The 71,496-nt window shown below is 40.1% G+C and overlaps 5 protein-coding genes across 7 annotated transcripts in view; all 5 read left to right on the top strand.

Moving 5' to 3' along the window:
• Window positions 1–2,449, top strand: part of zhx1 (zinc fingers and homeoboxes 1) — an 11,344-nt gene extending 8,895 nt beyond the window's left edge. The window contains exon 8 of the mRNA XM_085365153.1: window positions 1,773–2,449. Within this exon, the coding sequence (XP_085221279.1) occupies window positions 1,773–2,054 (282 nt within the window). The 3' untranslated portion in view covers window positions 2,055–2,449. The remainder of the gene's footprint in view (window positions 1–1,772) is intronic.
• Window positions 2,450–24,441: 21,992 nt separating this feature from the next.
• LOC146622454 (fucolectin-like) lies at window positions 24,442–28,149 on the top strand. Of its 2 annotated transcripts, none has more exons than XM_085365150.1 (5): window positions 24,442–24,475; window positions 24,770–24,790; window positions 25,476–25,785; window positions 26,193–26,341; window positions 27,806–28,149. In XM_085365150.1, exons 1-5 carry the CDS (start codon window positions 24,442–24,444, stop codon window positions 28,147–28,149), a joined length of 858 nt encoding a protein of 285 aa, XP_085221276.1. The 2 variants fall into 2 exon arrangements, with proteins under 2 accessions (XP_085221276.1, XP_085221278.1); XM_085365152.1 differs by having other exon boundaries at window positions 24,770–24,793; window positions 25,503–25,785.
• Window positions 28,150–44,990: 16,841 nt separating this feature from the next.
• On the top strand, window positions 44,991–50,366 carry lg11h8orf76 (linkage group 11 C8orf76 homolog). Its single transcript, XM_085365149.1, has 8 exons — window positions 44,991–45,138; window positions 45,776–45,877; window positions 46,503–46,646; window positions 47,428–47,478; window positions 47,878–48,022; window positions 48,147–48,276; window positions 49,375–49,507; window positions 50,056–50,366. Exons 1-8 carry the CDS (start codon window positions 45,034–45,036, stop codon window positions 50,326–50,328), a joined length of 1,083 nt encoding a protein of 360 aa, XP_085221275.1. The 5' UTR covers window positions 44,991–45,033; the 3' UTR covers window positions 50,329–50,366.
• Window positions 50,367–54,018: 3,652 nt separating this feature from the next.
• LOC146622452 (fucolectin-3-like) lies at window positions 54,019–56,240 on the top strand. 2 transcript variants are annotated; one of them, XM_085365148.1, is made up of 5 exons: window positions 54,019–54,052; window positions 54,347–54,370; window positions 54,878–55,160; window positions 55,568–55,716; window positions 55,894–56,240. In XM_085365148.1, the coding sequence occupies exons 1-5, from the start codon at window positions 54,019–54,021 to the stop codon at window positions 56,238–56,240; spliced, it is 837 nt and encodes a 278-aa protein (XP_085221274.1). The 2 variants fall into 2 exon arrangements, with proteins under 2 accessions (XP_085221274.1, XP_085221273.1); XM_085365147.1 differs by having other exon boundaries at window positions 54,854–55,160.
• Window positions 56,241–62,013: 5,773 nt separating this feature from the next.
• On the top strand, window positions 62,014–67,705 carry LOC146622451 (uridylate-specific endoribonuclease C-like). The gene is made up of 8 exons (XM_085365146.1): window positions 62,014–62,094; window positions 62,221–62,277; window positions 62,374–62,473; window positions 62,556–62,667; window positions 62,758–62,879; window positions 66,807–66,919; window positions 67,064–67,214; window positions 67,298–67,705. The coding sequence occupies exons 1-8, from the start codon at window positions 62,084–62,086 to the stop codon at window positions 67,571–67,573; spliced, it is 942 nt and encodes a 313-aa protein (XP_085221272.1). The 5' UTR covers window positions 62,014–62,083; the 3' UTR covers window positions 67,574–67,705.
• The last annotated feature ends 3,791 nt before the right edge of the window (window positions 67,706–71,496 follow it).

Genomic DNA, 71,496 nt, shown 5'->3' with positions numbered 1-71,496 from the left:
ACTGTAAATTGTGCCGAAAGCATGTTCCCACAAAGTCTGGAAATACAACAAACCTTTTTTTTTTTTTATCACCTGAAGCAGTGCCACCCACTAGAGCACGCTCAATCTCTGACTGAAAGCGCTAATTCGTCATCGAAAACAACCAGGGGGAATCCCTGAGAAGCAGCAACAGTCAATTGAGTTGGCTTTCTCCAGCGTCTTACCATATGACAAAAAAGCTAAGAGACATAGCAACATAACGAATGTCATAGCTTACTGTCTTGCTAAAGACATGCTACCAATAAACACGGTCGACAATGAAGGATTCAAGCAGCTAATTAAGGTAATGGATCCTCGTTACCAACTCCTTGGACATAAACATTTCTCAGACAGCGCTTCCAAAGCAATATTAAAAAAGTTAGTCAATTTTGTCTCTTCTTCTGTAAAATAAACTAAGATTTATTTTTAGAATTAATATTTTGTTTCTACGTGGAACTGACAATTTAGCAGTCTGTTTTGTTTGTTCTATTTTGAAACTTAAACGCTTTAACGGCTCCCTTTTGTGTAGTTTGTAATATTTGCCTTTATTTTGCCTAAACTGAAGCCTCATTTTAAGTACATCTACCCTGTTGAACTTATTATGGGAAATAAATATTTAAATCAAAACAAGCTGCTGATTATTTCACATTTTACTTGTGAGCAACGGCACATTTAAATTTTACAAATATAGTTATTTGGGTTATATCGTGATATATATCGTTATCGCCTGAAATGAAAAAAGCATATTGTGATATGAAAAAATCTTATATCGCCCAGCTCTATCTACAGCCAATCAGGACGCAGAACACAATGCTCTGTTAAAAAAAAGCATGCAAAATTGCACAAAAAAAATCTGCGAAACAGTGAGACTGCGGAAGCTGAACCGCGTTATAGCGAGGGACCGCTGTATACTGTATAGACAAAATACTGGGCCACCTACATGGAACATCTAAAGGAGCTGCTCAGTTATTGAATTTAGTGCAATGAAGCTCCCAGTCGACACTGGGATGCTGATGTTAATGTCAAAGGAGGTTTGGATCTCTGCAATTACTGAGTCAGCAGAGCGCTCTGTAACTTTCACTTCACGGCAGAGTGTCTGTGGTTCCTAAACACTTTCACTTTGCTGTATTACCACTTACCACTGATTGTGAAACACTGTACCTAGAAATATCTGGAAATGTTTTCAGTGACGAGATCCTATTACAGCACTACGCTTAAATTCAGTGATCCTCTGCAGAACAACCTGTTCTTTTACAAATGTTTATAAAGGCCCTTTGTCATGCTAGTTACTTGATATTGTACATCTGCTGCAATGACATTGGAAAAAAGCTGAATTCAAAGATTAAGAGATGTGGCCCAATAATGTATATTTAGTCAAAAGATAATGAGTTAAAGTACTTTTGCCTGCTCTCTTATTTCTCCATGGCTCACCGCAATGAATGAGTCCACTTTATTTGACACAGATTTGGTATTTGGCACAGATTTTTCACCACATTCCTTTCTTGAGGCAAACCTTCCATTTATCCTGGACCAGCACTATGCTAGTTTGTGACCCCCTGAGGCTAGGGTTGTCTCTGTGCCACTAGTTAAAAGATAATCAGGATTGTTACAGAAAACGTACTAAGGGTTGCATGGACCTAACTGGTCTTCATGTCATTAACACTCACTAGTAAAGTGAAAGTATTTTCAACCACCTCGAAGCTGAGAAATAACCTTCTGAGGTCACGACCTCCTCTTTCTCTGTTTGTCGAAAGGTGAGGGAGTGGTTCGCCGAGGTGCAGCGACGCTTGGACGGGGGGTTAGATCCTTTCCTGGAACCGAGCGCACAGAGGACTGATGGAGACGAAGGAACACAGGAGGAAGGAGAGGAGACGCAGGGAGAGTCAATGGCCACCGACGAGCAGACAGGCGCAGGGCAGGGAGATGAAGAAGATGAGGAGGAGGACGAGGAGGAGGATGGTGATGACACAGACGACAGTGAGGTTTGGGAGCCATCACGCAGCGTCAAGAAATCTTTGTCCGTTTCTGAAGACTAGCAATTGTGGGGAAGCAGGGTGAAGCTTAACTGAATGTTACAAGAAATACTGTTTGGAGGAATCGACGCTGGACGGCACTTAGCTAGACCAAGTGTTTTTATCCACTGATTTGCATGTGTAGTTCTCCACATTCATTTGCTTTTCAAGCTGTTTCCGAGTCACGTCTATGTGACACTAAGACACGGACTATTAGCTTTAGATCAATCTCTCACTGTAACTAAGGTGAAAACAAGAATCCGACCCCACACAGAGGCACATGAAACTTTGATAACGCTTATAAAGCAGCACCTACATAATGTTTATAAAGAGGAATGGCGTGAAATACAATCTTCAAGCTGAGCTGAGGATGACAACTGTCAGTGAGATAGGTATCCAAAAATATGTTGAATCCAAACACATCCATTAAACCCTTTTTTTTTTTTTTTTTTTTAAAGGAAGCAAACTGTCTAAACGACAGATTTTGCTCCTTTCTAATTTGCACTCCTTGCCTGCTTAAATGAAGCTACTAAGCTGCCCCCTTTCAGACACTGATGCTGCTTTTCTTCTGGAAGGAGTGTTTGATAAGTTGTGAGCAAGGGCCTGAATTCAAATATCAATTTGTAATTCTGTGAATGCCCACCCTCCTCTGAGCAGTTGTACTTAAAAAGGTGCTTGAAAATGTATTGCAGCTAGATGTCACTGCTGAGCGGTGTATCCAGTGAAACCAGCACATGACTGTGGGATTTCATTTTACCTGTTTTTTAGCACCTGTGAAGAGCAGATCAAGAGAATCAGCAGGTTATTCGAGCTGACATGAATTTGATGATCTGTGTGAAATGATATGAGAAAAAAAGTACCTTAATGCTGAATGAATGCCAAGGCCAGGCATTAAATAACACAGGATGTCTATTCAAGTCTTCCCTTTATACTTGCTCATTGTTTCTTTACTCTTATAGATTTTTAACATAACACCTACAGGTCGGATGGGAAAGAATGCGTTTAATATGCACTGCTTTCACCTTTTGATAAAACACCTCCTGTGATCTGTTCTGACCTTTTTAAAGGGGCTTGTGTAGATCATGAGAATGAGAGCGTTTATGTGAAGTTGAATGTGTTGTCTTCTGGGCAGTGAGCTACAAAGGCACCATTTGTGCACTAAATAAGGGCCACTGGGAGATGGACCTCTGGTTCCATTGAAATAACAACACAGACGCAAAAACTTTGCTGCAGTGTTTTACTAGTTGTGACCTGTACGTTTCCCTAAAATCGTGCAAATAAAAGCAAGTTCTCACCTTAACAAGACTGGAGTTAGCACCACATCAATGATATGAGGCCTGTGAATCACGATGGCTCTGACTCGTACTTTAGAAAAATAAAAGCAAAAACAGTTAGGCAGTATTTCAAATAACAATCTGACTCCTTTCTGCACTGAAGAGAGAAACCTGAAGCACCTAAAGTAAACTTTAAAAATCAATGCACTTTGTCCACTTGTGTTCATAGTGGACTAAATACTGATTAGGCACCTTAATCTCATTTAATTCCATGAAATGGAAGACCAAATCTGTTTTGTATGACTACAAACTGAACCAGTGTTTTGCCTTTTTTTTTTATTTGTACTAACCTGGAATGTTACCAGTTTAATCACTTTTTTAATAATATATTTGTTTCATAGTTTGATGTTTATATGGCTGAAAATAATAGAACAATCACCCAACATGTTGTTTCACTAAATTGCACAATTTGAGCCCAATTTTTCAAGATTTCTTGGTATGAAAATGCATTTGCATTATATGTCTTGTAATCCTGTTGTTGCTTTAAATCAAGGGAACCGTTTCCCGCGTCTCCCTCTTGTTTCTACACCCCCCTGCCCGCTGCTTTACCCCTCTCCTCCTGTGTTGTTTGTCAAATAAGTGACTATTACATGATGCGCACTTCCCAAGGTGTAAACATTAGCAGCGTCGTATTGGCTCTCTGTCTCGGTAAATTGTCTGCAGCGTAAGCAGGCACAGAGGCAAAGGGACTGAAAACTGAAAAACGCTTTGGAAAACTAAAAGACGTTCTTGGATAAAGTTGCTTTCTCTCATCGGAGGAATCGTGATGAAGACGTGGCACAGCTTTCCCTCTGCGGCGAGAAGACTACCAAATAAAGCTCCACTCTCTGTTTTCTTGACTCTTTCAAACTCTTTGCGAACTGTCCCGACTGCTGTTCTTCACTGACAGGAGAGAGAAACCGATGAAGCTTTGCAGGTTAACCTTTGTGCCTACGTGGCTCGTCGCTTGTTTTGAACAGAATTTCACCAACTCTCAACTTTGGAAATCAGTAAACTTAAGGAAGGATTGTTCAAACTAATGATGATGCATGAGCGAGCTCTGCTTTCTGCTGACGCTGTTAGATGCCTAGCTACACTGAAGCTAACATTGGTAACTTCAGTTCTAAGTCCTTAAACAGACACCTTGAAGTTCTGAATTTTGATAGTGTTTAGAACGTATCCCCGGGCACTTGTCGCACTAGAAGTCACTGCGGTTAGATTTCCAACATCTTTAGCTTTAATCCAGCTGAAACCTTTTATCTGTTTGGTCATCATGTGACGAGTGCCTGGTCATGAAAATAACAGAGTCACCGTTTTAAAGAATACTTTTGTCTAATACTGCATGCAATAACCAAGACAAACAACATTTGTACATATTTGGGGTTGGTATACTTGGCACAGTAGAAGCCTCATCCTGGTTAAACTGAAAATGTAGCTTAAAAATGCGATTTGAGGACCTGTTTTCTTTTGAAAATGTTGCTCAAATCACTGGAATATTTGCTAAGTTTGAGCTACTTTTAGTTTAGAGGGGCTTATTTTAATGACTTATTTCTATTTTGCACAACATTTTTTTTTAAAAAAACACCCCAAGTGCAGCCGTTTTGTGCTCTTTTCTAAGCATTTATGATCTCATATGCTAATGTCTATACATGGTACAAAATGGCAGTCAGTACTCAATTTAGTCTACAGGTTAGGCTTCATGCTGCCCCCAGGTATCCAGCCCACAGTCTTTTACAGTGTGCTGTTTCATTATTATAGTCGATCTGTTTTGAATGGTTTTTATATGTTTCTATCTATGAAAACTGTCATTGCAACTCTATCCAGTCAACAGTGGACTTCCTGTTAGCAAGACAGGCTCAATATGTACAATAGATTAGTGTTTTTAATTAGAATCAGTTTTAGAGTTCACTGTGCACAAGTGGCTTTTTGGTACTTTGCAAAAATGTAGAATCATAACTCAAGAGAAAAGACATGCAGTCAGCTGGATTAATGTTTGAATGAATTGTGCTTGCTAATAGTGTGTTCATATTTGAGGTGCTAATTAGAACACAACTAATGATAAGATAAGATAAGATAAGATAAGATAACCTTTATTAGTCCCACACGTGGGAAATTTGTTTTGTCACAGCAGGAAGTGGACAGTGCAAAAGTTATGAGCCAGTATTGTTTTCTTTTAGACATAGAAAATCGCACCTAAACATTCTCTGAACATACATAGTTATTACTAAGTCCTTATTATGATAAAATGACAGTGCAGATTATAAACATGGGAAGTTGAGAGTGCCCTCTGGTGGACAAACTGTGCAACGTTAGGACTCATAACATGATTGGTTCTCCTGCCTTTTCTTTGCATTTTAGTTTTTATTGACTAAATATAAATGCTGATACCAGTAGGTCAGCAAATCATTAACATTGACCAGTATTGATCGCTCGGGCTCAAATGTTAATCCTAAATTACTTTATAAACATGCAGTCAGAACCATAAATATCTGGACACTGGCACGTTTTTCTTTTGTGTTAGTGCCTATGTACAGCACCACAGTTCAAGTTGATTTTAAATCAAGCAATCTAGATGTGATGTAAGTGCAGACTTTCAGCTTTAAGTTAAGACATTTAAAGAAAGAATTGTATTAATGGTTGTACAGTTTTACAGCATTTGAGTGTGTCTGAGAGGAGAGTACAACCCTGTAGACTTTAAAATTCATTCTACTAATTCTGTCAGCAGTCACATCATCAATAAATATTAGTGATGTGGTCCCATTAGCAGCTGTTCAAAGATGTTTTCTGGTAAAGTCTAATCTGGTCTTACAGTTCTTGAAGCTATAAATACACAGATGTGTAGCTTATATCGAGGCTGCCGTGTCTTTTCACTGAGTTATGATTTTATATCCAGCATTCATCACGTATCCCAGTTAACCTTGTGCTGTAGAGCTAAAAGCTAACGTTGTGATCTGAGTAGTTTACCTGCGGTCCTATTACGCTCATATGTCCTATCTGTACCTGCTGTACTTCTGCTATAGTCCTCACTTGTTTTCTGTATTTAAAGGTAGTTAGCTGAATGTTTCTTACAGCAATCCAGATGTTTTCACTCTACAGCTGCCAGCTTTTTGGTTTTAGAAAATACACGTTGTCAGATTTGAAAATAACTGTGGACATGAATTGATTTTTTTCTAATCTCACTGTAAAGTTTTTACCTTCTGTATTCTGATCAGATTTTTCCTTCATGTCGGTGCGGTTTGCTTTGGATCCCAAATGTTTTCTTTTCTGCATCAGTACTCTGTGTACCTTCAGATCTGTTTTTGCTGATTCATGACAGTGTCTGGATGTAATTAGTTACAGTTGTTTCTCCACAGACACAGATAATGCAGGACGAACACATGTACGCTCCACTTTAACCAGTGGTTTGAAGCCATTTCAATATATCGCTCCTAAATTTAACTGCGGTACCGACTCCTATAGCTGTAAATAATCTCCTGATAGGCTTTGACTGGAGAAGATTCTCTGAATGAAACTGACCTACTGAGGCTTTTACAAAGTTGAAATCCTTGTTACTCTGCGTCTGTGGAACCAACATTTCCACTAACTTAAAGTTTCTGTGATGACCTTTGATTAATCCTGGTGTGTGTGATTGTTTCTCCAGTGTTGCTGTAGAAGGCTGAAAATACTCTCTGTGGTCCCTGCACTCCTCAGCTTGTAGCTAGCAGCTGTGAGACATGAAATGTGTGCAATGTTAATTTAAAATCCCAGCTGTTATTGAGGCTCTGGCTTGATAGGTTGATTTAGAAAAGATTTATATTTTATACTTGTTTGAGGACAAAACCCAATAAATTTGGATCAAAGGATGTGAACATGTGAGAAGCATTTTGCTTTAAATAATGAAACATGAAGTTTCAGGACATTTAAATTCAGATGTTGTGCAGAAAGTCTGGCATAGTGTCCTGTTAAAAATGAAAACATAAATTCTTGTTTCCCTACATAATGATCCAGCTGTGGAAATGTCACTGAAAACCTATTCACACAGCTTCCACTGGTGAAGTAAGTTTCCTGGTATGCTAAAGTATTTGCACGTGGATGGACGCACAATGTAGTTTGAACATGGTGATCATAACAGTCGTGGTATGTTCACATCTGCAAATCAGATGTAAAAGTCTGGGAATGCTTTGCCTACTGAACATAACAGCCTCACTCTGAGGGTAAACAGGAGAAATGAATATTTTCATGTTTTCTGCTGTGAGGGAAGTGACAGAAATACAAATCCAGCTCTGACTCAGAGAGGGGATCATATCAACATCAGTGTGTCTACAGAAAACTCCAGAGTGAGGGTAGAAGTCTTTTCTTTCTCTTATTAGAGGACACATTTGTGCAAAGAGTCTAAAGTAAAGATGCTGTGGAGTCTGTTGTTCATCACTTTGATTGGTAAGTGGATCATTTGATGTTCCTGCCTGGCACAGTGATGTTTCAATGATCGTTATAAAGAATGAAAAAGATCAAATATAACAGTTCAGTTTTACTGTGAGTTGATCCAAACTGCTCGATAAAGCAAAAGTCGTTTCATTTAGTTTAAAGAGGATTTGACTTTAGTAAAGCCAGTTTCATTTCTGAGTGTTGAAGGATGGTTTACATTCTGTGCTTTCTGCTGTATTACCAAACAACAATATCAGAGCTGGCAGTAATTCACTCATTCTTACATCGTTCTCTGAAACTTCACAGGAAGATCAACTCAACAGGATCCAGGTAAGAGTGCATTTCTAATCAGTTTCTTCAGGTTATATCAAAAGTATGATGGTGCTTCTGTTCTGAATATACTTATTTGTAAAGTATTTAATTTTATGCCTTTTAAATTATTTTTATATATTTTTTCTCCCTTTATTTATTTGTGCATCACAATATTAATTGTGTGTGTGTGCTAAATATGGTAGCTACAAAAGACTTAATCTGATTATAAAGTCAGAATTCAGATTCATTATTTAGGAGTGAAAAGAAGATTTTGATAAAGAAACAGCAAAAGCCTTAATCTGAAGTGTTAGTACCACGTACATCATCTTTTTTGAAAACTTTACTTTCTGTTACATCATCAGGATGTAGTCCAGGATGGGAAACTATCAAACTGGATGACAAAGTGGCATTTCAGTCTTCAGTCTACACAGACAATGGTCTCAACTACACTGCTGACAGAGCTTTGGACGGAAATAAAGAAACATGTTCTAACACTGTAGAACAACGGCCCATCAGCTGGTGGACAGTTGACTTATTTGGTCTATATGAAATTTCCTGCATCAGCATTTACAACATAAATCAACACAATGTTGATCTAAGAGACGCGCACATTCTCATCAGGAACTCATCTGAGAGAAATGCTGCTGACACCACTGAGTAATACCTTCATCTTACTTTGAATCATTCTGTTCTCAGTCAGGCTCCAGCATGTCCAATGTTTTTAGATAATTTTATGAACATTTAAATGCATTTAAATCCAGTAATACAGTAACACAGATAACCCTGTATCAGTTCTATCAGATGAAATAGGACAGGGGTGTCAAACTCAAATACACAGTGGGCCAAAATTCAAAACTGGAACAAAGTCGCGGGCTAACGTTAATATTTATTTTAAAAAAAATCTTCCTCCAGATATAGGAATGAATCTTTTCTTATGGACTCAAATAAGTTTTGCTGGAAAACTGAATATGGAACAAGCAAAGCTTAATACTAAAAAATATATATATTAGCTGTTTAATACCAGTAGGCCAGCTCTAATAATAATTTGGTATAGCTTCACGGGCCAAATGTAATTAGGCTGCGGGCCAAATTTGGCCCGCGGGCCAGAGTTTGACACCTATGAAATAGGAGGTCTAATATGGTGTGATGTGGTTTGGAGTAATAATCACATATATGTGAAGAATATAAAAATCTTTATTTATTCTCATTTTCCTTTGTTGTTTATTTGTAGGTGTTTTCCTTCTTTCTAAAATGTTCTCAGACAGCAGCTCACATTTATTATCCAGCTGTTCGACTGTCTCCACTGTTTACAGCATGATTTAATCAAACAGAGCCAGAAGCTCTTTCTGTACATCTGTCCAACCTTTTGTCTTTTATCACAGGTGTGCAACAATCAACACAACTACTAGAGGAGAAAATAAAACATTTAACTGTGCAAATGGAACAAAGTGCTTCACACACTGCTGAGTATTTGTAAATGTGTGCATGAGGGCAGGAATGCATGTTTGTGTCTGTGTGAGCCTGTTTCTCTAAGTCTATGTCAGGCTACCCCCAGGTGTGGGGCCGATCTCACCACACTCCATACCAGTGGTTGATGCCCTCAGGCATCGGTGCGTTGGTGGTTCTCGGTGTCCAGGGCTGGGCACTTAGGTATGTACTGGGTCACTCCCGGTGGCTGTTTGGCGGGGCCTGGCGCCCGTGGCTCGGTCGGGCCCCTACCAGAAGGCAGGGGGCCCTCATACCTCGGGTGGCTGGGCCTGGCACTCTGCCGCAGCTGGCTGCCAGCACAGCCTGCGGGCACATCACTGCAGCCCCCTGTAGCTTCTGCACCGTGGCTGATTGGTGACCTGTGTGTTGCTCAGTAACATTCAATATTTTTTTATTTACTCGTACTTATACTTATGTAGGTTGTTGCTGTGGTCTCCCTACTGCGTTGTTCTCTTTTTGATTGTTTTCTTTTTCATATTTTTTCCAGCAGATGATCCAGCGGATTTTTTAGTGTCTTCTCTCACTGTCCCTCCCCCCCTCTGTTTTTCTTCCCCTCTGTTTTTCTTAAACTTCTCTTGTCTATGTCTTTCCCTTTCCTATCCCCGGTCATGTCTGTTCCGTTTGTAGTAACTAAAAAGTTAAAAATAAATAATATAACAAAACAAACTAAAATAAAGTAAAAAGATCAATCAAGTGGACTGTGATTGCATCAGCCACACATGGACAAAAGTCAATTCATTTACTTTATTAGTTTGGTTTGCACTTGCTTCACTAATATAATTCATTAATGTTCTTACTTAAACCGAGCACTGATGTTTTTTAAAAATGTTTTTTCTTTTATTAATTATGTTTCTCTTTGAGTTACCTGGTTTTGGGAGGTGGCTGTTTCCTGTCTGGGCAAAAGGCTTGGCCAGGAACAACCAAATACTTATGAGAAACAGGGGTGTTTTAAGTTTAGTTGTGTTATTTTGTGCTGAGTTAGTGTTTGTTTTTTGTTTCCCCTGATTGTGTGTAAATGTTTTGGCCAAACCACTATAAAAGCTACCCTCCTGTGTCTTTGTGTTTAGGTCAGTTTGTGAGTTGTTTCCACTTTGTTTAAATCTCTGAAAATTACTTTTTGTAGAGTTGTACTTATTTCATCTCTTTTATGGGTCCACTAATCAAATTTTTGAATTCTGTCTTTCTTTTTTTTAAAAGAAAACTTTGTTAGGGGGTTAAGGGGCAGACAAATGGCAAACAGACACTACCTTAAAAGGAGATGGGGGTCAGGGTGTCAGCACCCCTGGCCACTGTACCAGTGTTTTTCCATTGTGGGGGTGTTTACTGTAGGGGGAGGAGACCAGACACTATAACTGTAGCTGTTGTGTGGAATTCTTGAGATCAGCCTTTAGAATAGGACTGCAGTGAACTGATCTCCAGATGCATCTGTAAGGAAAATCGGTAATAAAAGGATTGTGTGAAACTTGCAAACATCTCTGCGTGATCTCTGCCAAGGCAAAAGGATCGGAGAGACTGGCGTTGTCTCAACAGTCCCTCACATGGACCATAGCAAAGCCGTTGGGAATTTTTCTTGGCCTTCAGACAGTAGTTCTGATTGCTACAGTACTGAAGGGGGTAAGTCAAAAAGAAAAAAGAAAAAAGTGCTTGTCACACGTGCACATCTTGTGATCCAAATTTATTGGGTTTGTCCTTCAACATAGTTTTCAGTCATGTGACTGGCCAATAGTGGACAGTCGGTAGTACTGCAGGACAAAAGTGTTGCTACTGGATCATCTATCCATGGAGGAATAACGAAGACATCAAGAGAAACTATAATTTTCAGGGACTTGTGATTCATATTCAGCTTTATTTAAATTCCTGAAAGTGACGTCTGTCCCAGAGCTCCAGTTCAGTGACATCTATTTGTATATTGCAGAGGTTCCCTCACCTCTCACTGCTGCCAGGATGAAAGCTCACTGAAAAAATAAGCACAGAGTCCTATTACAGTTTTTGCCCGTTGCTTGAACACATTTGGCAAAACGTCGCTCATTGTGCCAAAACTCTAAACACAAGTAAACACGACACAACACTGGGAAATATACCATACACATCTGTGCCAAAATGAAACTCCACTCCCAAAACCTAAACTCTGCTGTCAAAACCTAACATTCCTCTGTCAAAATGTAACTCTGTTGACAAAATGACACATACTTGCATCATATGCAAACACTTATAGATCAGGGGGAACACACTAGTCTTCTTTACATAAAACACTGCAGTCCTTGATTTCCATTGTGTATTCAGAAGGCACATTTACAGGAGACACATTTCCAAACAACCAAAAACGCAAATAGACCTACTCAATAGTGTACATCGCAGTACCATGAATTCAGATAAAGCAAAAAAAAAAAAAAACCACAACACAATAATACTGCAATAGAAAAAACACTATACTGTAAACACAAAAAACCATGACAATTGTGCATAAGTGGGCTCATGGATCCCGCCGTCTGTTGGGGTCTGGCCACAGGACCTCATCAACATCGCAAGCAGTGTCCTCTCCCGCTGGGCACCGGGGAAAATATCCTCTTGCATGTCGAAACCATCCATGGATTGCTGTCACCTGAATGTCGCCGCAGGCCTGTTCCATTGCCTGCAGAAGAGGCATGCGGGCATGTGGTTGGCGGTCATATACACGTCATCTCCAAGCCTAAAAAAACCCTCAATAGGGTTTAAAAATGGTGAGTAAGGGGGCAAGTATACCACTTCAAATTGATTGTGGTTGGAGAACCAGGCCTGGACCAGAGCAGCCCGATGGAAACTGACATGATCCCATATCACCACAAACCTGGGCTGATCTGCTCTGTTCTGTACAACTATATCATGGAGAGCATCTAGAAATGTGAGTATGTGTTGGCTATTGTATGGACCTAGTATTGCATGATGGTGCAGAAGCCCTCGAAGGCATATGGCGGCACATAATGTGATGTTTCCCCCGCGCTGCCCTGGGACGTGCACAATTGCCCTTTGGCCAATTACATTACGACCCCGTCGTCTTGTTTTGCTCAGGTCGAATCCAGCTTCATCAATGAAAATGTATTCATGAGGCTGTGCAGCTCCATCCATGGCCGAGATTCTCTGAAAAAAAGGGGAACATGTCACTGTACTACAGTGCTACACATACAGCACCCTCACCCCATCACACAGGTACCTGTGTAGCTCTCAGAATGGATCCATGTGGTACTGATATGGTACATATTCAGCTGCTACTGGACTTCACCAATACTCTATTGTAAATGTAAGGGACAGTTACACGTACCCGTACATATTCAGCTCGAAGTCCTTTGACCCTGTCACTGTTCCTCTCGAATGGGACTCTGTAGAGCTGCTTCATGGTGATGCTGTGTTTACCCAAGATGCGTCTGATGGTGGTGATGCTCACATGGTCTATGTTGCTGAACACTCGCCTGTCTGCAAGTATTTTCCGTCGTAGCTGGTGGAGACGGATGGCATTGTCTGCCCTCACTAGGTCCACAACGGCAAGTTCCTGCTGTTGTGTGAACAGGCGTTGCCGTCCTCCCCCAGAAGGTCTTCGGGTCATTCTGGAGAAATACAACCACATATTGTCATCGGTTTGCTTATTTTTCTTACAGTACTTTACTGTATGTACTGTGTCATCCACTGTACAACACTGTACCTCAATATAAGGAATCAGCCACTTTGGCTGCAAAAGGAGCATTAGCACCCCGTACACTTGATATGGTAATGTGATATACTGTAGAACAGTGCTATGAAACCATCTGAGTAGAGCAGAAGGTATGGAGGTGAAGACATACCTGTTTTCTAGTCGGAATGTTCGTATTACAGATGCCACTGTGAAGCGGCTTAGATGTGGGTGGACTCTCTGCCCAGCTTCCCTCATAGTCAGGCCATGGTTGATGACATGGTCCACCAAAGTTGCTCTTATTTCATCAGAAATATGGGTCCGTTCATGGCCTCTTCGGCCTTCTCCTCCTCTTCCTCCTCCTCCTCTACCTCTTCCTCTTCCTCTTGCTCTCCCTCCATCCATGCTTGCAAAGTTCTTGAAATGGCTACGCTGAGGGCTTTTTGTAGTTGGCTAATTGGTGTTCGGTTTTGCAAGTACGTGCCTTCAGGTGTGTATTTGAGTGGTTGCAATTATCCGATGTGTTTTGTATTTTGGATACATGTGTTTTCCGAATGGCACCCTGAGATTTCATTTTGTGAGCGAAGTGTCTTATGTATGAAATAGAGTGTAGCATGCAGGACCATGTGTGTTGCATAAAGGGGTAGGTGTGTTGCATAAAGGAGTAGGAGTGTTGCATAATTGGTACTGGGGTGCAAAGCAGCGCTTTTGTTTAAGGTATGGGTACATGTGTTTGAGGTATGGTAACAAAAGCTTCACGTTGTGTTACTTTAGTCTGAGCATGGGTTTATAGTGTTCAAGCAACGGGCAAAAACTGTAATCACCAATAACATGAATTCCATCATGTACAGTCTTGAAGTGCAGTTCTCACTTTGATTTGTGCACATTAAATACATTTGGTCATTGGAGCAGAGAAGCAGCTGGGATATTCAAAGTAAAGCAGCATCATGGTTTTTGCTGCGAAAGCACAGGAATCTGCATATCAGACTTAAGTCATGGTGTGTTTTATTATCACAGTGTGAAGTTCTTGTTTTTAAAAATATATACCGGTATATATATTGTAAGTCATTTTAATCAAGAGTTCCTTTTCATTGGTACTTGGTTTCAGACTCAGGTCTGTCACTGTGTTCATGTGTAAAAGAGGGTGAAAGAGTAGTGATAAAGCACACAGCTCAGTGAACATGGAGGTGTGTAGACCAAGGAGACAATATTCAACCTCATCTGGTAGTTCATTGCTTTGAGCAGTAGGTGGCGCTGCTGCATAAAATGAGGATCTGAGATTCAAACATGAAGCAGCTCCTGAGCTCAGAACTGCTTCTAAATCAATTTCAACACATGAATCAGCCTTCAGAAGTGATAAGAGGTCCACTACAGTCTAACAAGTTTATCTGCAATAACACAGCATATATTAGCACACTAACATTTTATTACCTGCATGTGTCCATGTCTAAAAATATTTATGATGCATGTTGGTCACTGACCATCACATAAAACCACAAAAATCATTTTATTACATTTGAGCCACAGTCATTATTATAATTGCCATATTATTGTTAATAGCAGGATGAGGAAGGTTCATAGAAATAGTTGGACTGGTAGTAGCAGGATGTAAAAACAATCGAGTTGAATGGACCAGTGGAAGCAAAGAGGGTTTTAACAGACGAGATAGAGAAGGAGCAGGAAAAGGCTTTTTTAGTAGGTTCATTTATTTTTATTAATGTTAACACAGCAGCCTGACTCTCAAACTCTAAACGTCTGCTGATCTCAGTGAATGTAACAGAGTTGCCTCCTTTCCTGAGATTTGCAGATATGCATAAAGGTCAAGCAGCACACTGTAGATGGAGCTCTGGTAGAAAGCAGAAAACCTCCATCATCAACCACAGTGTGTTATTTGGAATCTACTATAGTGAAAAATGAATAACTTTTTTCTTTAAAGTGGCATCACTTAAAGATTTAGTATTTGGAAATGATTTCATATTAAATATTGATTTTAAGTGGCGTAGCTGGCCAAGTGTTGCTAAGTGGTGTCTTAAAGCGTATTGTTGTGTTAGAATGAGTCTGAGGAGGAAAATATTAGACTGGAAATGTTGCAGATGTTGATTTACACTTATTTTAAGAACATTACAATATTATTATAAACAATGTAGTTATTTTTTTAATCTCTGAATTTAATTAGTTAAAGTTCATGAAGGTTCATAGAGGTTACATTGACCATAGTACATGCTCAGAGTACATAGCATCACTGGTTCCTGAAGTATTTTTTGTGGGGGAAAACATATCTGAGCTCCTCTGGGTCTTTCACACAAATGCACCCTGGTCATGGATGTGTAAGACTCAGCTTTGCAGTTTGTCTTTACAAAAACCCGAAAAATTTGTCATTCTTTTTTTTCTTTTCTTTTGCCTGTCCTATTTGGTTCTTTAGCCATCAGAATTGTTGTCTGAAGACCAACAAGGATACCCAATGGATTTACTTTGCCAAATGGATCATCGTGGCATTGCCGTATTGGTCCATTTGACTGACCTTTGTTTTTATTATTTATTATATTTTATTTTCAGATGTTACAGACGGGACAGACATGAGTGAGGGACAGGAAAGGGAGAAAGAAAGAGGAAGGAAAAGAAAAACAGAAGGGGAGAGGGACAGTGAGAAAAGGGGGGAGAAAAAAATCTCCTGGATCACCTGTTGAGAGAAGAAGAATAGAAAACAAGCAAAAAAAAAACCCAACCAGCATACTAAACACAACAACATCGCATTAATCTAACCGAGCAGAAGCTAGAGGGGGCTGCACCGGCGTGCCCGCCGGCTCTGCCGGCAGCCAGCTGAGCCAGAGTGCACCGAGCCGCAGGCCCAGAGGAGGAGGAGGCCTGACCGAGCAACAGGCGCCAGGCCCTACCAAGTAGCCACCGGGAGTGAGCCGGTACATACCCAGTACCCAGCCCCGGACACCAAGAACCACCAATGCACCGACCCATGAGGGCATCAGTCACCGGCAGGGAGTGTGGTGAGGGGAGATAGGCCTTGGAGGGCCTGGGAGTTCCCAGAGAGGTGGAGTCTAAGACCCGACCTGACAAATAGACACAGACACAAACATGCATTCCCACCCTCATGCACACATATACAAACACTCAGCACTCACCCAACGTAAGGATTGACATAAATGGACATGTACACACAATCACACTCCCCAAACATACTCTATACCCCGGGTCCAGGTACCCTCGCCCCCAGAGGGGGAAACAGAACCCAGACCCAAGAGATGTTACCCTTCCCCCCGGGGTGGAGGCAAGCAGACCGTCCCAGGCTCGGCAGCAGCAGGGAGGCCAATCGGACAGCTAACATCTCTTCCCAGCCCCCCCGCCCCGATGGCTAGCAGAGAACGGGGGTGTGTGAAGACCCCATACCTCCCTCCTCCCGCTCATGTGTAGTGTTGCTGCGTGTTGTTCTAAAGTGCATTTAAAACAAGGGAGAGCATGGTGCTGCTGCCAGAGAGCAGCAGGTGTCTCCCCTGCACCCTTGTGACACACCCGCACCCCAAGGACCTACTTGTGTGGGTGAGTGTGGTGGAGCGGGAAGAGGGAGGTAGCCGGGGATGGGGAGGAAAAGGAGGGAGGGGAGGATGCCCCTCCCTAGGGCCAGCTCCCCCGCTGACCCCAGTAGGTACCCTCGTCCTCTGGTACCCACCAAGGCAAGGGAGCCCAGGTCCATCCAGACCGGGGCCTACGGTAGCACTGCCAAGCCCCACAGGACCCGGGGCAGCCCACCCTACCCCACCGCAGAGGAAACTGTACCCACCCCAACATTCAATCGTCTCCCAGACTACACAAGACTACAGACACCCAGGTTAAGTTTATTCTCCACCTCTCTTATGTCTCTCCCCCACCTGCAGAGTGGACTCCTGCAAGGATGGAACAACCTCCCCGCCAGTTGAAGAGCCCCCCAGTTAGGCCGATGCACAAGAGGCCCCCTGCGCCAGGGCTGAGTCCCCGTGCACCCACCCGCTCACAACCTCGGTGACACACCGACGAGGACCGAAGCCCCCAAGGCCCAGCCAGAGCCCCAGCACGGAGGCGAAGCACCCCCGAACCCCAAACCCCCACGCCTGCCCCGGATCCACTCAGGGGCAGCCAGGCCACCAGGCCAGTAACCTACGTCCACCAGTACAGACCATCCTCCAGCCCCGCTGCACGCAGCCACGAGGAGAACAACCTCTAAGAGCGACCAGAGCCACTAACCAGGTTATGAACACAACCCCCGGGTTAAGCCCTCCAGGGATAATGTCTCTAGGGGTCCTCCAGGCGCCCTAAGCCTGTCCCAACTCCATATTAACCACAGTAGCTGAGGCAGGACCAAACCACGACCCCCTACCCCCGCTAAGTGATGGAGCCGATCAATGGAGCCCAGAGGGATTGATCTAATGTGGTGGCAGAGGCTATATCGAGACTAATGTGATCCATTAGAAGTTTCTATATTGGCTAGAATTAAGATTATTTTTATTTTTCCAGTCCATGAGGACCGTTTTCTTGGCGATGCATAGGGCAGTGAAAACCATGTGGACTGTAGTAGTTTCTGTAGTGACCTCATCCAATTTTCCCAACAAGCATACTAAAGGGGAGGTTGGAATTTTACATTTCAGACACTTTGATAAGTCTTCACATATCTCGCGCCAAAACTTCTGCACTGGTGGACAGAACCAAAGAGTGTGGATATAATTGTCTGGTGTATTGCCTTGACAGTGTGAGCAGTTGTTGGAAGATGTAAAGCCCATCTTGAACATCCGATGACCTGTATAGTGCACTCTATGTAGTGTTTTGTATTGTATTAATTGCAAACTGGGATTTTTAATCAATTTAAAGGTTTTTAAGCATACCTGAGACCAGAAGTTTTGGTCTAAGCTGACTGATAAATCTGCTTCCCACTTTGCAATAGGAAGGGATATTGATTCATCTAACTTAGAAAGTGTTCTGTATATTTTAGATAATAATTTGGGGGATTTAAGAGTAAGAAAATGTGCCGCGCTTGGTGGTGTTTGTAATTCAACTTGACTGAGGTTAAATTTCTGTTTTACTATGGATTTAATTTGTTGATATTCTAAAAATCTTTTCTTGTTGATCCCATATTGTGTAACTAGTCTGTCAAATGGAATAAATTCTGTTCCCTCTAATATATGTTCTAAGTATTTAATTCCTTTACAACTCCATTCTGGGAAATTAATCATATTATTGTTTTGTAATATGTCAGGGTTATTCCAGATAGGTGTACGTTTGCATGGGATTAATGAAGACTCCGTTATTTTTAGAAACTCCCACCATGCTGTTAGAGAAAAGCTGATGTTGATACTTTTAAAGCATTCATGTCTTTTGATGTTTGAGCTAATAAATGGTAGGTCTGAGATCTCTAGATTATTGCATAGTGCCTGTTCAACATCTAGCCAGGGCTCATCTAAGAAGGTATGTTTTAACCATTCTGAGATGAACTGAAGCCTGTTGGCTAAGAAGTATTGGTGAAAATTAGGCAGATCTAATCTTCCTCTATCCTTGGTTCTTTGTAGCGTTTTTAAGCTGATACGCGGGGGTTTATCTTTCCAAAGGAATTTGGAAATATATGAATCCAGAGATCTGAACCAATCTTGTGATGGTTTGTTAGGGATCATCAAAAATAAGTAATTTATTTTTGGCAAGATCATCATTTTTATAGTGGCGACCCTTCCCATGAGTGATATGGGTAAAGATTTCCATCTAGTCAGATCGCCTTCTACTTTCTTTAGAAGTGGGATGTGGTTTAATTTAGTTAAGTCTGAAAGCTTAGGAGAAACATTAATACCTAAATATTTAATATTTCCAGATTGTAGTGGGGCAGAGGAAGAATTATGGAAGGAGCAGTTAATGGGAAGAACTGTAGATTTTGGCCAGTTAATTGAATAATCTGAAACTCTTGAAAACCAGTTTATTAGAGTAATTACCTCAGAGAGGTTGGTTTGTGTGTTTTGCAGAAAAAGCAACACATCATCCGCATAGAGACTGATTTTATGTTCTATGCTCTTACATTTTATGCCCTTAATTGTTGTAGCCTGTCTAAATGCTGCTGCTAGAGGTTCGATAAAAATTGCAAAAAGTGAAGGGGAGAGTGGGCATCCCTGTCTGGTGCCCCTCAGGAGACAGAAGCTGGAGGATGTCTGGTCATTTGTTCTGATACGAGCTGTTGGGGAATTGTATAATATTCTTATCCAGTTTATGAAAGAGTTTCCAAAACCAAATTTGTGTAAAGTTGCGAATAAAAATTTCCAGTTAACTCTGTCAAATGCTTTTTCTGCATCTAGAGATAATATTATGGTTTCGATGTTTTTATCGTATGAGTAGTCTATTAAATTAAGTAATCTACGAGTGTTTGTTGAGGAGTGCCGACCTTTTATGAAACCAGTTTGGTCAGGATGAATTAAGAGGGGGGTTATTTTCTCTAATCTCTTTGAGAGAGCTTTGCAGATTATTTTAAGGTCTACATTTAAAAGAGAAATTGGATGATAGTTTGAGGGAAATAAAGGGTCTTTGCCTGGTTTTAGCAGGAGACTAATGTTGGCAGAATTCATATTTGGTGGTAGTCTGCCATTTTCCTCGATTTCCTGCAACATGCCGTGGAATACTGGTGCCAGAATTGTCCAGAATTCTTTGTAGAATTCTGCAGGGAAGCCGTCTGGACCTGGAGCCTTATTATTGGGCATACTTATCAGGGCTTCCTGGAGTTCACCTGGCGTCAGTGGCGAATCCAGTGCCATTGCTTGACTGTCTAGTAATTTTGGAAGAGTTACGTTGTCAAGAAACAAATCAATTTCATTTTTAGATGGGTTTATTTGTGGTGAGTATAAAGTTTCATAGAAATCCCTAAAAATGTTGTTTATTCTTCCAGGGTCATATATTGTGTTCCCCGATAAATCTTTAGCAGCACATATAGTTGTTTTTTCTTTATTTATTTTTAGCTGGTTTGCTAGAAATCGACCTGATTTGTTACTGTGTTCAAAATTCTGCAAGCGAAGTCTTTGTATAAGGAATTGTGTTTTTTTATTAATAGTTTCATTTAATTCTAGTTTTGTTTTGCATATTTTGTTCAATGTTTCCTGATCTTGGTCGCATGCGTAGGCTTCTTCTAGTGATTTGATGTTTTTTTCTAATTCCTGAATATTTTTGTTTTCTTCTTTCTTTTTGTGTGATGAGAAAGAAATTATTTTACCTCTCATCACAGCTTTCCCTGCTTCCCATAGAACAGAAGCAGATATTCCGGGAGTGTCATTAAAGTCTAAATATGAAGTCCATTCCTTTTTAAAATATTTAATAAAGTCTTCATCTTTAAGCAATGATGTATTAAATCTCCAGTTTTTACTTGGCGTAGTATTATTCTTGTGCATTAGTGTTAAAGATACAGGACCATGATCGCTGACAGCTATAGGATGAATCTCAGTGTCTGAAATGTCACTCAGCAGTGAGCTGCTGACCAAAAAATAATCCAGATGAGAGTAGGAGTGATGAAAATGTGAGAAAAAAGTATATTCCTTACTGTTGGGGTGAAGGGAGCGCCATGCATCACGAAGGCCAAAGTCGCTCATATACTGTTTGATTATATTTGTGGATTGCCAATTGCGCTGAGTTCCTGTTGTGTTGAGCCTATCCATTTCTTCATTTAGTCCAAGGTTGAGGTCGCTGCCAAGAATGAGTGTGCAATCGAGGTGTTCAGAGAGTGCACTAAAAAATTCCGTGGAAGAATGAGGGTTCATCAACATTTGGACCATATATACTTACAATACATAGTTTTTTTTCAATATTGATAGTTTAGACGTTAGGAAACTCAGGTGTTTTAAGTTCGTTTAAACCTGTGACAGGTCTGTGAGTTTCTTGTAATAAAACAAAATTTGTAATTTTAAAGAACTCACTGAATTTGAGCATGATACTGTAAAAGGATACCGCCACTGCAACAAGTCAGTTTGTGAAATTTCTTCCCACCTTGATGCTGTTTGAATAATTTTATTCTTTTCTTTTAGAATAAGATGCTCTGACTTTCATGGTGGCCATGAATGGTCTTCTATTCCATTCATCTACACAGAATTATTTACATGGAAGAAAGTTTTCCATTTACTAATAAATCTGAACCACATAAGTTTAATGCTGGACTTGCACTTTGCCATGGCAGAGGGCAGTAAAATAAGGAATGACTTTTATGAACCACATAGCAGGAAGGTGCAAGATGCTAACGTGCAGGGCATACATGGAACATGATAACCAAATGGCTGGCATAGTTCAGAGGCCGGGCCTGGAAGTCCCAAAGTCAATATGGGAGACACCGCCAAGGCTGGTCGAGAATGACCGGACTAAGATCCTGTGGGACTTCCAGATACAGACGGACAAACTGGTGATAGCGAACCAACCAGACATACTAGTGATGGACAAGCCACTATACCGAGTAATAGCAGCATCAGGAATAACGAATACCAGAAGCTGGTCCAGAGGTTAAACTACAGGAGAGAGTTTAACCTCTGAAGCACCAACACCCCCAGATACGGGGGCAAAGGGAGGAGATCGCATTTAGGGTTAGGCGTGCATGCTTGAGGGGTTAATAATTACTTCTAATGCACTAGTGGTTTATAAAACAGAGTGAAAAGGAAACACTGTGTCCCTGTGGTTCATGTTTTGATTTACTGTTTGCATGTGACATACTGAATGTAAATACAGAGGTTACAGTCACACGCTGTACCTTGTCCTGAAAAGTGCAAACATTGAGCCAGACTCTGTCCTCGCTGAGCTTCACGGTCTCCTCCTGCTGTCCCTCACTCTCCTGCTCATCTGCTGATTCAAAGCTGTCAGAGGGAAACAAGACCCTAAAAAATATGATTAATGAAAAGCAGTTTCAGACTGAAGCTGACTTGAGCGGCAGGAGGCTGGTTAGGTGACAGACTGTCAGTAAAAAGATGTGTGTCAAAAGAAATCAGTTCAGTTACATACACTGCAAAAAACGATTTTCAAGAAAGTAAAGATTTTACACTCAGTTGCTCACTATTGCACAGCTTACCTGTTGGAAATCCTGCACAAAACACAGATTGTCTTTTGAAAGATATCAGGAAGTTCTGGTCCTTTTTTGATGAAATCAGTGTTACATCCGTTCAAAATACAGTCATGGGTGTGGAACCTGATCTCAGTTGTTTTTGTGGCTTTAATGAAGCCTATATTATTAAAACCCTTTAAATGCCGTAATTTCACTGCTCATACAGACGCATTCAGAATAGTTATCACTGGTTCAAATTCATGGATTGAATAAAAGGGGCATCGGGTGGTGGTCGTTACTGAACTGTCTCCCTTTGAAAACATTAAAAAGACACTTTTGTGCAAATGACCATTTTAACTGAAACAAGCATTTTACAGTGTAAAAATTATATATGAAGTTATCAGGACAAGCACAGCAAAATCTCCAGTGTTAAATTAACACTGGAATATTTCTAACATTTTGAGTTATTTTCCAGTGTTACAATATCAGCACTGCTCAGTGTTAGTCTTTGTTAATCTTCAAAACTGACTAGATTACTTTTAAACATATAACACTGTCAAAAGTCTTAATTTAACACTCAACAGTGTTGTATTTAACACTCAGAGGTGTGGACCCATATAGACACTCTCCAGTGTTAATTTAACACTGGAGATTTTGCTGAGTACAGCGTGTGACTGTAACCTCTGTATTTACATTCAGTATGTCACATGCAAAGAGTAAATCAAAACATGAACCACAGGGACACAGTGTTTCCTTTTCACTCTGTTTTATAAACCACTAGTGCATTAGAAGTAATTCAGTTAAGTAAGTGTTCAGTTGTGTCTTCCTGTGTTTTTGCAGTAAATGTTGTTTTCTGTTTCTGATGTGTGTACTTCCCCTGCTTCGTCGTATTTATGTTTTTTTTTCTGTGCTTCCACCTGTTTCCTCTTGCCTCTTAACCCAGGTTTAAGTGTTGATGCTTGATCATCGCGGTAAAGAAAGTTTCTGGAATCTCCATTTTAAGGTCGCTAGCCTTGATCTAGCAATCCTGTGCCTCACTCAGAGTCACACACATCCGTTATTACAAATGTTTACCAGGATCCTGTAAAGTATCTTTGCTCTTCGTAGAGCTGCACTCTTCTGGACACAGATCTCAGATGTCATTCCTGGGATCTTCTGGAGCCACCTGCCCAGTTTAGGGGTCACTGCCCCGAGTGCTCTGATTACTACATGGACCACTGTTGCCTTCACCATTCACATCTTCTTAACCTCCTCTCTCAGGCCTTGTTGTTTTTCCAGCTTCTGGTATTCGTTATTCCTGATGCTGCTATTACTCGGTATAGTGGCTTGTCCATCACTAGTATGTCTGATGGTTCGCTATCACCAGTTTGTCCGTCTGTATCTGGAAGTCCCACAGGATCTTAGTCCGGTCATTCTTGACCACCCTTGGCGGTGTCTCCCATATTGACTTTGGGACTTCCAGGCCCGGCTTCTGAACCAACGCACCGATGCCCGAGGGCATCAACCACTGGTATGGAGTGTGGTGAGATCGGTCCCACACCTGGGGGTAGCCTGACATAGACTTAGAGAAACAGGCTCACACAGACACAAACATGCTTCCCTGCCCTCATGCACACATTTACAAATACTCAGCAGTGTGTGAAGCACTTTGCCATAAATAATTTCTGCATGAAACATGAAATCCAGACTAAATGCAGATGCAGAGCAGAAAGTAGACACAATGATGGACTTGTGAAGGTTTTTTCCCGGCAGCTTATTAATGAATGACCGATTGTTAATAATGTCTCTGTTTTTCTTTAAAGTAGACCAAATGTCCACCTGTTGAAATGTCACTGAATACCTTTTATTCACACAGCCTCCACTGGTGAAGTAAATTTCCTGATATGCTAAGTTTCAAGTATTTGCATGTACTTGGATGCACACAGAATGTAGTTTGAACATGGTGATCATAACAGTCGTGGTATGTTCTCATCTGCAAATCAGATGTAAAAGTCTGGGAATGCTTTGCCTACTGAACATAACAGCCTCACTCTGAGTGTAAACAGGAGAAATGAATATTTTCATGTTTTCTGCTGTGAGGGAAGTGACAGAAATACAAATCCAGCTCTGACTCAGAGAGGGGATCATATCAACATCAGTGTGTCTACAGAAAACTCCAGAGTGAGGGTAGAAGTCTTTTCTTTCTCTTATTAGAGGACACATTTGTGCAAAGAGTCTAAAGTAAAGATGCTGTGGAGTCTGTTGTTCATCACTTTGATTGGTAAGTGGATCATTTGATGTTCCTGCCTGGCACAGTGATGTTTCAATGATCGTTATAAAGAATGAAAAAGATCAAATATAACAGTTCAGTTTTACTGTGAGTTGATCCAAACTGCTCGATAAAGCAAAAGTCGTTTCATTTAGTTTAAAGAGGATTTGACTTTAGTAAAGCCAGTTTCATTTCTGAGTGTTGAAGGATGGTTTACATTCTGTGCTTTCTGCTGTATTACCAAACAACAATATCAGAGCTGGCAGTAATTCACTCATTCTTACATCGTTCTCTGAAACTTCACAGGAAGATCAACTCAACAGGATCCAGGTAAGAGTGCATTTCTAATCAGTTTCTTCAGGTTATATCAAAAGTATGATGGTGCTTCTGTTCTGAATATACTTATTTTTAAAGTATTTAATTTTATGCCTTTTTAATTATTTTTATATTTTATTTTTCAATTCATTTATTTATTTATTGCATCACAGTAGACGTCATATCTGTGGGAATGTTTCATGTGGGGATTTTCTGTTGGACTGAAGCAATTTTACAAACATCTGTATAAATATATGTTATAAATGTCAATTTATATTGAATTATGTTCTATGATATGTGATCAACGTGATTTAGAAATAAGTGCTTTGATAAACGTGCAGTCTTTGATATGTTTTGAGAGTCAAATTATTCATTTCATAAATTCTGATTAATTTTTATTCACTAACTGCAAAACTATTCAACATTTATAATGTAGTGAGGCTGCTTGGAAATAATCTGTGTGTGTGTGTGTGTGTGTGTGTGTGTGTGTGTGTGTGTGTGTGTGTGTGTGTGTGTGTGTGTGTGTGTTAAATATGTTTGCCACAAAAGATTTAGTCAGATCATGAAGTCATAATTCAGATTCATTATTTAGGAGTGAAAAGGAGATTTTTCCTAAAAAACACTAGAAGACCTGGTCTGAAGTATTATTGCCACTGACATTGTTTCTTTTCTTTTTTCTTTTTTTTAACTTTACTTTCTGTTACATCATCAGGCTGTAGTCCAGGATGGGAAACTATCAAACTGGATGACAAAGTGGCATTTCAGTCTTCAGTCTACACAGACAATGGTGTCAACTACACTGCTGACAGAGCTTTGGACGGAAATAAAGAAACATGTTCTAACACTGTAGAACAACGGCCCATCAGCTGGTGGACAGTTGACTTATTGGGTCTATATGAAATTTCCTGCATCAGCATTTACAACATAAATCAACACAATGTTGATCTAAGAGACGCGCACATTCTCATCAGGAACTCATCTGAGAGAAATGCTGCTGACACCACTGAGTAATACCTTCATCTTACTTTGAATCATTCTGTTCTCAGTCAGGCTCCAGCATGTCCAATGTTTTTAGATAATTTTATGAACATTTAAGTGCATTTAAATCCAGTAATACAGTAACACAGATAAACCTGTATCAGTTCTATCAGATGAAATAGGAGGTCTAATATGGTGTGATGTGGTTTGGAGTAATAATCAAGTATATGTGAAGAATATAAAAATCTTTATTTATTCTCATTTTCCTTTGTTGTTTATTTGTAGGTGTTTTCCTTCTTTCTAAAATGTTCTCAGACAGCAGCTCACATTTATTATCCAGCTGTTCGACTGTCTCCACTGTTTACAGCATGATTTAATCAAACAGAGCCAGAAACTCTTTCTGTACATCTGTCCAACCTTTTGTCTTTGTTTACAGGTGTGCAACAATAAGCACAACTACTAGTGGAGAAAATAAAACATTTAACTGTGAAAATGGAACAAAGTGGGGGCGTTATGTAACTGTGTACAAAAACACATCTGGGCTTGTGATTCTGTGTGAGGTGACGATGAAAGGCACAAAAAAAGGTACAATAAAACATTCTTACCCACTAAGTTAACTGGTCAGTCAGTAGAGTCGATATAAATGTGTAAATTGATTGATTGATTGATAATACTTTATTCATCCCGAGGGAAATTGTGTTAAGGCTGCCGACCTTTGCCAGCGCCATCTTACCCTCCCGACCATACATACATTACACAGCATCACATGGGGAAGTCAGGTCAGAGAGATATAACAATGGAAAATGCACAACATGAGGAAAGATGAGGAGAAAAAAGAACTCCCCCCAGGCTGAGGTCCAACAGCGAGATCAGTTTGAGAACAGAAAAAAACACCTCAGCACATGAAGGATCACATCTCACAACATAGAAGACATAAGCTTCAAAGGCATTTGGAGGGGGTGGGGGGTGAGTGCAGGTCTGTGTCAGTGTACATGCATGTGTGTGTGTGTGTGTGTGTGTGCGTGTGTGTTTTCTGTGTTCAGCCGAGAGAAAGTGTTCCTTCACCCGGTTAAGCAAAAGTCAACAATCTTCGATCAACGCGGATGGCCTTGAAGGAGGGACAAAGAGTTTTGACAACAATCCTGTTATCATGGAAGAATTTTTGTTGTTCCAGTCAGCTTCAACCTTGGCAGGCCTTCAGCTGGCACCAATCCTCTCAATTCCTGTTGTTCTTCTCCAAGATGTTATCCATTTTGCGTTCAAAACACAATCTTTGTACTCACAGCCCTGCCCATTGTCTATCATGTCGGGCAGCCTTATGGGATTTTGAACAGCTGTAGCCGCTTCTTTTACTTCGATAAGCCAGGTCCAATCAGCCAGAACTCTGTTATTGTGGTTCCGAATTGGTAGATGTCATTCAATGTCCTCCATCGAGAGTGTCGCCAGACACACGACGCAACCGACCATCGAGTATCCTGCAGCAAACGTCTCCGCAGGACAATCGGGCTCTCCCAAGCCCAGCAGGGTATCAATTCCATTACGGGACCAGTTGATCAAACGCATAATTCTTTAGGTTTTAGAGAACAAGACTGAGAAACTCTTTGAGGGCGATCGTGGCTCAAGAGTTGGGAGTTCGCCTTGTAATCGGAAGATTGCCGGTTCGAGCCCCGGCTTGGACAGTCTCGGTCGTCGTGTCCTTGGGCAAGACACTTCACCCGTTGCCTACTGGTGGTGGTCAGAGGGCCCGGTGGCGCCAGTGTCCGGCAGCCTCGCCTCTGTCAGTGCGCCCCAGGGTGGCTGTGGCTAGAATGTAGCTTGCCATCACCAGTGTGTGAATCTGTGTGTGAATGGGTGAATGACTGGATATGTAAAGCGCTTTGGGGTCCTTAGGGACTAGTAAAGCGCTATATAAATACAGGCCATTTAAAGAATAAGCGAGAATAAGTAAGAAGAATTATGTGCTTAGATTAACGCAGCATGTTAGACACTCAGAAACACTGTTTGGTTTGATGCTTCTAAGTTTCATGTTTTTGATGTTTTTCCTTTTAGAGCCCTTTAAACTGATTAAAGAGAACAAGACATGGGCAGACGCCCTGTACCACTGCAGAGAGGAACACATGGATCTGGTTTCCATCCTTGATAACGAGACCCAGGTCTGGGTTGAGTTGGAGGCTCAGAAGGCTGACACTCCCTTTGTCTGGCTGGGTCTTCACTACAGCTGCACCCTGCACCTCTGGTTCTGGGCTGATGATCATTGTGTAGGTTTTGATCAGTGGGCTGACAAGACAAGAACAGCAGACTGTAGCATAAGTGGTGCCATGAATACAAGTGGGAACCATTTGTGGTACAAGAAGTCTGTTTATGATAAATATAATTTCATCTGTGCAGTGTAAGAAGATCCATGGGTTGGTTTTGTTTATTCAGTTAGACAGGTGTCAGTAGTGGCTTGTTGGGTTGTAGCAAACTTTCCTCTAATAAATCAAAGGTGATGGGTTCAGGCTCAGTGTAGCAGGAAGATAAACAGTGGTGAAATTAAGAAAAAATAATCATTCTGTGGTATAATAACGCAATTTTATATTTTTTTTGTAATCTAATTAAATGCAGTTTATAAATAGAAATTAATCTTAATTTGGTTTTGTTCTCTTGAAGGTAATTTTTTGGGAGTTATTGATTTGCTCATGTATGTCTCATGAAAATTTGCTGTGAAAAAAAAAAAAAAATATATATAATTTGTATAATTTTTATCTGAATTGCATGTAACCTCCTAAGACCCAAACTCTTTCATGACATCCTTTTTTAATTTCTCTTTGCTCTTTGGGTTTATTGGGACCTGATGAATGTAAAAACAAAGAATTACCTGATTTTTTTTTTTTTACCTGATTTTTGTTTCTGATAAAATGAGAGCCACATATGAGGACATTAGTTTTAACTTTCGATAGAAAAGTGGCAGTATAATGTCCTCGTAAGTGGATATCAGGGCCTTGTAGAGCAATATTAAGTATTTTGGTCTAGACAACCCAAAATATGATGCCAGGTCCTAGGAGGTTAATGAACATGTTATTATTTTGAATTTGAAGGAGAGGTCAGAGGTCAAATATGATACTTCAAATTTTTCTACGGTACTTTCTGCACAGAAGCAAGTGTCTCTTATCTGTGCGCAGTCATCTGTTTAGCTGGGAGGACACTCTGGATGTGCACATTTGTGTTTTGTGTCAAGAAAAGCTGATATGTGTTCATACACTATATTCACTCATCCAGATCATTGAATTCTGGTGTTTTAAACACCTCCATTATCAGTGAAAGGAACTCTTCATGCTTCAGCATATTTTTTGGGACAATTTCATACTCCCATCTTTCTGGGAACAGTTTGGGAATGGTCCCTTCCTGCTCCAATATGACTCCATATTAGATTAGATGAATTAGATTAGATGAATTAGATGAATTAGAACATGAATGAGAGCAGAGCCTATGAGCCAGGCATCCTGATGTGGCGTCCTTGTCCAACATCAGTGTCTGACCTCACAAATGTGAAAGAATGAACAAAAATTCCCATTAACACACCTTGTGGAAAGCCTTCCACAAGAGTTGAAGCTGTCATAGCTGAAGGGTGGGCCAACATCATATTCAACAGTATAGTGTGTCTGGAATACAAGTGATCATGGGCCGTCTACAATCGTCATGCTTTCTTGATGTTTAAGAATGTTTAATTTCTGAAAATGTTCAACTAAACAGCTAAAACCATAAGACCAAAATCCTCTTAAAGCAGTCCTCTAAATTCTTGCCAGATAACACAACAAACTATATATGAACAATGAATTTACAAACCAGGTGCCTGAGATGTCCAAAGAAAAAGAAGTTCAATTTCAAAACTGTACCTCAGTTCTTTTAAACAGTGAGTGAGTCTGCGGTCATTAGATGCACTTACAGTTTCATGGGGAAAGGCACAGGAAGGATGGAGATGCCTGTTTGAGGCCACAGACTGAGTGAGTGTCTCTCTATTGTTAGAACACCAGCTGTGAGAGTCCCTTACTTGCTGTAAGTTACTAGATAAGTCAGCAAGTTCGAGATTTTACAACAGTCATAAGCTGCCATAAAAACATATGCTAGCTATTTTAGATAAATGTCTACCATGAATTACTATGTGCAGGACAAACCACAATGTTACAAAATTTAGTGCAACATTTTTGTTGCACTACACTAGTGTAACAAAAATGTTGCACGAGACTTGTGGACTTTAATGTTTTAGCCTTGTGTTAGTTGTTTATGAACAAATGTTGATGTTCATTTATTCAGGTTGTAGTTAAATAGTTTTAGAACTTGGCAGAAAATAAATTATTTCTATGCCCTAATGTGCAAGACCTTTGATTTTGGTGTACTTTCTTTTCATCATGATTCTGCATGGAAGTTCAAGTTCAAGATCAAATAATAGATAATATTGCTTTGATATTTATGGTTCTGAGCATAAATTGCATTATGTATAAAAAATACCATAGACGTGGAGACATGTACTTCTCTGGCAGTGACTGACTGAGCAGCATCCTCTAACAGCTTTGTGCTGTGTAGTAAAGTTGTTCCTCTCTGCAGTGGTTTTGTGACAGTGCTGCTCTGGATACTGAAGATTCTCTGGAGAAGCAGAAAGTCTACAAGTTCAGAGGTGAGCTGGCTGTGAGACAAGGAAACTATCAGGTACTGTCACTCATTCAATTTAGTCTGTGCTCTCTTACATCAAACACTTCCTCAAATAGTATCCGGCTTAAGCTCAGCTAGTATTTTCATTCTTGACAAACCTATACAGCTGATGCAAACTAAAAATGATGCAAAAAAGTCTTCATTCATGACCAGCGGTTTACAGCAGCTGCCTGCAGTGGATCGCTGACAACAACCTGACCATTAGACAAGATGTAGTGGAGGGGATGGCCCGATGCTGCACCAGACTGGGACAGAGAGACAGAGCGCTGGAGTTGGCCCAGTTACTGGTAATTCTTTACCTGACTGGGTTTTCCATGAGGAACAGTCAGAGTGAATACTGTCAGCTATCATGTGACCATCCCATCATGTGACTTTTTATCAGCTTTTTAAAATTATCTGCATCCAATATACTTATGACACCTAACAGCAAATGACACGACACGAAAGACACACACAACAGCCAGTCAAAACTAATTATTCAAAATCTCCTGATAAATAGAATTATGTTACAGAAATATTATGAATATGTTTGTTTGTTTTTGCCATATTTAAACCTTACAGGATCTTTTTCATCTGAGATCTGTGTGAATCAACATGATGAGCAGGAGGATAGAAACACTGAGGAGGCATCAGAGCTCAGTGAGGACAGAGTCTGGCTCAAAGCTTGGATTTGAGGAGGAGTCCACTGGCTGTGTAGACTGCAGGAGCACCTTTACACACACGACATGACTCAACAATGGACAAAGGAGAGACTGAGACAATAAATTAAAAAGAATTAGACAGTTTGACATTTTGGCAAGTGTTTTATGGCTGCATCCCACAAACTCATGTCTACTGCTCAGTGTAGCATCCCCGGTTGAAAAGATGGTCTCTCAAACTGATGGTTCACAATCCTTTTATTAAACAGCTGTGTATGTGAACACACCGTAAGAGCTACAACATACAGAATAAAAGACTATTAGTAAATCAAACAGTGTGTTACCTTTTACCTTTTGACTTATTCATTAATCACAAATTAATTCTCCTTACCTTACATAACAAATAACACTAAAACTTGTAAATTATTGCATATAACAGGGAAATCGTTGCATCGCTGCCTAAACATGACGAGGTACGTTAGCGCCCTCTAGTGGGTGAAAACTTAGCCTTTATGCTTAGTAGCGGTCAGCAGCTATATGCTCCGTAAAACAACAAAATACATATCTACAGGACAAACTTTGTTACAAACCTTGTTCCCTCATCAACCAGGTGCTAAGAAACTGCTTTCAACTCAGTGTTGCACCTTAATAGCCGTTCTTTTTCCCATTCCCGTCCATTAACCATAGAGCACACCTTCTCTCTGTGCATTAAAACTCGCGCTTCTGCTATATGGTTTACGCCACTTAATTTACGGCACCTTGTCGCTCTGTGACTTTCAAAATAAAAGCATTCACTCCAACAATATAATAGCCACTCATAAGTTTACAAAACACTTTACCAAATATTAATGAGGTCATTTACACTCAGTCCATAAATGTATTTTCCTTAAAAATGTGGCACCATTTAATGTGGCACCATTAGGCTTTCATCAGTATAAGACTTATTGCCAAGAAGCATCGTTACACCAAAGAAATAATTGACCAAGCACAAATTTCCTTACTTTTTAATCTAAGTTTATACTATCTATGACACCACATTCACTATGTTTTCACCCCAGATTTGCTTAAACCGTTATAGGGCGAGGAAGCTTATATGGTAAATTGATCTGCAACATTAACAGAATCTCACTGAGGTGAGATGCACTGCTTCTTGCACACACACTGTGACAAAGATTAAATTCCAGGCTGTTTGGGCTTAAACTTCTTCATTTTCACACACCAACATTAATTCTCTCTTTCATCTCCCAGAGAAGATGAGGGAGGATTACTAGGAAAGAGAGAGCCGGGCCACTGTGTGTTTGCACAGCTTCAGACAGCGCTGGTGGAACAAGATCTTACTGACAGGCCTGTTAGAGACTGATTGGCAGCAGCATAAAACACATTCTCACGCTCCAGTGTAGACTGTTTACAAATGTGCGCACAGACAGGAGGGAAGTGAAGAACGAGCTGAAGATGGCTGTAATAAACAGCACAGTGAATGTGGTCGTCATTAAGCCTTCAAACTGAACTCTCATTCATGTGGGGAAGGCTAAATATTTATCAAAAGTTTTATTAAAGATCAGCTTTAAGTGCTTAAGCCACTTAAAACGCTGTGACCACTGCCACGGTGTAGAACGAACAACTGTAATGAGGGCTACAAAGGTTTGTAATTCATTTCCTGCTCCTGCAGGATCAGTGATTGTCTGTTTCTAATCAAACAGCTGAGATCATGATTAGAGTTTTCTGTTCTCAGTGACAGCAGTGACGTCGTAATGCAGCAGCGTATCTGCAGGAGGACAGAATTCTGATCTGAGGTCTGCATCCAACTTTGAAAGTTATGTTATGAAAGTGAAATGCGTGCTGTGTTTTGCTGCTTTTCCCTTTAACCTGTGCCAGCTATACATAATGCACTTGATGTTGACTTAAGTAAAAAGTAAAAACACACGTCTATTTTCCACACTGCATTTTGTTTGTGAATAGTGAACGTTCTAATCTGTATTCATAGCTGTACACTTTAATAATTAATACAGTTACTTGTTGTTCATGTAAATACAGAAATTCTCCATTGCCTCAAAATGTTTAAACAAATCTCTAAATCTCAAGAACTGTGACTTGAAAACTGTATGAAGTCAGGTTAAAAATTAAGGCTTTATTTTATTAACATGGAAATGAATCTGTACAGTTCTCTAATTGCTCTTTAAGCTCTTCTTCTTCTCTCTTCAGATATTTTTATTGTGAAGCACCAAGCACAAGTAACAATTACAAATTGCCCCATAGGCTGACATTGCTTCCTTTTTATATTTTTTATCATCAAGAAAGGGGAAAACAAACAAACAAACAAACAAACAAACAAAACCACAAGAACAACACAAAACAAAACACACAACCAAGACACTGAACTAAAAAACTGAACTAAAACAGTATTTAGAGAGTGCTTCCTCCAAGGGCTATGACAAAACTTAATAACTCTATTAATAACGACCTCAAATGAAAAAGGCATTTACCAAAAATAATTTTCAGATTTTTAAAATATTTATAAAATACAGTGTAAAAGAAATAAGTAAGAAATAAATAAACTAATAAAATTAGCCAATATAGAGTTTGCAGCCTTTAAAATAATTATCATAATGCTTTCTGTGAACAGTCTCATCAGTCCAGATGTTCCCAAAAAACTTTATCATATTTAATAATTAAAAGATTTGAAACAGGATTATAAAAATGATGTCAGTCCAGAACTCCCTGTACTACTGGCATGGCAAAGGCCTATAGGTGATGCTAGAGGGCAAGATGGTTTCCTAACACATGATGAAAAGTAACAAGAGACAGTCGGTTGGTCTGTTAGTGTTAATTTGTGACCTTCCAGTGTGAAGCTGTGGAAAGAGATGAACAAATCCACAGGAAATCATGTTTACATGTGATGAAATTGTATAAATTATTTAAAATATTAACGTAACAGTCAAGTCAAGTGGCTTTTATTGTCATTTCAACTGTGTACAGTGGTGCAGTACAGAGTGAAATGAGACAGTGGTCTCGGAGAAACCCTGATATGACATATAACAGACAAGCACAGGAGCAAAACTGCACATTGCACTCTAAGAAACTAAGAAAGAGTATTTTGCAAAACTAACTTGCTGTCTGTTGGTGTGTGTGTGTGTGTGTGTGTGTGTGTGTGTGTGTGTGTGTGTGTGTGTGTGTGTGAGTTATTCAATGAAATTATGCTTTAAGACATGCCTTTGTTTTAATGTCACTATTTAATGTCACTATATTTCTCCCTCTGAACGAGGGAGGATGTAATCAGTTTGGATTACATCCTCAGTTTTCAAGGTATTTTTTTTTAGATTTTGTGTGATGGTAGATACCAACAACTGATTGAGATGATTTAGGTGAAAACGGGATCAAAGTGAAAGTCATAAAAAATGTGAAAATCATTAAAAACTTTATATTACCCACACTTTCTAATGTTTCGTCCTCTTTACTTGGAAATTGCTTTCCAGGTTACTGACAGTCACAAAGTTGACACTCAAATATGTTAAGAATCATATGATGGGCAATCTAACCATTACCTTACTAAAAACAAAGAATATAAACAATCAAAGCATTTACTATGTGCCACCACTTTCTGTTCAGGGTCTTTAATACCACCACATCCACAAAAGCTACATTTGGCCCATTTAGGAGCATCAACAACACGTGTAACATTAGAAATGAGCAGAATTGTGCATTAAACCTGAACTGATTTCAATGCTGATGAACTGAACTTCACTGTACTTTCAGAAAAGAAGTGCCAGTTCATCTACTCTGCACCTTTTCTGTGACAAATCTTCTATTGTTAAATTAATATTTCAAATTATCAACCAGCATGCATTCTTTCCAAATATGGAATAACCAGTTTGTTTATGATAAGTTTATAACATCATAACATCAGTAGGAAGACATTTTTAAACACTATCTGAATTTGTTTACAGAGTTTGTGCTGCCATCTTCAGGACAGAAATTGCCAAAGCACTTTAGAATATTATTTTTTTAATAAAATAAATACAATTTAGGCGCCAAATGCTGGTAGAAAACATTATTACCCACCATCTTAAATCAGAGGCAGTGTCACCATGAACATACTGTGCTGAAGAAGAGATGCAGCACAATCTGTTGTTCAACTGACAACAGATTTTTGTCAAAAGGAAAACAATCTGTGCAGAGAATTATGTGTTTGAATGTTTATGTGTGTTGCCTCATGATAGCATCACACAGTTGCTGTTGATTTGTCAGCTGCTCATCCAAAAGTCCTTTTCTATCACATCCCAAAGGTGCTCTACTGGACTGAGATCTGGTGACTTCCACACAGTCCTCATTCATTAAAACTTTACAAAACCGAACAGTTCAGCGCAGCTAGCCAAACAACAAAGAACCACTTACTGCTTAGGAAATAAAGAATGAAACTGGACAGTTTTAACATAAACATGGTTGTTACAGCCAGTGGCAGCACAAAATTGATCCCCTTAGACGGAATTTTAGTTTTTGTGTCCTTATTGTCCCCTGAGTTATTGGTTCTGTTACTAGTTACTACTACGTAACGCTACGTAAATCCAGCTCACAGACAGTGTTACATATAAAAGCATGTCTCAGTGGTGTAAATTAGCCTTCATGTTTAGTGTTTCATTTCCTCTTTAAACAACAACAAAAATCAAATGAAGTTTAAATTTCAGTATCTTTGTTTGCATTTGTGAAACAATGTGTTGAACACTAAAGTATAAAGTTTTTACTCTGAACAGACTTTTTTTTTTTTTTTTTTTACAATTTATTTATAATTCATGCAAAAAGCAACTCAGCATTAATATTGTGCAACAGATGGTAGGTGAATGTGCAAATCTGTTGTGACGTTAATTATGTGTGTTGTTGTGACTACTAATGTTCTTAAGCATATTAATTCTGTTACCTGGGTTACTTGACCTACAACACTTGTTTTATTGAAAGCTGTAGCTCTGTACCACGGATGGGAATACACAATGAATTTATAAATGAATTAAAGAATGACTATTTTTATTTAAATCATTTCTTTAATTTCTGTAGCCAAACTTCTGTTCACATTAATAAGTATTTAAGTAGAATAAAGAATGATTTTGATGTAAAACAAGCCTTTTTAGGCTGCATCTCATTAACATTAGCAAAATTATTTCAGGGAACATGGTGGTCTGTGTATTTATTACTTATTAAAAATAGTAATAAGCATATTTATTACTGCTGTCAGGGTAACATTTGGGGTCTTTAACCAGTCAAGTTCAGTTCTATAAAATATAATAATTTACAACAATATTAATGTATTTTTCTTAATTTATTGAATATGTGCAGTATTCCCAGGCACTTAGTCAAATGCAACAAAACAAATGATTTAAGATACCAGAATTAAGTCTCTCTTCCATTTAGCACAATCTGTCCAGCTGTACCATGTAGCTTCAGTATTTTAGATATAAATAATATCAAAACACAAAACACTGTCACTTTAAAGAAAGAAGGAAATATTCCAGATTCCTGGGGGAAACGTCTGCTTTGATGACCAGTTTGTTCCAGCGTATTGCCATCTTTTACCAACATCTGCAAATGTCCAGACAGGGAAGAATCCTTCTCTGAGATTGGTATAACAAATATACAAATCTGATATATAAAAAACAGGGAAAAATTTGCATGCTTTAAATAGATTTCAGTCTTGCAATACCCCTTTACATGTACCTGATTTGTGTTATATTTTAAGTTTTTTATAGAATTCAGATTGGCTAAACATTGTAGCACAGAGTGTTGCAGTGGATAAGAGGATTAAATCAAAACCTGTAAACAGCTGATATACAGGTTTGCCAGTATGCAAAGTTTGTCAACCACTGCTGACTGTTTGTCTGTTTGGCAGCAAAATTATGTGAATAGTATATAAGATAAGATAACTCTTTATTGTCATTGCACAGTCATACCTAGTACAACAGTACAAAGAAATTGGAAAGGCATTATTGAAGGAAGCAGTCTGGATGTAATTTTGATACAGATTATTAAGAAAGAACAATCACAGCACTGTAAAAATGAATCATTTCCACACCAATTTGATCCAATCTAACGGATTTACTGCAATGTTACAAGGAAATACATAATTTCCTCAGGGATTATTCTGATTTTGATCCAGATTAACCTGCAGCAGGTTTTATAACTCAAGCCACTTTGTTAGGACTATATCTAGAATATTTAGAAACTGTTCAGTGTCAAATGTTAGCAAAATAAAACAAAAAACAAACCCTAACCTGGCTTGTCAAGAGTTCAGATTACAGTTCTTGTGATTTACACAGATTCACACACATTTAAAGGATAATGAAGAATTTGCATATTTAAAGAAAAAGTATTTGAACACTTGTGAACTCTTTGACATTAACAAAATGTCATGTGAAAAAAGAGACAAGTTACCAAAGTGCAGAAGTTTCAACATGAAAGCTCCAATCAAAATATGATTTTTGCATCATTAACACCTTAGTGCAGTTATGCAGATACTTAACTTGTGTACCAAGTGTAAGAATGTTTACAAATTGAAATTGTGTTGTGAAAATTCTAATGCTAAGAAAGTTGTTTTAGTCGTCGCACAGCACAATACAGGATAACTAAACAGAAAAGGTGAGTAAATAGTTTTATCCTTTCCAAAGACAGATCTGAGATCAGAATTCTGTCCTCCTTAAACAAATTTGGGGTGAAAACATATTGAATATGGTAAAAAAAATTGTAACTTAAAGAAAATTGTAACAATGTTTCTTACTAATAAATCTTACACTGTGGGAAAGCCTGTTTATTTTCCCCTCAGTGGTGCCACATTTGTAAGGAAAATGCATTTGTGGGTTGAGCAGTAGAGATGAGGATGTGGGTTGTGTTTAGGGTTGCCAACTCCCTGAAAAATAAATAAGGGACACCTCGTGGCCAGGGCCGGGCAACCCAGTTGTCTTCACCCTTCCCAGTGTGGTAGCTCTTTTTTTGTGTGTGTGAAATTTTTTTTTAACCATTTGACTTGAATTTGATTTAAGCAGATGCATATTCTTTGTGATATGACCATATGGGAAACAAATGATCATTTAGCCATTTATTTTTAGCTCAAAATGACAACATTAACACAGTAAAACAGGTCTCTTTCTTAAACAGAAGCCTGTCATGCTTAACTTTTGAGAATATAAGTAAATCTTTCTTTAAAAGAACTCTGTCCTGCTTAACTTAAAATTATATAAATTAATAGAAAGCAATAGAACGAAAAATATTCTTGTAACAGTGCACATATAGTGCATTTAGTACAATTGGCTTCAGTTGAGGTATTATTTCAGCTTTTCTAATGCTAATCAGCTGCTCCTGTTTGTAAACCCGCTTGTTCCCATGATTACGCATCTTAACTCATCATCATTATTCATCTATGTATTACTTTTATGTATTATTCATCTATTTGTTGTAATCATCTATCCTTGCAGTTGTTTATTACACAAAATAAATGATATTATCACACTTCTGGCCACATAGCGCTGATATTCACCGCACATGCCCATATTAACCTTAACCAGAGGGTTTAAACAACAAACCAGTGTTTACATACCATATCTGCTTCTGCCGTGGCCTGGTGGACAAAAAATTGGTTAAGGGTTCCCCGAGCTTTCACGCCCCTCATGTTCTTCTTGTGCCCACCACTAGAAGCATGCCTATGGAAAAAGTGCGCCGGCACACAGTGCAGTGCGCTTTATAGGTGTTATCGTGCACTTTCCCAGCCAGGTGTTTTCCTTTTCCCAGTCCTCCCTGTACTTTTGCAGCCTTTTTTCTTTTCTTTCTCTGAGGGGAACAAACATTGCTGCTCTAACGCTGGGCTTACACTGCGCGATTTTTGGCCCATTTTGAGCCGATTTTTGAGTCGTGCGACCGATTTGGTGATCGGCCCGATTTTGGCCTTCATCGTGCATCGTGTAGTATACGTGGGGTAACGAGAAGCGATTAACACCTCACGACCAGCTCCCGATCATCAATCGCTCGTGAGGGTGTCACCACAGCCGCTCACACTGCTCATGCGCAAACACGTAAACATCGGTGAAAAAGACGGCGCAGCACGGCTGTGCAGCGTGTGATCTGGACACAAGTGATGGAGGCACTTGTAGAACTTTGGAAAGCTCATCCGAGCCTTTTCGATGTGGCATCACAAAATTATCACGACCACAACAACCGTGAAAATAGTTGGATTTACATTGCTGCTCAATCACAGCTGCCTGATCATGTTTTTCATTAGCAATTTAGCAAAGTTGATGGTGGTGGTGGTGTGTGAGTGAAAGACAGAGAGAGCGAGCGACAGATTTTCTGTTATAACCTTCATGTTATGTTGGCACAGTGTGAGCACTCAGGTCGCATCAGAGCATCGGGCCGTATAGTGTGAGACCCTGCATCGTGACCTGCAAACTTCTAATCCCTGCGAGTCAATCGTGCAGTTTGAGCAAGAGCTGAATAACGTGACTGAAAAAAATCGCAGTGTCTGCCCAGCTTTAGGTGTACTGTCATCCGAGACGTGCACCGCAGTGTCGGCGTTTGCTTCCCTGTTGGCCATGCTTCTTGTTGTGGTCATCTGTTGTCTTCCGGTATTTTCTCCGCAAGCGACCTTTCCTCGACCAATGAGATAATCTGAATTGTCATACTCGAATTGTCATAAGTGTGCTGTCAGCTCATTGGTCACAAAGCAGGAGAGGGGCTGGGAATTATGTTTTCAAACAAAGCGTTAATTCCATTAACATTTATAGACTACTTTTGATTCTCACTGTATTACGGGACAAAGTGCGTCCCTTATTAGCTCAATACGGGACGTGTACTTTTGTTTCTAAATACGGGACGATTCCGTTTTTTAAGGGACGGTTGGCAACCCTAGTTGTGTTCTGCATCTGCGTCTGCAAAGCAACAACCACCTTCCACAAAGCACATTGTGACACCATCATACACTAAACATCAGACCTGTTGCTCTTTCAAGGGAATTTTGACTATTACAAAATTACATATTTTCCTCCTTCCCTAAGTGGTGTCCTCTGATATGTGTTTAATGCTTTGCCTGCTGTGACGGTAATTTAGGGGGAAAAAAATATATCTAAGCTGATGTTTTAAACCTTTTTGCAAATAATGCATTTAAAATAAGTGAGGTATTTGCATATTATATCTTTCTTGTTCAAATGAAAGTGTTCTTTACTTATTTGGTTTTAATCTTACAAATGCCAGTCATTCACTAAACATCAAGCCTGTTCCTCCATTTTTATTTTAGCTGCAACTTCAGTGAAGCTGGCATGTGCTTTGGTTTGGTTTTCTGCCTTGTCCTGATGAAACTGATAGAAAATGTTATATGTTTGATGACCTGCTGTAAAAAGTAGTGTTAATGTATCACGACAATTTGCCAATCTGTGGTTGTGTTTCTGTCCAGCAGCTGCAAACACATCTGTCCCAGGTTGAACCAGTGCCAGGGGTTAAAGGGCAGTGGGCTACACAGCTGCTGCAGAGACAACATCTTTGATCCCTCAGATATGAATGCTCATAGATGCTGACCTTGGAGACAAAGTAAACATTATATTTGTACTAGAGATGGCACGATACCACTTTTTTATGTCCGATACCGATATCATAAATTTGGATATGAATCCGATATAGTGTGTTTTTTAATCAATAAAACTGTTTTTTTAAAATATTTTGCTGCTTTTTGTATAAGTTCATACTCAAGTTAAAAAAACAAAACAAAACACTAAAGCTATTCTGTTATACCTGTATGCAAAAAATACACTGCACCCAAAATATTTCATAGTTCAGCAATACTGATCAATCTAATAAACTTAAACCTACTCCATCCTCCCTATTCTGGTATTTTAAAGAGTAAGCAACCTAACTAATAGGGTTCTAAAACTCCCAGCAAAAAAAATAAAATAAAATAAGGAACCACCCTCCACCTCATGATGCTTAATTCAGCGGTCCCCAACCCCCGGGCCTCGGACCAGTACCGGTCCGTGAGTCGTTTGGTACCAGGCCGCGAGAGTTGATACTCAGGTGTGAAATGTATAGTTTTCAGGGATTTTTATCGGTTTTCAGCGTTATTTTGTTATCGTTTTTATCGTTAACTCTGTTTTCCTGGGTCTTTTCACGTGTGTCATGAATAAATCTTCTTTTTTTCGGTACCGGTACTAGTTTTATTTTGTTGTATTTATCCGCGACACCTTAAAGGCCGGTCTGTGAAAAATAATGTCGGGCATAAACCGGTCCGTGGCGCAAAAAAGGCTTAATTGACGTAATCAACTTCAATTTGATGCAGTGTGAAAAAAATGCCCAGAAATCAATTATTTTTCAAGAATAATTAAATAGATTCAACATCTTTCTTCAACAGAACTGCAGACTGCACAGATCGTACCTTCCCAAAGGAAAAAGTACTATAGCTTACTAGGGTATATTAGACTTAACAGTTACTATATACAGTAATGGACTTCTATATATTTTACATCAGATTAAAACTTTGGGTGTAAGATTCAGATAATTATTTATTAAAAGCTAGACATTTAAAATGAGAATAAGAAAAAAAAGTATGTCTTTGTGCCCCCTTTTCCCTGTTAATGCCCTATCGGCCCCCCTGGCTAAACTTTGCTAGATCCGCCCCTGCACAGTTACCAGCCGTCAGCTACTTAGAAAAGGATCCTGGTGTAGAAAGTAATATTAAATACATTCTAACAACAGCTTATCAAGCTTAAACGTGCTGCTGTTGTTCAGCCGCTGGTTTCCTCTTTCTGGTGCAAAGTGGGCCAAAAACAAACCAGAGAGACGGACTCGCGACGATCAGCTGATCATTGATCAGTTTCATGATTGAAGTAGCAGCAGGAGAGGGAGAGAGAGGCAGTCGCTCCATATATCGGTTGTTAAGCTTAACATGGGAATGCTTTACAAACATTCAGAGATGAACTTACACACTTGCTTTACTTCTCTCTGGAATAACTTCCTCGGAGATGAAATGCCGGAGTGAGGCTACAAATACAGGCAGCCGCTCTATCACGTGACACCTACTACGTGCTACAGTTATGAGCCGAGTTACGCCATGTCGCAAGTTTTGTGAGGTGCTTTTTTGATATTTAATGGATCGGATTACATTTTTTATTTCTCTCCGATATCCGATCCACTAATTTACGTCAGTATCGGACCGATACTGATACGTAATATCGGATCGGTCCATCTCTAATTTGTACAGATTGGGACTGTGAGCCAAATATAAATTTCTCCTGTTAACACTCAGAGTGAGGCTGTTATGGTCATTAGGCAAAGCATCCCCACACTGATTTGCATCTGTGAACATACCATGGTCGTTATGTTTCAGTTTACATTGTCCGTAAGTAGCAGCACATGCAAATACTTTTCCATACCAGGAAATTTATATAACAAGTAGAAGATGGGTGAATAATGAGGTATCGAGTAACATAACGTTACAGTTACAATTTCTAAATTATAAATTTTGATCTACTCTATAACTAATTTATAGTAATTCTTTTCAACAACTAAAACAAAACTAATTACTGTAACAATCAGTAAATCATTAACAAGCTGCTAGAAAAAAAAGCCCCTCAACCAGTCAACCATTAAGCCCTGCTTTCTGCTCTGTGTCTACATTCAGTTCAGTCTTGATGCAACATTATTTAAAGCAAATGCTTCTCACCTGTTCACATAATTTAATCGAGATTTTTTTGGGTTTTGACCTCAAACAAGTATAAAATATAAATCTTTTCAAAATCAACCTATAAACTTAGAAACACTGTTTGATTTGATGCTTCAGTGTCTAACATGTTGTGTTTCATTGTTGTTGCTGGTTTTATTTATTTTATTTACTTAAAATCCTGTCCTGTTTTGTAGCTTTTGCAGGCACACTTGTAATCTGAAAGCACTGTTGGGCTCAACACATTTTGCTTTTATAACTTGTTCTCTATAAATTCTCTACAGGCTCTTCTTGTTCATGTGTTGTCTAAGTGGACAGGATGGTGAAAAAAAAGAACAAGGGGGAAAATACGGGACTACATAATAAAAGCATTGAGCACAAATAGAAAAATATAAGGAAAACCAAACATACAGCACCTGGAACACAAAAATATGAAAATAAACAGATCAACAAGATCAGCAGATGGAATATACATTTCTCCTGTTCAGAGTGAGGCTGTTCAGTAGGCAAAGCATTCCCAGAGTTTTATGTCTAATTTGCCTTTGTCAAGAAATTGTGTTCATGTTTTGTGTTCAGAGATACTTTTCTGCATGCCTTGGTTCTAACGAGTGGATATTTGAGTTACTGTTGCCTAGTCTCAGCAGCCAAAGCATTGCCATTTAGTCCGGACCTCACGTTTCATGAAGCATTATTTAAAGCAAAAATGAATCGGGTTCTGTCCTCAAGCAAGTATGAAATATAAACTTTTCTAAATCAACCTATCAAGAGTGAAGCTCAATAACAGCTGGCATTTTAAATTAAAATTGCACACATTTCATGTCTCACAGCTGGTTGAGTGCTGTGGAGTTCAGGGACCACAGAGGAAAATGGTACAAAGGGAATATAATATTTCATTAAAATAAAGGATTTAAAAAAAAGTTCAGGTGTGATGTTTTTTTATTCTTGTTATTCTTGGCTGGTGAACTCTTAGCCACCTATATAGCAGTTTCTAAATCCCTCCCCAGGTGTCTTAGCCCCCACTCCCACCTTCACCCATGTCACCCAATAACTCACATAATAGCATGAAGGAGCAATGTTTCACTAAGAATCCAAACCTGCTTATAAAACTGGTAACTACTTTGATTGGTTCACATTAAATACATTTGGATCAGACAGAATTGAACTTTAAATAAGTTCAACTTTGATGTATTTAACTATAACATTGTCTTTTAAGTACCAGTGGGTTTTCTTACCACAATATTAAGAATTTTTCCTCTCAATTTCAGTCTTTTCCCTTTTTTGACACTTATTTTCAGTCTTAGCTCTGTCACTGTGGAAAGGAGGTGTGAAGGATAATGATAAAGTACACAGCTCAGTGAAAGTGGAACTGAGTTTCATGTTTTTGATGTTTTTCCTTTCAGAGCCCTTCAACCTAACATGACATGGAAAGACGCCCTGTACCACTGCAGAGAGGAACACATGGATCTGGTTTCCATCCTTGATGAAGAGACTCAGGGCTGGGTTTAGTTGGAGGCTCAGAAGGCTGACACTCCCTTTGTCTGGCTGGGTCCTCACTACACCTGTGGCTTCAGCTTCTGGATCTGGGTCAACGATCAGTGTGTATTTTTAATCAGTGGGCTCCAGACAAGACAAGAACAGCAGTCTGTAGCATAAGTAGATTAATTTGTCAAATACCCTCAGCACGTCAGCACGTCATCACGTTGCGTGGTGGGTGGTGTGGAGACTTAACTTTGTGACTAACTCAAGAATGAGGTGACATAGGCTTTTTAAAATTGATGCCATAGGTGCATCAACTTGGAGGCTGAGGGGTAGCGCTGCCAGCCGCCAGTGTGGTGTAACGTTTCCGTCAGGTTTACAGATATTCAGTGATTGCATCTGTGTCAAATTTCCTCCTTTAAATAAACTGCATAATTCCACATATGTCTTGTACATTGTAAAATGATGCAGCATCATCAGTGTATTTTTGCCTTAATTTCATTGGATGAATATGCAATTTGAGCACAGAGGCAAACACTTATCAAAAGTGGTCAACTGTTTAGATGGGAGGACACAATGGAGACTCACTTTTACATTTTACAGCGTTTGTCTGAGCCGCATGTTTGACACCACGATATGAATTCTTCTTTATATCCAGGGAGCTGAGTGGTTACTGCGTCATCAGCCGGAACCTTTCTGTCCGGAAATGAATTCGTCGGGCTGTTTAACCAAGCGCACAGTAGTTGCTGTATGGGCAGCCTGTATTTGTGGAGTAAATTGTATGTATTTAGCTCCAGATGGAGATATTAGGGAGCACGTTTGACGACTCGGTGTTTTCGGAGGTCAGAGACCGAGTGTGTGCGTCTCTGTCTTCTTACAGCGCCAAACTGTGTGAGCCAGAGGTGAGAGTCTTACACAGAGACGTTACTACATGAAGATAGACATGAAGGTTGTTTAGATTGTCCTTCGTGGTGAACACGAACACAGAGCGTTATGTACAGAACAAACACGGAGCTAAAAGACTAAAGTGCGAATTGTAACGTTTACGATCTGACATGTAGCTCATACAGGAGAATAACTGTAACTATGGTTCGTCATTTTAAGCGTTTGTGTCAAATTAGGCTGGTGATTACAGACACTCAGTTTTAAACACACTAATTAAAGGAAATGAAGTTCATGCTTCTAAATAAGTGCCCAAATAAGTACCCTGTGGCATTTCTAGAGGCCAGACGTCTCCCATGTTATTGCACTTGGCTGAGTCTGTCACATGTTTCGTTTACATGGAGAGAAACAAGCAGATAAATCGGATATCCCACCTCTGAATTAAGTGCGAGATTTCAATATTGCTCCTCTTTGATATTTGTGCTGCTCGCTGTAAGTTAAACTGCATTATTATTATGCTGACGTTTAAGCATAGATGAAGCTGAGTAGCTGCTGCATCAGGGCAAAAGTGGAGACATGTACTTCTCTGGCAGTGACTGACTGAGCAGCATCCTCTAACAACCTCATGCTGTGTAGTAAAGTTGTTCCTCTCTGCAGTGGTTTTGTGACAGTGCTGCTCTGGATGCTGAAGATTCTCTGGAGAAGCAGAAAGTCTACAAGTTCAGAGGTGACCTGGCTGTGAGACAAGGAAACTATCAGGTACTGTCACTCATTCAATTTAGTCTGTGCTCTCTTACATCAAACACTTCCTCGGAAAGTTTCACTGGGACATGGAGGTCTATTGTAGCAGGTATTTGTATAGCTGATAAACCTCCTGTACAGCTGATGCAAACTAACAGGCAAATAAAAAAAAAAGTCCATTCATGACCATCACTTTGTTGCTTTATCAACAGCATCAGTATTTGAATATTTCTGTAAGACTGTTGTAAAGTTATGAACAAACAAGACTAGTTAGATCATTTTCATATTTCCAGCCTAATAAGTGACTTATTAGGCTGGAAATATGAAAATGATCTAACTCAGAAAAGAGCAATTTTTATAGTCCCATTTCACACAGCCAAAGAGCACAGATGTAGTCAGCAGTGGTTTACACAGCAGCAACATTTCCAGACAGCATGGAAAAGATTTCCTAAAATATTGACAAGAAACTTCTGTTTCAGTGAAAAAATAAAACCTACAGAAGCTGTTTAAGCGTTGGACCAAATCACACTCTGGGTTTGACTCTTCCTGTTGTTGTTGCTGCCACTCTCACTTTTCCACCTTAGCGTTTGTAACGTTTTAGAAGTTTTGTTTGGTTTCTTTTTGTTTGGTGTGTGTGGGTCAGAAAGCCTTGGAGGCATACAGCAGCTGCCTGCAGTGGATCGCTGACAACAACCTGACCATTAGACGAGATGTCGTGGAGGGGATGGCCCGATGCTGCACCAGACTGGGACAGAGAGACAGAGCGCTGGAGTTGGCCCAGTTACTGGTAATTCTTTACCTGACTGGGTTTTCCATGAGGAACAGTCAGAGTGAATACTGTCAGCTACCATGTGACCATCCTGTGACTTTTTATCCATTTTTAAAAAATCTGTCTTCCTTAACAGTGACCCTGTCTGCACTATAAACTCTGAACACTAAGGGTGTGTTCCAAAAGTCCCTCCTATCTCCTTTTTCTAACCTCTTTTCCTCTTTTTTTGGATGAAAACATAATTGAGGTCAAAGAAAAGTGGGTAGGATCAATCCGAAAGTCTTCAATACAGCAAAGGATGAGCTCATAATCTTTACAGAGCTTACATAAATCCATGTCCTTCATGCCATAATCTGCTGATATAGTTTTACATTTTAACAGCAACCTGTTAAAGTCACAGCTGAACTCTGAACATCACACAGCTGGATTAAAAACTACTTCTTGATGAGTTGTTTCTTCATGAAGTATAAAATACAGTTATAATTAACATTTCCATGATCGGCACCACTTTGTTTATAATGTCGATTGTTTTCATTAACAGTCAGATGGTCTACCGCTCTGAATTGTGGTATGCCATCTTCTCCCCTTCATAAAGGATGTTCCAGTGGATCCTAAGGAAGCAATAAAGGAAGGATTGAAGAGTCACTTTTCTCACTTAGGACCTTAATAAGCAAACTGGACTATTGGAACGCACCCAGAGTTTGTCCTCAGAGGCTAAAAGCCTACGGACCAGATTTAGTGTGAACTGGTTTAACTCTAATCCGGACCTGATAGTAATATGTACGTGATCTCTCTACAGAGCAAAGACGCCTCCAACACCTGTCACCTAACCAGCCTCCTGCTGCTCAAGGTCAGCTTGAAAAACACACACACACACACACACACACACACACACACACACACACACACACACACACACACACACACACACACACACACACACACACACACCCCCCAGTGATTTAGAGTCACCAGTTTAGTTTCCACTACTTGAGAGAGAACCAACCCTGACACGGGCAGAACATGTGAACACAAAGGCCCCAACCAGATGATGGATTCGAACCCACGACCTTCATGCTCTGAGGCAACAGTGCTTTTTAGAAATCATTACAAATGAGTAACTTAAATATTGAAGAATCAGTTCCACTGTGTTGCTCCCAGTATTCCTAACACAGACGGCCTTTTCACCCTTTTCTTGCTCACAGTCCCAATCATTCTGTACAAATCTAATGTTTACTTTTTTTCCAAGGTCAGCATCTATGAGCAGTTTGGAGCTGTAGGATCAAAGATGTCGTCTCTGCAGCAGCTGTGTAGCCTGCTGCCCTTTAACCCCTGGCACTGGTTCAGCCTGGGACAGATGTGTTTGCAGCTGCTGGACAGAAACAGAACCACAGGTAGTGTTTGTTTAACTTCCTTCTTCAAGTGTATTGCTATGGTAAATGAACTCTGTTGTAATTTTTTACAGCAGGTAATCAAAGATATAACATTTTCCCTTTGCTGTATTTGTGTTTTTCAAAGAATCCTCCTCCTCTGAGAGCTGCAAATCAACAGATGAGCAGGAGGACAGAGAGGGGCATCAGGAGGAGACCGCAGAACTCAGCGAGGACAGAGTCTGGCTCAAAGCTTGCACTTGTTTCATCAGGACAAGGTACAACATGTGACTGTGACCCCTGTATTTACATTCTGTATGTTCATATAAGCCAAAACACATGCCAGCTTCACAGAAGCACCAGCTAAAAATATTCAGACAAATTGTATTAGTTAAAGTTTTCTTGAAAGACGAGCTGGGCTGATGTTTGGTGAATGACCGGAGTTTGTGAGATTAAAATAAGTAAAAAAAAATCGTTTGAACATAAAGAAGTAATGTGCCCTAGCCTCGCTTGTTTTAAAAGCCATCAGACTGAAAGAAATCGTCAGCCTATCAGCTGTCTCAAACTTACATGCGCTGTGCCAGACACGTGGCAGCACTTCTGCTATAATTTTGTTCGTATTTAACAAAATAAAAATGCAGACATAAGTGTTCACATTAGTTTTTGACTGCTAGTGAAAATTGTTTTCTTTACAAATAACTCTCCTACTGAACTAACACGGCCAATCCCTCAGCATGTTTGTCTTCTCTGCTCATATTGCCTTCATAATAAATCATTTTTTGCTTTTTAAAGAACTTATTTTAACATTGCACTCAACAACAAACAAATCCTTCCTAACAAAAAAACTAACTTCAGGGGCCAAATTTCATTATAGTTCTTCATGCCAAAATACGGGCCGCAAGTGCCCCCCTGGCCTTGTGTGAATATAATGAGATATACAGTTCTTATCCTAACAGTGAGCAAGTTGCTGGATTACAGTATCCAAAACAGTTAAGACATAACTCTTACTAAATGAAATATACACAATATGACAACACAAAATAGGTCAAAAAGGTGACACTTACACTAAATAACAACATTAGTGAAGTAGAAAATGAATGAAAACCTACATTTAATACAATACAGAGCTTAATATGTAAGATGGTAACAAATAAATGCAGTTATTGTGGTGTGAAGTGGAGCTGAAACAGGTGACTGTCCAATAAGTGGTGCAGAGTGTTGTATGGATCCTTTAATTATCCACAGCCACAGTCTTTTGGATGATGTCTGTGCCAGCTGTCAAAGGTTTAGGCATAAAAAAGACGAAGTATAGGCCAATAATACAGGTTATAATATTAGATATAAGAGTACTCACATTGTCTTGCTGCCTCCTACAGACTCCTGTTGAGGATCCTACGACAGCAGCAGTCCTCCTTTGTGCTTCAGCGTAGTGAGAGAGTCCTACAGATGACAGAAGAGGCGTTACAGCGGCTAAACCCCAAACAAGAAACCCTGCAGGCTCTCACTGAGGTGAGAACCCTTCTTGCACACATACTCTGAAACCAGTTTTTATAGTCCCACGATTCTGGTCGAAGGGATTTTCACACACCAGACTTGCTCCTGTTGAGTTTGTCAAGATCCTGATTGGGTGTCAGTGGAGGTGGATAACATAAGCTTCTGCTAAATGTTGACTGGTTGACAAGTGGGCTTGATTAAAGAAAGTGGTGACAGTGGATTTACAGGAATATGGAGAAGTTCAAAGACAAAAAAATGTCATGAAAAGCAAAGACGGTGGCTGTAGTGGACAGCTCATTGTTTTTAAGACTCTGGTTTACTTCAGCTCTTTGTACACGGTTGGCTGGTGGACCAACAACAGCACGAGCATCAGTGGCCCACATACCGTTTGTACCACATACTTTAAAGACTGCTTCCATCTGGCAGCTTGGCTCTCTGCAGGGAGACGGGACATGCCGTCTAGCTGGACTACAAGACCTGCTTGAGGAGGCTTAAATTCCAGGCAGTTTGGGTTAAATTGGCTCATTTTTACACACCAACATTATCTCTCTTTGGTCTTCCAGGTGATGTCAGAGGACCTGATCCCAGAGAAGATGAGGGAGGACTACCAGGATGGGGAGAGCCTGACCAGTGTCTCTTTGCACAGCTTCAGACAGCGCTGGTGGAACAAGATCTTACTGACAGGCGTGTTAGAGACTGACGGGCAGCAGCATGAAACACAATATCCTCATGCTGCAGTGTTGACTGTTTACAAAGGTGAACACAGACAGGAAGGAAGTGAAGAACCAGCTGAAGATGTTTCAGACAAGCAGCACAGTGAATGTGGTCGTCATTAAGCCTGCAGACTGAACCTTCACTATTTCATCCACTTCACGGTGATAAATATACGGCAGTGCCTCTGATCTGTATCAAACCATGAAACAAGTGAATTATTTTAACTGCTTCATTTTGTGCTTAACATGTTTAAAATGTGTAACATCTCTGCCAAAGAGGTGATGTTTTCTAACAGTTTTATGTTGTTAACAATCCATTAAAATTTGGCTTACATCCATCAACATCTTCAAGGTCAACTTCATGATTTATTGGTTGAAAACTGACAAAAACTGAGAGACTGTGATTCCTACAAATGTGGTGTATACTGTCAGCATATAGAAAGTAGCACGAAAGGATTTAAAATATCTTCGACTGACAGAATTGATAGCTCTGCATGTGTATAGCATTGTTATCTAAAACTGTGTTTTTTACTTATATTGTTTGTACTAATAACATATAGGTATATAGAGAATGATATATGGTGATTTTAAATATCTTGTTACTTTAGACCTCTGAACTTTCCTTCAAGGCCAACGAAGGTCAGACTTTCATAAAATGTTGTTTAAAAACAAAAACAAATCTTAAATTGATCCTGCTTTTGCTTGTACTGAACATTTAGGGAATGATAAAGGTATATGGGGATTCTAAATATCACATCATAGTTTGCATCCAAATATCATGTAACATTTAACCTCACTTTTACACCTCACTTCTGCCTGTCTCTGAGGCTGACCCCAGAATGCATTTAAATGCATTATATCCTACATAATGTTTGTGTAATCATAGTAAACATCTGTCATTTTACTGCACTACAAACTTCTTAAAGTACTTTTAAACTTAACAAAGCAAAGATTGTTTTGGTTCCAATTATACATATCAGTAAAATAGTTAGCATCATGTGGAGATATAACAATTTAATTAACCCAGGACCTTGAAAAGTGTAGAGCGTTAAACATTTATGAAAGCTCTTACTAAATCAGGCACTGTGACCACTGCTGCAGTGCAAAATGAACAACTCTGATAGGACGATGAGGATTTGTAGTTATGTTCCTGCTCGTGCAGGATCAGTGAGTCTGTTTAAAATCAAGCAGCTGACATGATAATGGAACAGCAGCATATCTACAGGAGGACAGAAGTCTGAGGTCTGCATCCAGCTTTGGAGAGGTAAGACACTCTGTTGATGGGATACAACTGTTTATAATTCCCTTTTCTGTTTAGTCTTTCTGTATTGTGCTGGACAAATCCACTTTTCTTCAGGTATATTTCAAATAAAAGCTAATCTTTTGCTGTAATCAGATAAATCACAATTTGATATTAATTCTGCTTTTAAAGCATGCAAGCTTTTTCTGACTTGTTTTACCTTCAATCATTTCAGGTGACACAACAGAAGCTAACAGAAAGAATAAGGCGGGTAGTGGGATTACATCAGACAACAGAACAGACGAGAAGAAAGAAAAGATTGAAACAATAATATAGAGGTAATTGTGTGTCAAGGGCATTGAAAGGCAGCAAGAAAAGGGAATAACGGCAAGAAGTAACAGATGAAATATTATTAGAAACATACAGCAGATAAAATAAAAACTGAACACATCCCCAATTTGTTTTTCTAAAGGTGCTATTGGCACGAAATTCTCATCAGATGTCGAGAACAACCAATCCAATTCATACATGCAAAGAAATCAAACGATAAATATCCATAAATGAAGCTCTGTGTAATAATGGGAAATGACATAACTGCCTCCTTTATTCTACTTGTCTGCTGCTGAATGTGACCAGAAGTTTGTAAAAGATTATGAAGGGGCTGAAGAGTCTTTCTTTTTATTTAGACATTAAAACAGTAATTCTTTATATCATTATTTAACTGACAATAAAAAAGAGGAATTACAAATAAATATTTCTGAAACTATTAATCCATTGATGAATGATAAAAAAGAAAAAAAGGCTTAAAAAAAGCAGCAATAGCAAAGACATAATTTCTTAAAGAAGTTGCTAATTTTATCCATATTTTCTCATTATTATTCCGATTTGTGTCAAAAAAAGTTTATTAGATTTACAAATTATTAGATTTACAAATTTCTTTACAAATTGGAAAGTTAGAACAACACAGTAACACAGTTACTAATGTGGCAGACGTGTGGTCTTTGGCCTGCTGCAGAGGAGGGGTGACGCCGTGAGCTCACAGGGCAGCGTGGAAGCGGGGAAGAGCAGGTGTGCTGAACTGGACTGATGAATGGAAATTTATGTCTTGAAGTGAGATGGAGCAGAGGGAAAGAGACAGCTTCAGAGAAGTGACAGTTGCACTGCTATCGATAAAGCTGAAGAGTGAATCCTTCGGTCCTGTGTCGCGACTAAATAACAAGAAAGGAGCATTAAAAATGTTAAAAATTTATTTTGAATAAGGAGTGGCAATAACTGAGCTAATAGGCAGTATAACACAGAGCACTCACTGTAAAACAAGATGAACAGCTGATTGTCTTAAAATTGACCTCATAGCTGACAACAAAAGAATAAGAACACATTTTTAAAATGATTGTAAAAGTAGAACAGAGTTTATCATCTTATCTGCATCTGCCTCTGATCAATAACCTGCAGCCCCTGCTTGCACACTGCTCCACCACAGTCCACAGTGCTTCACCACCTCAGCTCTCCTCGGTCTCTGCTCTGGATTTCACTCTATATTTGCTCAGAGTAGTTCTCCACACTCTAGAGGTTGTGCTCAGTTCAGCTACGGTTACCCAAAATTCAGAATTTGATGAATAAATCTATTCTAGTAAACGTCATAAAATATGAGATGATGGATTTTAATTTAACAGAGTAAAATTCCACATGGAAATACCAAAGGGTTCAAACAAAAAACTCCTATAACAAAATCTTTTTAAAAATCCAATTTAAACTGAGCAATAAGTAAAGTGATCAAAAACTCAAATTTGGAATCCAGATTTTTTTAAGTGATATGTAAGATAGTGATTACTGTTATATCAAGTGTGCATGGCGGAAATTACTTAACCACCTGTTGAAGGCAACATGCTAATATAATGCTAGCAAGCTCATTACAATGACGGCTGTCAGTCCAGTCATTCCTTATTTAGCAATGTACTTGTGCTTCACCTCCTACTCAGCTGCATTATTTACCCACCTAGTTTCAAAATAAATGTAACTTTCTGTACTTAGAAAGCTTTCCTCCTGGCAGCAGTGAGAGGTGAGAAAATCTCTACAAGATGCACATAGATGTCACTGAATGTACGTCACTTTCAGGAATTTAAATAAAACTGAATTTGAATATGAATCACAAGCCTCCTTTTTTTCTTTCAAGCACACCAAATATCTCTGAATATCTTTTTATTTAGTCAGCCTCGACTGGTAAAGTTAATTTCCTGGTATGCTAAAGTATTTGCATGTGCTGCTGCTTGGATGCATGCACAATGTAGGTTAAACAGGGTGATCATAAGAATCATGATAAGTCCAGAGATGCAAATCAGATGTAAAAGACTGGGAATGCTTTGCCTAACAGCCTCACTCTGAGTGTTAACAGGAGAAATTTATATTTTCATGTTGGCATCTATGAGGGAAGTGACAGAAATACAAATCCAGTTCTGCCTCAGAGAGGGGATCATATCAACATCAGTGTGTCTACAGAAAACTCCAGAGTGAGGGTAGAAGTCTTTTCTTTCTCTTATTAGAGGACACATTTGTGCAAAGAGTCTAAAGTAAAGATGCTGTGGAGTCTGTTGTTCATCACTTTGATTGGTAAGTGGATCATTTGATGTTCCTGCCTGGCACAGTGATGTTTCAATGATCGTTATAAAGAATGAAAAAGATCAAATATAACAGTTCAGTTTTACTGTGAGTTGATCCAAACTGCTCGATAAAGCAAAAGTCGTTTCATTTAGTTTAAAGAGGATTTGACTTTAGTAAAACCAGTTTCATTTCTGAGTGTTGAAGGATGGTTTACATTCTGTGCTTTCTGCTGTATTACCAAACAACAATATCAGAGCTGGCAGTAATTCACTCATTCTTACATCGTTCTCTGAAACTTCACAGGAAGATCAACTCAAAAGGATCCAGGTAAGAGTGCATTTCTAATCAGTTTCTTCCGGTTATATCAAAAGTATGATGGTGCTTCTGTTCTGACTATACTTATTTGTAAAGTATTTAATTTTATGCCTTTTTAATTATTTTTATATATTTTTGGGTGGGAGTGTAATATATTACAGGGTCATCCTTCAGGATGTTTTGAGAGTCCAATTATTCATATCATTAATTTTGATGATTTCTTTTTCACCAACTGCGTGAGAGAGAGAGAGAGAGAGAGAGAGAGAGAGAGAGAGAGAGAGAGAGAGTGTGTGTGTGTGTGTGTGTGTGTGTGTGTGTGTGTGTGTGTGTTAAATATGTTTGCCACAAAAGATTTAGTCAGATCATGAAGTCATAATTCAGATTCATTATTTAGGAGTGAAAAGGAGATTTTGATAAAGAAACACTAGAAGACCTGGTCTGAAGTATTATTGCCACTGACATTGTTTGTTTTTTTATTTCCAACTTCACTTTCAGTTACATCATCAGGATTTAGTCCAGGATGGGAAACTATCAAACTGGATGACAAAGTGGCATTTCAGTCTTCAGTCTACACAGATTATTATGGTGTCAACTACTCTGCTGACAGAGCTTTGGATGGAAATTATTTGACAGGTTCCTTCACTGAATATGAAACCATCAGCTGGTGGACAGTTGACTTATTTGGTCTATATGAAATTTCCTGCATCAGCATTTACAACATGGATCATTTCAAAGTTGATCTAAGAGACGCGCACATCCTCATCGGGAACTCATCTGAGAGAAATGCTGCTGACACCACTGAGTAATACCTTCATCTTACTTTGAATCATTCTGTTCTCAGTCAGGCTCCAGCATGTCCAATGTTTTTAGATAATTTTATGAACATTTAAATGCATTTAAATCCAGTAATACAGTAACAGAGATAAACCTGTATCAGTCCTATCAGATGAAATAGGAGGTCTAATATGGTGTGATGTGGTTTGGAGTAATAATCACGTATATGTGAAGAATATAAAAATCTTTATTTATTCTCATTTTCCTTTGTTGTTTATTTGTAGGTGTTTTCCTTCTTTCTAAAATGTTCTCAGACAGCAGCTCACATTTATTATCCAGCTGTTCGACTGTCTCCACTGTTTACAGCATGATTTAATCAAACAGAGCCAGAAACTCTTTCTGTACATCTGTCCAACCTTTTGTCTTTGTTTACAGGTGTGCAACAATCAACACAACTACTAGTGGAGAAAATAAAACATTTAACTGTGAAAATGGACCAAAGTGGGGGCGTTATGTAACTGTGTACAAAAACACATCTGGGTTTTTAATTCTGTTTGAGGTGACGATGAAAGGCATAAAAAAAGGTACAATAAAACATTCTTACCCACTAAGTTAACTGGTCAGTCAGTAGAGTCAATATAACTGTGTAAATGTTGACAGTAAGAATTATGTGCTTGAATCAACGCAGCATGTTAGACACTCAGAAACACTGTTTGGTTTGATGCTTCTAAGTTTCATGTTTTTGATGTTTTTCCTTTTAGAGCCCTTTAAACTGATTAAAGAGAACAAGACATGGGCAGACGCCCGGTACCACTGCAGACAGGAACACATGCATCTGGTTTCCATCCTTGATAACGAGACCCAGGTCTGGGTTGGGTTGGAGGCTCAGAAGGCTGACACTCCCTTTGTCTGGCTGGGTCTTCAATACATCTGTGGCTTCGACTTCTGGATCTGGGTCAACGATCAGTGTGTATTTTTTGATCAGTGGGCTCCAGATGACACAAGAACAGCAGTCTGTGGCATGAACACTGCCATGAATACAAGTGGGAACCATTTGTGGTACAAGAAGTCTGTTTATGATAAATATAATTTCATCTGTGCAGTGTAAGAAGATCCATGGGTTGGTTTTGTTTATTCAGTTAGACAGGTGTCAGTAGTGGCTTGTTGGGTTGTAGCAAACTTTCCTCTAATAAATCAAAGGTGATGGGTTCAGGCTCAGTGTAGCAGGAAGATAAACAGTGGAGAAATTAAGCAGAACTTCTCTATTAACACTCAGAAACATGTTATTATTATAAATTACTTTTGATTGTATTTCATGATACACTGATATGATGATTATATGACACTTAAAAAACTTAAGCATTTAGTGTTTTCTATAATTTTGAATTGACATATATATATATTATTTCCTTTAGTTGTAAATGGATCGTTGGCCTTTGAATTGTTTTACTCGCGTCTCTCATGTTTAAACCTGCTGAACAAATAAAACATAAACTGGAAAACAAATGTTTGTCAATTCAGTTTATTTTTGTTGGGATGTTTGTCAAGTTTACAGACATTCAGTGACTGTGTTTGTGTTTCAGATTGTCTCCTTTAAATTCACTAAATAACTCCATATATGATTTTTACACTGTAAAATGCTTGTTTCAGTTAAAATGGTCATTTGCACAAAAGTGTCTTTTTAATGTTTTCAAATGGAGACAGTTCAGTAACGACCACCACCTGATGACCCTTTTATTCAATCCATGAATTTGAACCAGTGATAATTATTCTGAATGAATCTGTATGAGCAGTGAAATTACGGCACTTACAGTGTTTTAATAATATAGCCTTCATTAAAGCCAAAGACACTGAGAAAAGGTTCCACACCCATGACTGTATTTTGAACTGATGTTACGTTGATATAATTAAAAAAGGCCTTAAGTTCCTGATATATTTTAAAAGACAAAATGTGTTTTTGTGCAGGATTTTCCAACAGTTAACATCTGAGAATAAAAATAACTACATCAATATCACATTGACTGAAGTGCTCTCCATTTTAAGTGTTGATGCTTGATCATCGCGGTAAAGAAAGTTTCTGGAATCTCCATTTTAAGGTCGCTAGCCTTGATCTAGCAATCCTGTGCCTCACTCAGAGTCACACACATCCGTTATTACAAATGTTTACCAGGATCCTGTAAAGTATCTTTGCTCTTCGTAGAGCTGCACTCTTCTGGACACAGATCTCAGATGTCATTCCTGGGATCTTCTGGAGCCACCTGCCCAGTTTAGGGGTCACTGCCCCGAGTGCTCTGATTACTACATGGACCACTGTTGCCTTCACCATTCACATCTTCTTAACCTCCTCTCTCAGCCCTTGTTGTTTTTCCAGCTTCTGGTATTCGTTATTCCTGATGCTGCTATTACTCGGTATAGTGGCTTGTCCATCACTAGTATGTCTGGTTGGTTTGCTATCACCAGTTTGTCCGTCTGTATCTGGAAGTCCCACAGGATCTTAGTCCGGTCATTCTCGACCACCCTTGGCGGTGTCTCCCATATTGACTTTGGGACTTCCAGGCCCGGCCTCTGAACTATGCCAGCCATTTGGTTATCATGTTCCATGTATGCCCTGCACGTTAGCATCTTGCACCTTCCTGCTATGTGGTGTTAAGGTTCAAATATTGAGGAAGGAGAGTACAAACCACCCATGGTCCAGAAGCTCTTGGTCAAACGATTGATTTTAATGAATACACACGTGTGGGAAGAACACTCTGTACGCAGACAGCAAGTGGTCTTCGACTTAATCAAAGCATGAACAGATATTTTATACCGTCAGGGCTTAAATTTACTGACGCCCCTTTAACGTCACAGATACATTTTATACATAGATCAAATCAAAACCACAATGACTTTTAACACAGTTCAAAAAACATTGTCTTCTATCTCCCTAACAGGTACATCCTGTCACTGCCGGATGCTCGCTTGTCATCTTGACACCTCAACAGCAGTTCAGCGACAAACTGCTTTTTGCAACCCCAGCAAAACATAATTAAACTTTCCCCTATAAATGATTCTCTCTAACTGAGTGTGTGTGTGTGTGTCACGACCTCACATGCTCTCTGTGTCACCTCTTCACCTACTAACTGTCTGTGTCTCGTCCTCAAATGCTCTTTCTCAATTCACCTGTTGCACTTCTGACCTTTTACCAGAACAGAGGCTCATCCTTATGTGTTACAACCTAACTGAGACTATGTATATGTCCTCTACTAAATAAATGTTTTAATCAAGAACCTCTACTAAAACCTTAATATAAAATGACCTGATATAAGTGTTTTGTAAGCATGTATTGCAATTCCTTCTATGTTCTAGTTTTCCCTCAACATGTATCACCTGAACAGTCGCGCCAGTGAAGCTTCAAACCTTTAAAGAACCTGAACATCAACTCAAATAAGCACAGATATGCAATGTGTACAAAATAGTTATAACTGCACCTGAAATACAAGGTTAACATAATAACTGTATGCATAACATCTTAAGGCCTTCTTAAAGCTATCTGTTACATTGTTAAAGCCTCGTCTTAGCCTGCTGCTCAAAATAACTTTCACTTCTGCAAACTCTCTGCAAGCCTGTTTCCTGCCACTTAGTCTTTCTGAAAGACACACACACTGTTCAACCTCTGAATGCAATATAAACTCCAGATTATATTATTAATGCAATGGTAATGATGACAATTATTTAACAATAGCAGTAAAATAATTTCCCTACTCCACAGTGGTTCATAAAAGTCATTCCTTATTTTACTGCCCTCTGCCATGGCAAAGTGCAAGTCCAGCATTAAACTTCTGTGGTTCAGATTTATTAGTAGATGGAAAACTTTCTTCCATGTAAATAAATCTGTGTAGATGAATGGAATAGAAGACAGCTCTTATGCAATGGCCACCATGAAAGTCAGAGCATCTCATTCTAAAAGAAAAGAAGAAAATTATTCAAACAGTATCAAGGTGGGAAGAAATTTCACAAACTGACTTGTTGCAGTGGCGGTATCCTTTTACAGTAGCATGCTCGAATTCAGTGAGCTCTTTAGAATGACAAATTTTTTGACAAATGACAAAAAATGACAAATTGATTTAGAAGCAGTTCTGAGCTCAGGAGCTGCTTCATGTTTGAATCTCAGATCCTCATTTTATGCAGCAGCGCCACCTACTGCTCAAAGCATTGAACTACCAGATGAGGTTGAATATTGTCTCTTTGGTCTACACACCTCCATGTTCACTGAGCTGTGTGCTTTATCACTACTCTTTCACCCTCTTTTACACATGAACACAGTGACAGACCTGAGTCTGAAACCAAGTACCAATGAAAAGGAACTCTTGATTAAAATGACTTACAATATATATACCGGTATATATTTTTAAAAACAAGAACTTCACACCTCCACTTCATCCAGGGGATGCTGTCCTAACTAAGCTGGACCAGGAGAAGGCTTGGACAACACCGGCCATCATCTCCAAGGAGAGCGTCACTCCGAGGTCCTATCTCGTTGCCACACCCCAAGGTGCGATGCTGCGACGGAACCGCCGCCATCTCCGCCTCGAACCTTCTCCACGGGCTATGCCACAACCCCTTCCAACACCCACTGTGGACGCTGAGGAGCCGCCACCTCAGTGCACTGGTGCGTCCACTCCAGAGACCCCACATTTGGCCCCTAGTCTTGCCCCAACGCTCGCACCCACTCACGCTGACGTACCGACTCTGCTACGCACGAGGTGCGGCCGGGTACGTAAGCCAGTCAGCAGGCTGGATCTATAGACATTGGGGTGATGGGACAGAAGGAAGGACTGGGGAGTGGGAATGTTGTATTGTTGCTGTTTTGCACTTATGTTTTCAGCTGCAACCAATACTGCTGTTACCTGGTTGAGTTAATTACCTTAAAAGTTTGCCATGTTTCATGGGTCCTGTTTTGTGGACACTGCCCTTCAGGCTGACAGTACGCCATTTGTGCTCGACCATAAGAGAACCGCCCAGAGGCTATTATAGTGTCGCATGTTATCATTGTGTCATTGCTGTTCTATTTGGGGTTTGTTATTGGACATAACATGAAAAGGGGGGAGATGTCATGTACTGGGCTTTACGGCTTTACGCCACTAGGACCTGCTCTGCGGCAGGGGGCTGTCTATATCCTGTTCTATGTCTTAGCTGACACACACGTTGTTGAGCTGTTATAACCCCTGCTGGATGCACGTTCAATAAAGCAGCGTCACAAGAAAGCAACCGAGTGGTCATTCTACATATATGTTTCAAGTATTTAATTCCTTCACAACTCCAATCTGGAAAATTAATCATATTGTTTTGTAATATGTCAGGGTTGTTCCAGATACATATGTATGTATGTATCTGTTTGACGTTGAAGGGGCGTCATTAAATTCAAACCCTGATGGTATAAAATATCTGCTTATGCTTTGATTAGTCGAAGATCAATTGCTGTCTGCGTACGGTGGTGATCTTCCCACGCGTGTGTTCATTAAAATCAATTGTTTGACGAAGCTCTTCTGGACCATGGTTGTTTTTACTCTCCTCCTCAATATTTGAACCCTTAACAATGCCCTCTGCAGCTCTCCACCTTCCTTGAAAATATGTCTTTTTTGTACACTTATGCAATTAATAAGGGGACGCAAGAACTCTCTAATGTTGGTCGATAATGTTGACAGATAATTGGAGATGACAAAATCTGCTCTACACAACTGCTCTGTAATCAGAATTTCTGTGTTTTGTTCAACAATTAAATCCTCCACAAAGACTTTTATTTATAGAGCCTCAATTTTATTGTCACAAAGAGACGGAGAATGGTTGTTCCCCTTTAGCACTCGGTTCTGGAGTTTACCCTTTACAGCATCCAGGCCTGACATTAATTGTTTACCGCTGTGAGGTGGCACAAAATCTGAATGCTGCTGAGTTTAGATGTGTGAACTGCTGTGGCGCTAAATGACAGAACACTCACTAAACTTATGAGATGCGTCTTCTGTGTGTAATCGAGAGCTCGAAGTCTCGAACTCTCTTTTATTTCTGCTTCTTTTTTTCAGTCTTTCTCAGATTTATTTCTTTTGTCTAGTCTGTCTGGCTCTCCTCTCATTTCTTCTTGTCATGTCTCCACACGTTCATACATGCACAGTAAAGCCTTTCTACAGTTCTGCACAAAAGTCTGTGTTCAGTGGTGAGATGCACCCATCGGCCCCTGCTGACACCTCTGTACTGGTGATATACACCACACCACTACAATGTAACCTACTATAATAATGCTGTTGACATGTGGTCACTCTACAGGACATGCTGACATAGTTAACACATATGTGTGCTCCTGCTCAGAGGTAAACCAGGGCAGCTATATTTTTCCATAAAGCTAGATTTAATCTAGGCCGTTAACTTTTAATGTTAGCATCTTGGTGAATTTTAAAGCACAGAGGCTTTCGTTTCTGAGAAAACATTTTCTGCTGTTTGACAGCTCAGTACACCCCCCTTGTGTTCAAGTCACAGACCACTGCCTTTCCCCAGATTTACATTTCACCTTACATTTGCACAGCCTACTTTACCTACTCATTGAATAATGAGTCTACCCTTCTCTTATCCCCGTTTACACTGAAACAATACATGAAAAACCTTTCACTGAGACTCTGGATAGGACTTTTGTGAAATTGCATCATGTGTGTGATGGTTTATAAGCTAAGTTGTATAAAAAATAAAAATTAAAACCACCTGAAGCTGCATCGCTGTATCACTTCTTTAGTAAAAGTTCATGCAAAACCATAGAGAGAGGCTGTGCCCTGAAACGAGGCGCCATCTGGTGGTTAAAAGTGGGTCTCAGGCTCAGAAAGGCCCCTGCAAGATTCTGGGTGGAGGCTGGACCTTTAGACAGACAGGCTGTGTGTGAGTCCTCTGCTGCAGTCCAGGCTGAAACAGTGGACACTTTCATTTGTCATGTCTGCGAGGTTTGTATTTTTATTTACTGACTGAAGATTAGTTTGTTTACGTTGTTGCACAGGCAGCTGAATACAGGTCAGAACTTTGCTGCTTTTCCCATCTGTAAAAAATGTTTTCACATCTGTTATGTGCAGGTTGTTCTGTGGATTTCTGCTCCTTGCAGTGTTCCTCAGTGGACTGAATGGATCAAGGTACAGTGGTATAAACCAAACTCTGCTGATGTTTCCTCTATTTGCGTGTGCATGCGTCAGATGTTTGCATAGCCTGTCTGACACTTTCTATAACAGACCAGCTGTAAACCAGGAGCTCTCCACTATTTTCAATGAGCTGTGGAGTTTGGATGTGAATCACATGACACCTGGGATAGACTACATGATCTCTGTTCAGGTGAGAAATCTTTTCTAGTTTATTTAGCGCCTGCTATGTCTTGTGTTTGTACAAAGACGTGTTCTGTGTTTGAATTGCCTAGGGTAGAGCAAGCTTTGTAAGTCAGGGCAGCCACACGGTGCAGGATCATGCCTCGCAGCCGCTCTTCTCCAACGTTAATGAGAGCAAACTGAGAAATATAACCACTTTCTCTAGTAAGTGTGTAGTTGTGAGCACTCTGAGCTTAAACATTCAGATCGTGTTTGCAGTCATCACTGTAATAAATGGGATTTCTGGGCTCGCAGGCTTTATGACACTGCTGGACAACTATGAGCGGTCTACTGGCGTGACGGAACAAGTCACCACAGAGGAGCTCACAGAGATGGATCTCTTCTTGGACGCCGTCTTAGAGACAAAAGTCATGAAGGTATGCGTCACAACAAGCTCTGTCGAGCAGAAAGTTTACATTTGAGCACTTTAGTTACTCCATTCTGTTGGAGAAACCTGGTAGTTTCAGTCTGAATGTCTCCTCACAGCAACAAGAGAATTGTTTTTGGTATTGCACAACTTTCTATTGTTTCCTACAGTTCATGGTTTTGAGGCTGCAGCTGAACTCTAGAGGGAGTTTTATGTTCTTCCTGTTGCACTGCTGCTCTGCACACATTACTTCAAGACATTACAGAGGCAAAATAACATCTGTGTGCAGCTGTGGAATGTCGCTCTGGCCTCAGCAGTCTCCCAGAAGGGGATCACTGCAGGAATGTGGACATGATGTACTTTTTGTAGGTGGAAGAAACCCCACGCTTTTCAGTGATCTCAGCGGGGACACATGAGACAAATTCCTCACAATAACCCCTCCAACAGCGGAGATGCTGTGCTTTTCTCTTCAGAAATAGCACAGCATCTCCTCCTCTCCTCTGACTCTGGGCACACTCAGGTTTGCAACCATGAAGAAGCCAGAAAGAAAATGGAGGAGGATGTCAGATATTAGAGGATTTCTTTTCACAAAGTTTAAATGAGAAAACAAAAAAAAAAGAATCTTTAATAACACAGCTAAAGACAATATGATTCACAGAATCCTCGCAGAACAGAACACAGATAGGTGAGGTGCACAAAGTTTATTATCATCCCCAGCCAGTTGTGGCTTCCCCGCCCAGAGCCTGGTTCCTTGGGAGGTTTCTTCCCACTTAAAGGGCTTTTTTCCCTGTAGCCAAGTGATAGCTTACAGTGGTATTGTTCTGTAGGGTCTTTCCAGCCTTCCATCTTCTTTTGCTTATCCAGGGCCGGGTCATGGGGGCAGCAGCCCAAGCAGAGTCAAGTCCAAGCAGACCTCCCTCTTCCCAGCCACCTCCTCCAGCTTGTTCGGGGGAACATCAAGGTGTTCCCAGGCCAGCTGAGAGATATAATCTCTCCAGCGTGTCCTGGGTCTGCCATGGGGCCTCCTCCCAGTGGGACATGCCCGGAACGCCTCACCCAGGAGGCGCCCAGGCATCCTTGTCAGATGCCCGAACCACCTAAACTGGCTACTTTCAATGTGAAGGAGCAGTGGCTCTACTCTGAGCAGCGAGTAGCCAATTTCTTAAAGATGGGAACCACTACCCCGGTCTGCCAATCCAGGGGTACTGTCCCTGACCTCCACGCAACATGGTAGAGGCATGTCAACCAAGACAGGGTCTTTACCTTACAATATTCAACCTCTTCAGGTGACTGGTGTTGTGATTTAGTGCTATAAAAATGTATTTGAATCGAATCTTGCTCACTTTAGGGGCCGCTTCCATCTCACCCAATCTCTAAAATCTTCTTCTGTCACACCAACCCTCTGCATGTCCTCCTTCACTACATCAGTGAACTTTTTCTGCCTTCTCTAAATCTTCAGCATCAGTTTTTCCAACATATCCTATCCTATAGTATTCCTCCTCTGGACATGTCCAAATCATCTCAACCTGCTCAACCTGAGTTGTCCCCCCTGATGTACTCATTTGTAATCTTCTCCATCCATGGTGGCAGTGCCACCATCTCCAAATCATACATCACAGCAGGTCTCGCTGCCATCTTGTAAACCTTCCCTTTCTCTCTTGCTGCTGTCACAAATCACCCTGACACTCAACTCCACCCTCCCTGCACCCTGTTCTTAAACACATGAAACTTGCACCACTGGATGAACCAGATGACTGCAGGTAACATTTGGACAAAAAGTCTCATGACTCCATCTTTAGGGCTTAGTTAAATTAAATATTTAATAAGTTAATTTAACAATTAAAGACATATTCATCCAAAAGACACTCTTATAAAGTAGATTAAATATAGTGTTGACATAACATCTAGAGGTATGATTTGTTTTTTTAAAGAGTTAAATGTTGTAATTACATGAACAAAAGTGCTTTATTTCCAAGATGGCATCAGGGTTAAGATAAGATAAGATAAGATAACCTTTATTAGTCCCACACGTGGGAAATTTGTTTTGTCACAGCAGGAAGTGGACAGTGCAAAAGTTATGAGGCAAAAATTAGAATACAATAAGAATAAATACAGTACACAACTGTACAGAATAGAATAAAATAAAATACTATATACAGTAGAATAAAATAAAATAAATATACAATAAGATAAAAATAGAATACAAATACAAATACTATATACAACTGAGTAAAAATACAACGATGACAGAAAGGATTATTGCACTTAGTATTATTGCATATGTATGGATGTGTGTGCTTGATCAGTTAAAGTCTTTATTATGGAGTCTGACAGCAGTGGGGAGGAAAGACCTGCGAAATCTCTCCGTCCCACACCGTGGGTGCCGCAGTCTCCCACTGAAGGAGCTGCTCAGTGCTGTCACAGTCTGCTGCATGGGGTGGGAGATGTTGTCCATCAGGGATGACAGCTTAGCCACCGTTCTCCTGTCACTCACCACCTCCACTGGGTCCAGAGGGCATCCTAGAACAGAGCTGGCCCTTCGGATCACCCTGTTCAGTCTATTCCTGTCCCCAGCAGAGATGCTGCCGCCCCAGCAGACCACACCATAAAAGATAGCAGAAGCCACCACAGAGTCATAGAATTTCTTCAGGAGTGGGCCCTCCACTCCAAACGACCTGAGTCTCCGCAGCAGGTACAGCCTGCTCTGCCCTTTCCTGTAGAGGGCGTCTGAGTTATGAGTCCAGTCCAGTCTATTGTTCAGATGAACACCAAGGTACCTGTAGCTGTCCACAGCCTCAATGTCCATACCCTGGATGTTCAGTGGTTGCAGTGGAGAATGCTTGTGCCTGCGGAAGTCTACCACCAGTTCCTTGGTTTTACTGGCGTTGATCTGGAGGTAGTTCAGCTGGCACCAGTCCACAAAGTCTTGGGTCAGACCTCTGTACTCCTTGTCGTCCCCATCAGTGATGAGGCCGACTATTGCAGAGTCATCAGAGAACTTCTGCAGGAAGCACTGGGTGGAATTGTGGGAGAAGTCTGCAGTGTAGATGGTGAAGAGGAACGGAGCCAGAACCGTTCCCTGTGGGGCCCCCGTACTGCAGACGACCCTGTCCGACACACAGCCCTGAGTCCTCACATACTGTGGTCGGTCGGTGAGGTAGTCCAGGATCCAGGTAGTGAGGTGATGGTCCACTCCAGAGTTCACCAGCTTGTCCTTTAGAACCGAGGGAAGAATGCTGTTGAAGGCACTGGAGAAATCAAAGAACATGATTCTCACAGTGCTTCCAGCGGTCTCCAGGTGAGCGAGGGAACGATGTAGGAGGTGAATGACGGCATCATCCGCTCCAATGCCAGGCTGGTAGGCAAACTGAAGTGGGTCCAGTGATGAGCTTATTAGGCGCCGAAGCTGAGCCAGGACCAACCGCTCCAGGGTCTTCATCAGGTGGGATGTCAGAGCCACCGGCCTGTAGCTGTTGAGGTCCTTGGGGCGTGAAGTCTTTGGCACTGGTACAACACAGGAGGTTTTCCAGAGCTGTGGGACTCTTCCCAACCTCAGGCTCAGGTTGAAGAGGTGCTCCATCACCCCACACAGTTGGTCCGCGCAGGACCTGACGACCCTCGAGCTGATGCCATCTGGACCCGCTGCCTTCTTGCCATTAATCCTCCTCAGTTCCCTCCTAACCTGGGTGGTTGAGAGAGACAGGCTGGAGCCTTGTGTTGAGTGTGTATTGGATGCTGTTGTTGGGGGTGGGGGGGAGTGAGCAGGGTGAATAGAGGAGGTTTTAACACCTTTTACGTTTTTATAATTATTTTAGGTGTAAAAGCTCAAAATAATGACATAAATACATCTGTTCATGTTATTATCACAATAATATTATTATTATTATGGCAAGTCAAGTTTGGATTCATAAATATCATCAATGATGTTTCTCCACAGCGGGCTCATCAATACCTGGTGAGAAAAGGTCAATCCAGCTCTGACTTGAGGCTTTTCAAGAAACAGCTCAACTTGATCTGGTTCCACCTCTACCACAGGCAGAGAAACACAGGGTGAGATCTCCTCCTGCCAACCATCCCGCTTTAACTGTGTCCAGTTGTTAAATTCATCCATGAGATTCTGCAACACTATAATTTAATATGCATTTCTTTGGTAAGAAGTATGTGTGTTTCTGTTCTTAAATTGATCATCACCAGCCTGGACTCCAGTGGATTTGAACATGTGTTTGTTGGCGAGACAAAATCAGGAACAGAAATCATTGGTTTTCACAACTGGGTCCAGTTCTACCTGCAAGAGAAAAACCAACACTTGGACTACAAAGGATATAAAGCCAGGGAGCATGATTTGGTAAGAATAACAGTTCACCAGACAGAAGAGATTCATTTCCTTCGCTGGTAACATAACCATTAATGTTCATGCTTTTGTCACAGCCTGATCAAGATGACCACGTTCTCAACCTCCAGTTCAGCTGGCACGGTGTGGTGAAGCCCGTTGGCAGTGCCTTCATCGGCACCAGCCCCGAGTTTGAGATGGCCGTCTTCACCATCGTCTTCCTCATGAACACGGAGAGAAGCACCACAGTTGTGGTCAACATTGACCAGTGTCAGATGGAGCTGGTGGTGATCAGACACGGGCGCTCACTCGGGACGGCGTACCCCAAACTGCTCAGCAGCAACGGCAGACATGTCAGGCAGCACGCGCACTGATGTGATCCATCATTTTATTCACTTCTGATAAAAACTAATCTTTGTTCAGCAATACGTGGCCTCATTGATAAGGAACTGACCTGCCTAATGTACTGCAAAGGACATTTACATGTATTTCAAGATCACTGTGACCTCAGTAGCTTTCAATAAAATGTTACTTTGGAGTTCAACATTTTTATTTTGCACAGGTTTTTTTTTTTTTAGAAAACAAGTCTTTCTAGGCATTTACATTTATTCAATGTAATATATATAGAACATAGAACTGTGGCATGACCCTTTTTGGGACAGTAAAAGCGAACAAAAGCGAGATCCCGCAAGTGATGAAAAGTAAAGAAAATCATGTGTCCTTCCTCCCTGATGAGGCTTCAAAAAAGAAGGTTGTCCTGCTCCTGTCATCCATGCACATACAACCAAGCATAGGACCCACTGAAAACCTGAAATTATTGGATTTTAAAACCAAGCAAAGGTGGTGTTGATACTTTTAACCAGATGTGCACTCATATGGCTGTGGAAGAAAAAACAAGAAATGGCCCCTTTGCGTCTTCTATGGCATGATCATTGTTGGTGTGAACTCGTGGATCATTCACAATAAGAATGCAGTGAAGAGAGGTGACAACCAAATGCAGAGGAGGCATTATATGCAGGCTTTGGCACCGGCACTTATCAAACCATTGGCAGAGGCTTCCCTCTTCAAATCTGACACGTCAACTCACAGTCCTGATCTGTAGCATCCTCGACATCCCTACCCTTGTCACTCTTGCAGGTAAGGCAGGACCAGCAGTAGAAGAAAGTAGTATTCCCTTAGTGAGGTGTGCTGACTGCCCCGCAGGCTTGGACAGGAAGTGTGTCCATGCCATTATTACCCTGCGTGTACTGACAGCATGTAAGGAATGGCTAAGTAAGAGTGGTCCTAGAATTTGCATGTTATCCTTATTTAGGGCAGTGCTTATGGATAAATATCACAAAGTGGTGATTACCAGGGGAATTCATAGGGTGAAGAAAATATTTTAGTCAATTGATCATTTTCACCCACTCAAAAATGCCATTTCTTGTTTCTCTCTCCTGCAGCTGTTCGCATGTAGAACAGCTGTGCCTTCACCAGGGAAGTCTCAAATGTCCCTGGAAGGGCAGGTCAAACCCCAACTTTCCAGTGTCATTATTTTTTGTTTAGGAATTTTTTATTCTCATATTCCTAATTTTTCAGTAACTTTGGAGCATTTCTTTAGGGTCCCCCCATGACATTTGTTTTGTTAGACATGTTGAAAATACCACAGTTGAAAACAAAAGAAGACCACTCTAATTTTTTGTCATAATTTGATATATTTCTGATGTTAGTGATGGTGTTACTCTTTATAGTGACAGTGTTCTAGGGTTAAACATGACAGTGAGTTCAGCACACCGTTACTGTATACCCATTAGTTTCTCCCATACTTGAAACACATTTTAATCAAGAAGCATTAAAATTTATCAGTGTGTAAGGGCTGGTGTGTTCTGTTACCTTCAGGAGGGCAACAACTTCCATTTTTCCAGTTAAAAAGGGAAAACAAACAAATAAACAGCAAGTTTGTTTTTATTCATAAATCATGGAAAACTATTTGCACTGGGTGCATGTTTATGCACGGTCTCCAAATTGAACACTAGAAAAAACAATATGTCAGAAATGACAAACTGGGACAGCACGTTCCCCTTCACTCTGCAACTCTCTGTAAGCGAACAGCCTGCACACCTTTACAATGTTTTCTTTCTTCCTTATTGGAGTTATTTCTGAACCAGCTGCCTAATCCAGATCTTATTTCACCTAACTTCATATTTACTCTATCTCTCTATCGCTCTCCTGTTTTCTTTAATGAACTGCTTTGATGAAATTTTCAATTCCATTTTTTTTATATAGTGACAAATTACAACCTTTGACTTTGGAGGGTTGTACTTGGCCTGCTACGCTGGATGTAAGAAGCTCTTCTCTCAACTGATCAACATTCCCAAGGCCACAAGGTGGTCTAGTACATTGGCTGTTGCCTTTTCTGTGTACTGAAATGAGGGGATGCAGATAAATGCAATTGCTGTCGGACTATCCAGTCTTTGAGTGATGACGTGATGAATCCTGTTTCTGGGCCCAAAGTGGTCTGCATTTAATAAAGCTGATGTGTTTTTATCATGTTTTAATGCTTTCTATCTTGTTCTATTTAATCTCAACAAGCCTCTAAAACAGTCAGTGATCACTGTTGGCTTCTCTCAGTTTTTATTAGGCTACTACTAATCATTTTAAAGCTCAGTTTTTAAACCCTTAAGATGTAACTACAGCCCAGCCCATGCAGCAGTATATTAATGACTAACCTCGTATTGTGGATGGATTATCTCAGTGGTTTTCCTGTTTGGTCCATTTACAGCATCCTGCCATGGGATTGCATTTGCCCCTAATCATTGGGAACCCTCACATTAACTTTTATCGAGTGGGAAAAAAGGTTTCCGTTCGTTAGCGTTCCTCCTCCAGCTTTACTGTTTATGTTATGTTAATATAGCTTTGTTGCGCTAGCGATAACGTAGCACATCATTATATACCAGCTAGCCCAACCTCAGTAGCCCTACAAATGTCGCTGCTGTTTAGTTTTCTGTCTTCATTTATGTTGGAAGTGATAGCAGAGCTGTACGTTTTAATTTGTTTCATAAATTGCTCAGTCAGAACATGGTATATTATATTTAGATGGCCGCTAGCGAGCTAACTCCCTGCTAACTTCTAACTCCGTTAAATATCATAAATTGTGTTTTCATGGATGTCTGGATGTTAAACTTAATTGTTACACCTGGTAGAACAGCCACACTGATCATTTTATTACAGATGAGAGAATTTAGACAGTTTCTAACTCTCAGTAATGCTGCAGTGATCATTTGACTAAGGGACTTGCAGCGGAGTTTGGGCCCAGACATGGGCAATGACGTCAGACTTAAAGACCGGATAGGAAAACCCGGACATTTTTATCAATCTCAAAAATCACCCCAGACGCTCCGGATGGAACGTGAAAAGTGGACATGTCCGGGGAAAAGAGGACGGTTGGTCACCCTAATCAACTTACCTATGTCACTATACTTAAATATGTAGTATTCTAATACCTGGGAATACCTTAAACCTAGCTGTGGGCTGCACAGGGTTCTCAGGGAGAGCAATATTGAGAGACCAACAAAAGCACCACAAGAGAATAAGAAAACAATCCATAATGCAAAAACACACCAAAACATAACAACTCAAAATACTGGCTCAAACTGACCCAGAACCGTGACAGGTAAGGAGATGTCATTTCAGGACTTAAACCAGACTCTAAGAAATTGCTGTGTCTAATTTTGCGATGCTGCGAGTAACAAACTGGGTTCCGTCTGGAGGTTGAAGAGGAACTCTCCCTCGCCAGGCCGACAGCCGTCTGTGCCACAGTTTATCTCATCTCAGTTTATCTCATCTCAGTTTATCTCATGGAGTGCAGGGCTAAATTTAAAATTATTAGATATTTAAGACAATGTATATATTCTTCTATGACAAAAAATACAAGTGTTCATTTAAGCAAATAAACAGAGCCGTAAGAGATGTTTTTCAGAAATTGTTGTCTTTATTTTGATTTGCAACTAACAAATTTTTTAAAAATTTGTAGTTTTTGTCGTGCTCTCTATTATGTGAACCCCTCACCTAATTTGTTGTGTTTTTTAACAAATTAAACCCCAACAATCAAATGATCCCCTGTGAGCAAGCACTAGGCACAGTGGAAAGGAAAAACTCCCTTTAAACAGGAAGAAACCTTTGACAGAACCAGGCTCAGGAAGGGGCAGCCATCTGTCGCGACTGGTTGGGGGGTGAGAGGCAAAAGAAAAGAAAAATGAGAGCACAAGTTAGCTAAATGTTGCGCACGTTGTCTAACATGAACAACGTATGGTTTTCT

Source organism: Diplotaxodon limnothrissa, linkage group LG11 (genome assembly GCF_057381915.1).
Source record: "Diplotaxodon limnothrissa isolate DT_005_m linkage group LG11, D_limnothrissa_male_GT1.1, whole genome shotgun sequence".
In the NCBI taxonomy this organism is placed as follows: Eukaryota; Metazoa; Chordata; class Actinopteri; order Cichliformes; family Cichlidae; genus Diplotaxodon; species Diplotaxodon limnothrissa.
The sequence above is the reverse complement of the archived record's forward strand: the minus strand, read 5'-3'. Positions and strand labels throughout refer to the sequence as shown.

Bases quoted from the DNA above. Each gene is read 5' to 3' on its own strand.
- LOC146622451 (XM_085365146.1), top strand. The intron at 62,880-66,806 runs GTATGCGTCACA...GTTTCTCCACAG, and splicing joins TAGAGACAAAAGTCATGAAG to CGGGCTCATCAATACCTGGT. The intron at 66,920-67,063 runs GTGAGATCTCCT...GATCATCACCAG, and splicing joins CACAGGCAGAGAAACACAGG to CCTGGACTCCAGTGGATTTG.
- lg11h8orf76 (XM_085365149.1), top strand. From the start codon at position 45,034: ATGGAGATATTAGGGAGCACGTTTGACGACTCGGTGTTTTCGGAGGTC. The intron at 48,023-48,146 runs GTAGTGTTTGTT...TGTTTTTCAAAG, and splicing joins GGACAGAAACAGAACCACAG to AATCCTCCTCCTCTGAGAGC. The intron at 49,508-50,055 runs GTGAGAACCCTT...TTGGTCTTCCAG, and splicing joins CCCTGCAGGCTCTCACTGAG to GTGATGTCAGAGGACCTGAT.
- LOC146622452 (XM_085365147.1), top strand. From the start codon at position 54,019: ATGCTGTGGAGTCTGTTGTTCATCACTTTGATTG. The intron at 54,371-54,853 runs GTAAGAGTGCAT...CTTCACTTTCAG, and splicing joins ATCAACTCAAAAGGATCCAG to TTACATCATCAGGATTTAGT. The intron at 55,717-55,893 runs GTACAATAAAAC...TTTTCCTTTTAG, and splicing joins GATGAAAGGCATAAAAAAAG to AGCCCTTTAAACTGATTAAA.
- LOC146622454 (XM_085365150.1), top strand. From the start codon at position 24,442: ATGCTGTGGAGTCTGTTGTTCATCACTTTGATTG. The intron at 24,476-24,769 runs GTAAGTGGATCA...GAAACTTCACAG, and splicing joins GTTGTTCATCACTTTGATTG to GAAGATCAACTCAACAGGAT. The intron at 25,786-26,192 runs GTAATACCTTCA...CTTTGTTTACAG, and splicing joins AATGCTGCTGACACCACTGA to GTGTGCAACAATAAGCACAA.